We start from the raw sequence: 72,089 nt of genomic DNA, 5'->3' as shown, positions 1-72,089 counted from the left end.
CTGTGGCTCTTGCGAGCACATGCAGAGGGACTGCCCCCAAACGGTCAAACTACAATGCCCGTCCTTAGAAACTGGGCTAAGGGTGGGCCATAACACGCACGCGGGAAAACCCCGCAAATCTGCACGAATCCCAGTAACAATCCTTTGTGGGGATTTAACCCTTCACGCCCCAGCACTGGTAGACACGGGGTCTGAAGGGAATCTGCTGGACAGCAGATGGGTAAAGGAAGTAGGGCTCCCTCTGGTGGCTCTGCCGACACCATTGCGGGTGCGAGCACTAGATGGCACCCTGCTTCCATTAATCACACATCAGACACAACCAGTGACTTTGGTTGTGTCTGGGAATCACAGGGAGGAGATAGTGTTCCATGTAACACCTTCTACCTCCCGAGTGATTTTGGGCTTTCCATGGATGGTGAAGCACAATCCCCGGATAGATTGGCCGTCCGGGGTAGTCACGCAGTGGAGCGAAACCTGCCACCGGGAGTGTTTAGGATCCTCGGTCCCTCCCGGCACTACGGCTAATGAGGAGGTCAAAGTCCTCCCCAATCTATTGGCGGTGCCAAAGGAGTACCATGATCTTGCTGACGTTTTCAGCAAAGATCTGGCGCTCACTCTTCCCCCGCACCGACCATATGATTGTGCCATCGATTTGGTCCCGGGCGCTGAGTACCCGTCCAGTAGGTTGTACAACCTCTCACGTCCAGAACGCGAATCAATGGAGACCTACATCCGGGACTCCTTAGCTGCCGGGCTGATCCGGAACTCCACCTCCCCGATGGGTGCTGGTTTCTTTTTTGTGGGTAAAAAAGACGCCGGACTCCGTCCATGCATTGATTACAGAGGGCTGAACGAGATCACGGTTCGCAACCGATACCCGTTACCTCTGTTGGATTCAGTGTTCACGCCCCTGCATGGAGCCCAAATTTTCACTAAATTGGATCTTAGAAACGCGTACCACCTGGTTTGGATCCGGAAGGGAGACGAATGGAAGACGGCATTCAACACCCCGTTAGGTCATTTTGAGTACCTGGTCATGCCGTTCGGCCTCACTAACGCCCCCGCGACGTTCCAAGCTTTGGTAAATGACGTCTTGCGGGACTTCCTGCATCGGTTCGTCTTCGTATATCTGGACGATAGACCCATGTCCAGCATGTACGTCAGGTCCTACAGCGGTTGTTGGAGAACCGGCTGTTTGTGAAGGGCGAGAAGTGCGAGTTCCACCGCACTTCTTTGTCCTTCCTGGGGTTCATCATCTCCTCCAACTCCGTCGCCCCTGATCCAGCTAAGGTTGCGGCGGTGAGAGATTGGCCCCAACCAACGAGCCGCAGGAAACTACAGCAGTTCCTAGGCTTTGCAAATTTCTACAGGAGGTTCATTAAAGGTTACAGTCAGGTAGTTAGCCCCCTGACTGCCCTGACCTCCACCAAGGTCCCCTTCGCCTGGTCGGATCGGTGCGAAGCCGCGTTCCAGGAGTTGAAACGCCGGTTCTCGACTGCACCAGTTCTGGTGCAGCCTGATCCTCATCGCCAGTACATAGTAGAAGTGGACGCCTCTGACTCAGGGATAGGAGCCGTGCTGTCCCAGAGCGTGGAGGCTGATAAGGTTCTCCATCCTTGTGCCTTTTATTCCCGGAGGTTGACCCCCGCTGAACGGAACTATGACGTCGGCAATCGGGAACTTCTTGCGGTGAAGGAGGCTCTTGAAGAGTGGAGACACCTGCTGGAGGGGGCATCGTTGCCCTTCACGGTTTTCACGGACCATCGGAACCTGGAGTACATCCGGACCGCCAAGCGGCTGAACCCCAGGCAAGCCCGCTGGTCTCTGTTCTTCGGGCGCTTTGACTTCCAGATCATGTATCGCCCCGGGACCAAGAACCAAAAACCAGATGCATTGTCCCGGGTGCACGAAGAAGCCAAAGCGGGGCTGTCGAACCCCACCGAGACCATCATCCCCGAGTCCACTGTCGTGGCCACCCTCACCTGGGACGTGGAGAAGACCGTCCGGGAGGCCCTGACAAGGAGCCCGGACCCGGGGACTGGCCCCAAGAACCGACTGTACGTCCCACCAGAGGCAAGAGCCGCCGTATTGGACTTCTGTCACGGGTCCAAGCTGTCCTGTCATCCCGGAGTGCGTAGGACCGTGGCAGTAGTCCAGCAGCGCTTCTGGTGGGCGTCCCTGGAAACCGACGTCCGGGACTACGTCCAGGCCTGTACCATCTGCGCCAGGGGCAAGGCAGACCATCGGAGGACGACGGGCCTCCTCCAACCCCTGCCAGTGCCTCATCGCCCCTGGTCTCACATCGGCCTGGATTTCATCACGGGCCTCCTGCCGTCCCAGGGCAACACCGTGATTCTCACGATAGTGGACCGGTTCTCCAAGGCGGCCCACTTCGTGGCCCTCCCGAAGCTCCCGACGGCCCAGGAGACGGCAGACCTCCTGGTCCACCACGTCATGCGGCTGCATGGGATACCATCGGACGTTGTATCAGATCGTGGTCCCCAGTTCTCTTCACAGGTGTGGAAGAGTTTCTGCAAGGAGCTGGGGGCCACCGTGAGTCTCTCGTCCGGGTACCACCCCCAGACCAACGGCCAGGCAGAGCGGGCCAACCAGGAGTTGGAGCAGGCCCTTCGGTGTGTCACCTCCGTGCATCCGGCGGCCTGGAGTCACCATCTGGCCTGGATCGAGTATGCCCACAACAGCCAAGTTTCGTCTGCTACCGGCCTCTCCCCTTTTGAGGCATGTTTGGGGTACCAGCCCCCATTGTTCCCGCTGGTGGAGGGAGAGGTCGGTGTGCCCTCGGTCCAGGCCCACCTCAGGAGGTGCCGCCGGGTGTGGCGGGCCGCCCGATCTGCCCTGTTAAAGGCCCGGACGAAGGCCAAGGCCCATGCGGACCGCCGGCGTTCCCCGGCCCCCACATACCAGCCCGGGCAGGAGGTGTAGCTCTCGACCAAGGACATCCCTTTGTGTGTCGACTCCCCAAAGTTGAAAGACAGATTCATTGGACCCTTTAAGATCCTCAAGATCATCAACCCGGCCGCAGTGAACCTTCAACTCCCGGCTTCACTGCAGATTCACCCTGTCTTTCATGTTTCCCGTCTCAAACCACACCGCACCTCGCACCTCTGTACTCCGGGACCTACGCCGCCTCCTGCCCGGCTCATTGACGGGGAGCCTGCCTGGACAGTCCGCAGGCTCCTGGACGTCCGTCGTAAGGGCCGGGGTTTCCAATATCTGGTGGACTGGGAGGGGTATGGACCTGAAGAACGCTCCTGAGTGAAGAGGAGCTTCATCCTGGACCCGGCCCTCCTGGCCGAGTTCTACGCAAGACATCCGGACAAGCCTGGTCGGACGCCAGGAGGCGCCCGTTGAGGGGGGGGTCCTGTTGTGTGGGCCGCTGAAGAGGAGGTACTGCTGGCCCACCACCACCAGAGGGCGCCCTGCTTGGAGTGCGGGCTCCAAGCACGAGAGGGCGCCAGACCCAGAAGAAGTGACAGCTGTCACTCATCCTCTGCACCAGCTGTCACTCGTTCATCATCACCACCATAAAAGCCGGACTGCAACTCCACCTCCCCGCCGAGAAATCGACTACCATTACCAAGGTAATTTCTCTGTGAACTTAAGACTGTGTATCTGTCTAAACTCTTCTTTGCAGCCGTTTTCCTGTCGGTGAGACTCGTCTGTGGAGGTGGCGTTTGAGGTGTTCAGCGACGGCTTCGCAACACCTCCCACCCAGATAAGTGCTCAAACAGGAGCTGCACGAATGTGTGCTTGGAGGTGGAGGCGCTTCCTCCCTCGTTAACTGTGGATTTACTGAGTGTGCGGACTCACACTCACTCATCATATTTCTGCTTTCTGCCAGCAGTACCAGGGTCGACAGCCGAAGACAGAGGCCACCTGGGGACTCGGGACTTGGCGACTCCGGTGTTCTTCAGACCGTTGGTGGTGGAAGCCGTGTGGGACGCAGCTTCTCTCTCGTCGGGGGTCTTTTATCTTCGAGCCTGCCCACACGTCACCTGGTGTTAAATTGACTGTGCAGATTACAGTACGTTTCGTTGTGTATTATCACAACATTAAATTGTTACCTTTTGGCTTATTCATTGTCCGTTCATTTGCACCCCCTGTTGTGGGTCCGTGCTACGGCACCTTCCCAACAATAACTTTGTTATTAATACATACAAAAAAAAAAAAGCCTGTGATCACTAATCAAAGGTAAAAGTGAAAAAGCTTTTCGAGTGCATACCTCTGCCAATGAGTCTCTGACATCGTCTTTTCAGTTCTGCTGCAAAATGTTACTTGATTTAAAGCCTGTGAAGGAATATATCTTAAATGTGCTTAAATATGCATTAACCTTTTATGCTTTTTTTCCCCATTCAGTATCATAATATTATTTATCTTTTATTGAGCTAAAAATATATTGTTACATATATGAGTGTGTTTTAAATGGTAAATGGACTGCATTTATATAGCACTTTTCCATCAGCATCAGACGCTCAAAGCGCTTTACAATTATGCCTCACATTCAAATCAAATTAAATCAAATCAATTTTATTTATATAGCGCCAAACAGTTGCCCCAAGGCGCTTTATATTGTAAGGCAAAGCCATACAATAATTACAGAAAAACCCCAACGGTCAAAACGACCCCCTGTGAGCAAGCACTTGGTGACAGTGGGAAGGAAAAACTCCCTTTTAACAGGAAGAAACCTCCAGCAGAACCAGGCTCAGGGAGGGGCAGTCTTCTGCTGGGACTGGTTGGGGCTGAGGGAGAGAATCAGGAAAAAGACATGCTGTGGAGGGGAGCAGAGATCAATCACTAATGATTAAATGCAGAGTGGTGCATACAGAGCAAAAAGAGAAAGAAACACTCAGTGCATCATGGGAACCCCCCAGCAGTCTAAGTCTATAGCAGCATAACTAAGGGATGGTTCAGGGTCACCTGATCCAGCCCTAACTATAAGCTTTAGCAAAAAGGAAAGTTTTAAGCTTAATCTTAAAAGTAGAGAGGGTGTCTGTCTCCCTGATCTGAATTGGGAGCTGGTTCCACAGGAGAGGAGCCTGAAAGCTGAAGGCTCTGCCTCCCATTCTACTCTTACAAACCCTAGGAACTACAAGTAAGCCTGCAGTCTGAGAGCGAAGCGCTCTATTGGGGTGATATGGTACTATGAGGTCCCTAAGATAAGATGGGACCTGATTATTCAAAACCTTATAAGTAAGAAGAAGAATTTTAAATTCTATTCTAGAATTAACAGGAAGCCAATGAAGAGAGGCCAATATGGGTGAGATATGCTCTCTCCTTCTAGTCCCCGTTAGTACTCTAGCTGCAGCATTTTGAATTAACTGAAGGCTTTTCAGGGAACTTTTAGGACAACTTGATAATAATGAATTACAATAGTCCAGCCTAGAGGAAATAAATGCATGAATTAGTTTTTCAGCATCACTCTGAGACAAGACCTTTCTAATTTTAGAGATATTGAGCAAATGCAAAAAAGCAGTCCTACATGTTTAATATGCGCATTGAAGGACATATCCGGATAAAAAATGACTCCAAGATTTCACACAGTATTACTAGAGGTCAGGGTAATGCCATCCAGAGTAAGGATCTGGTTAGACACCATGTTTCTAAGATTTGTGGGGCCAAGTACAATAACTTCAGTTTTATCTGAGTTTAAAAGCAGGAAATTAGAGGTCATCCATGTCTTTATATCTGTAAGACAATCCTGCAGTTTAGCTAATTGGTGTGTGTCATCTGGCTTCATGGATAGATAAAGCTGGGTATCATCTGCGTAACAATGAAAATTTAAGCAATGCTGTCTAATAATACTGCCTAAGGGAAGCATGTATAAAGTGAATAAAATTGGTCCTAGCACAGAACCTTGTGGAACTCCATAATTAACCTTAGTCTGTGAAGAAGATTCCCCATTTACATGAACAAATTGTAATCTATTAGATAAATATGATTCAAACCACCACAGCGCAGTGCCTTTAATACCTATGGCATGCTCTAATCTCTGTAATAAAAGTTTATGGTCAACAGTATCAAAAGCAGCACTGAGGTCTAACAGAACAAGCACAGAGATGAGTCCACTGTCTGAGGCCATAAGAAGATCATTTGTAACCTTCACTAATGCTGTTTCTGTACTATGATGAATTCTAAACCCTTACTGAAACTCTTCAAATAGACCATTCCTCTGCAGATGATCAGTTAGCTGTTTTACAACTACCCTTTCAAGAATTTTTGAGAGAAAAGGAAGGTTGGAGATTGGCCTATAATTAGCTAAGATAGCTGGGTCAAGTGATGGCTTTTTAAGTAATGGTTTAATTACTGCCACCTTAAAAGCCTGTGGTACATAGTCAACTAATAAAGATAGATTGATATAGAGCAACAGACTCTTTTTCCAGGCTAAGTGAAGATCTTCTAAATTAGTGAGACGCCATTTCCTCTCCAACTTACGGGTTATCTGCTTTAAGCTGCGAGTTTGTGAGTTATACCACGGAGTCAGACACTTCTGATTTAAAGCTCTCTTTTTCAGAGGAGCTACAGCATCCAAAGTTGTCCTCAATGAGGATATAAAACTATTGAGGAGATAATCTATCTCACTTACAGAGTTTAGGTAGCTACTCTGCCCTGTGTTGGTATATGGCATTAGAGAACATAAAGAAGGAATCATATCCTTAAACCTAGTTGCAGCGCTTTCTGAAAGACTTCTAGTGTAATGAAACTTATTCCCCACTGCTGGGTAGTCCATCAGAGTAAATGTAAATGTTATTAAGAAATGATCAGACAGAAGGAAGTTTTCAGGGAATACTGTTAAGTCTTCAATTTCCATACCATAAGTCAGAACAAGATCTAAGATATGATTAAAGTGGTGGGTGGACTCATTTACATTTTGAGCAAAGCCAATTGAGTCTAATAATAGATTAAATGCAGTGTTGAGGCTGTCATTCTCAGCATCTGTGTGGATGTTAAAGTCACCCACTATAATGATCTGAGCTAAGCACTAAATCAGACAAAAGGGTCCAAAAATTCAGAGAAACTCACAGTAATGACCAGGTGGATGATAGATAACAACAAATAAAACTGGTTTTTGGGACTTCCAATTTGGATGGACAAGACTAAGAGTCAAGCTTTCAAATGAATTAAAGCTCTGTCTGGGTTTTTGATTAATGAATAAGCTGGAATGGAAGATTGCTGCTAATCCTCCGCCCCGACCCGTGCTACGAGCATTCTGGCAGTTAGTGTGACTCGGGGGTGTTGACTCATTTAAACTAACATATTCATCCTGCTGTAACCAGGTTTCTGTAAGGCAGAATAAATCAATATGTTGATCAATTATTATATCATTTACTAACAGGGACTTAGAAGAGAGAGACCTAATGTTTAATAGACCACATTTAACTGTTTTAGTCTGTGGTGCAGTTGAAGGTGCTATATTATTTTTTCTTTTTGAATTTTTATGCTTAAATAGATTTTTGCTGGTTATTGGTGGTCTGGGAGCAGGCACCGTCTCTACAGGGATGGGGTAATGAGGGGATGGCAGGGGGAGAGAAGCTGCAGAGAGGTGTATAAGACTACACCCCGATGTCAGGGTGCTGCCATACAAGGCGCTCACTACACACCGGGAGCAATAGGGGATTAAAGGCCTTGCCCAAGGGCCCTTAGTGATTTTCCATTCAGGCGGGGATTTGAACCCATGATCTTCTGGACTCAAGCCCAGCAACTTAACCACTAGACCATCACCTCAATGTTTAGAAGTCATCATTTATATATTAATAGAGCTTGTTGCTGTTCAAGAATATATTACTCATATGCTCATAGTGATCAATATTTATCAATGCTTATTAAACACATAATCAATAGCTAAGGTTAATTACATGATATGTATGTATATATTCAGATACTTTTGTGTTATATGTTCAAAAAGGTATGTTATGTTTATGATTACATTTGCTTTTGTTCTAAGATTTGCTTTTGCTCAAATATTAGCAAGCTGTCATGGAGACATGTTACTTATATAATCATTTTCAAAAGTCTTGTAAATGTGATAAACTGTAAGAGGAGACGACTAAACTGTTTGTTAGAAGGTTGTGCAAATTTGAAATGTGCAAACATTTGCGTGATATGACTTGCTGACAGTTTTTCAGTTAGCAGTTGTCGCCCAAAATTTCTTATCAGTTCAAGAACAGAAGACTTCAGAGCGCGTGTGGGCAGGACCATGCCACACAATAGAGGGATCAAGACCACCCAGATGAAGCACAACGCCCAAGATTAGCAGAAAAACGTCGTGGTAGCATAAGGGTATAAATACAAAGCCAGCCCACTGTTCGGGGTTCCTCCTTGCCATCAGCTTGCTGGAACACCAGATTGCTGGTTGGAAGCTTGCAGCTCCTGGGACCCTCAAAACTTCTGGGTATGCCTTTGCTTATCTCACTCATTCTGTAAAACTTGCATTCTTTCAAATTCTATGACATTTAAATTCTGTTTAATAAAATCTCTGAGTGGTGGTCTAGCCCTCAGAGTAATTGTGTTCAAATTTAAATAACTGGTGAAAACCTTTCTTCAAATCAACGGAAGCGCGGGATAAGACAGGGGAGAATGAGGTCACTGGAGACCCCAGAATTATCCCACGACATGCCACTTTCAAAAAGGAACCATTCACTTAATCATTCATCCATACATTCATTCATTTATCTTCCACCGCTTATCCAGGATTGGGTCGCGTGGGCAACAGCTCCAGCAGAGGACCTCACACTTCCTTTTCCTGGGCCACACTGACCAACTCTGTCTGGGGGATCTGAAGGTGTTCCCATGTCAGTGTGGAGATAAAATCTCTGCACCTAGTCCTGGGTCTTCCCTGGGGTCTCCTCCCAGCTGGACGTGCCTGGAACACCTCCCTAGGGAGGCGACCAGGAGGCATCTACCAGATTCCCAAACCACCTCAGCTGGCTCCTTTCAACGCGAAGGCGCAGCGGCTCCACGCCAAGCTCCCCACAGATGGCTGACCTTCTCAGCTGATCTCTAAATGAGACACCAACAACCCTCCTGAGTAAGCCCATTTTGGCCGCTTGTACCCGCGATCCAGTTCTTTTGGTCATGACCACCTCATGACCATAGGTGAGAGTAGGAACAAAGATTGGCCAGTAGATTGAGAGCTTCGGCTTTTGGCAAATCTCACGCTCCATTGTCCCCCTAACCAGAGTAGGCAATCCATTGGTTTCCTGCTGAGAATCATGGCCTCAGATTTAGAGGTGCTGATCCTCACCCCAGCCGCTTCACACTCGGCTGCAAACCAATCCAGTGAGTGTTGGAGGTCACAGGCTGATGAAGCCAACAGGACCACATCATCTGCAAAAAACAGTGATGAGACCCTGAGCCCACCAAACTGGAAACCCTCCTCCCCCAACTACGCCTCAATATCCTGTCCATGAATATCACAAACAGGATTGGTGATAAGACATAGCCCTGGCAGAGGCCAACCTCCATCTGAAACGGGTCTGACTTACTGCCGAGCACCTGAACACAGCTCATGCTTTGTGAGTACAGAAATTGGATGGTCTTGAGAAGGGTCCCCCTCACGCCATACTCCCGCAGCACTTCCCACCGTATCTCCCGGGTACCCGATCATACGCCTTCTCCAAGTCCTTAAAACACATGTAGACTGGATGGGCGTACTTCCAGGCCCCCTCAAGGATAACTTGAGAGTGAATATTTGGTCAGTTCCATGACCAGGATGGAACTCACATTGTTCCTTTTCAATCAGAGGTTCGACTATCGGCCGAAGCACTACTCCAGCACCCTGGAGTAGACTTTACCAAGGAGACTGAGTAGCATGATGCCCCTGTAGTTGGCACACACTCTCTTGTCCCCTTTTTAAATATGGGGGCCACCACCCTCGTTTGCCACTCCTTAGGCACTGTCTCAGACCTCAACACAATGTTGAAGAGACATCTTATCCAGGATAGTCTCTCCACACCCAGAGCCTTCAGTATTTCTGGACAGATCTCATCAACCCCCGGGGCTTTGACCTTGCAGAGTTGTTTGACTACCTTAGTGACTTCCACCAGGGAAACTGGTAATAATCCGCCATCAACGTCCAGGTCTGCCCCTATGGTCTGATGCAGGAGTTCCTCATTTCAGTTTTAATTGGTACCGCTGCCTGCTGTCTTTTGTGTTCTTTAAGTTTGGTGTTTTGGTTCAAGTTAGTCCGTTCAGGATAGGACATCTGTTTCAACTGTGACATAGCGTTTGTACGGACAAACTCAGTTTTCTTAATCTTTTTTTGTTGTTGTTTTGACACTTCCCCATTCCTCTGCTACACCATTCACATTCTGACCATTTTCGATCTTATTTGCCTACAGTGTTTTGGGTTAAAGTGCATCTTAATGCATGTTACTGCGGGTTTATCCGTTCTTGCAGTGTCTTGCTATGAATCCACGTTTTAAAGGAATGGTTTTGGATTGGTCAGATTGAGATGAAGTGTAACTTACCGTGGGTTTCCTTGTCTATGTGAAAAATAAATATTGTTAAACTTTATTCCATTTACGATACGATACGATACACTTTATTGTCCCCTCAGGGAAATTTGTCTTGGACTCATGCTAGGTGCCTTACAAGAAAAGAGAAAACAAACAATACAGATAAAAACACAACCACATCCATAACAAATTAACATGACAGGAGTCAGGAGAAACACCATAAATATTGCATAATTCCAATTTTAAACAATAATGTTTAAACAATTTAATAGACATGGGACGAATGAATTTTTAAATCTATTCAGTCTACTCCGAGGAACTCGTGTACCTTCTCCCAGAAGGAAGGAGAGTGTACTCTGCGTGAAGAACATGAACTGAATCCATCAGTATCCTCTGAGCTGCTTTCAAAACAGACTCTTCATAGAGTGAACTGAGGGACTGAAATTGTTTCTTTCCGATTATCTTCATTGCATCATCAATTTGTCTGTTAAGTTTCGTTTTAAATTGTACAGAAAGATTGCCGTACCAGGCAGTCATGCCATACCTAACTAGGCTCTCTAACACTGCCTGGTAAAACAACAACATAATTTCTGATTGACTCCATACAAACGAAGTCTACGAAGGAAATAAAGTCTTTGATGGAATCGGGAGCACAAACTGTCCACATGTGCAGTCCAGCTGAAGGTATTGTCTATGTGCAGCCCCAAGTACTTGTATGAGTTGACCTGGTCAATGGGAATACCATGTATGACCACAGGAGTATGGTCCCCAACAGTCCGTGGATCCAGAATCATTTCCTTGGTTTTATTGACATTTAAAACCAAGTGATTGTCATCACACCACTGCACAAAGTGTTTCACTTCAAGGAAGTACTTTGTTGGACTTGACTTTGTTGGATTTCTGGTCCATTCTATGAACAACCTGTGGTAACATAGAGTTGTATGTAAAAGTTTGGGCACCCCTGATGATTTCCATGATTTTCCTTTATAAATCATTGGTTGTCTGGATCAGAAATTTCAGTTACATATACAACCCCTGGCAAAAATTATGGAATCACCGGCCTCGGAGGATGTTCATTCGGTTGTTTAATTTTGTAGGAAAAAATTATGGAATCATGAAAAACAAAAGAACGCTCCAACACATCACTAGTATTTTGTTGCACCACCTCTGGCTTTTATAACAGCTTGCAGTCTCTGAGGCATGGACTTAATGAGTGACAAACAGTACTCTTCATCAATCTGGCTCCAACTTTCTCTGATTGCTGTTGCCAGATCAGCTTTGCAGGTTGGAGCCTTGTCATGGACCATTTTCTTCAACTTCCACCAAAGATTTTCAATTGGATTAAGATCCGGACTATTTGCAGGCCATGACATTGACCCTATGTGTCTTTTTGCAAGGAATGTTTCACAGTTTTTGCTCTATGGCAAGATGCATTATCATCTTGAAAAATGATTTCATCAACCCCAAACATCCTTTCAGTTGATGGGATAAGAAAAGTGTCTAAAATATCAACGTAAACTTGTGCATTATTGATGATGTAATGACAGCCATCTCCCCAGTGCCTTTACCTGACATGCAGCCCATATCATCAATGACTGTGGAAATTTACATGTTCTCTTCAGGTAGTCATCTTTATAAATCTCATTGGAACGGCACCAAACAAAAAGTTCCAGCATCATCACCTTGCCCAATGCAGATTTTAGATTCATCACTGAATATGCTTTCATCCAGTCATCCACAGTTGCTTTTCCTTAGCCCATTGTAACCTTGTTTTTTCTGTTTAGGTGTTAATGATGGCTTTCTGTATGTAAATCCCATTTCCATTAGGCGGTTTCTTACAGTTCGGTCACAGGACGTTGACTCCAGTTTCCTCCCCATTTGTTCTTTTTGTTTTGTTGTGGCATTTTTGAGACATATTGCTTTAAGTTTTTCTGTCTTGACGCTTTGATGTCTTCCTTGGTCTACCACTATGTTTGCCTTTAACAACCTTCCCATGTTGTTTGTATTTGGTCCAGAGTTTAGACACAGCTGACTGTGAACAACCAACATCTTTTGCAACATTGTGTGATGATTTACCTTCTTTTAAGAGTTTGATAATCCTCTGTTTCAATTGACATCTCTCATGTTGGAGCCATGATTCATGTCAGTCCACTTGGTGCAACAGCTCTCCAAGGTGTGATCACTCCTTTTTAGATGCAGACTAACGAGCAGATCTGATTTGATGCAGGTGTTAGTTTTGGGGATGAAAATTTACAGGGTGATTCCATAATTTATTCCTCAGAATTGAGTCCATATTTTTTTTCTCTCTGCTTGGTCTAAAAAAGTAACCGTTACTGACTGCCACAATTATTTTTCCTGATTTCTTAGTGTTTCTTAAAGCCAGAAAGTTGCCATTTGAAATGACTTGAGTTTTGTGTCATGTCTGTGATCTGCTTTTTTCTACAAAATTAAAACAACTGAAAGAACATCCTCCGAGGCCGGTGATTCCATAATTTTTGTCAGGGGTTGTATCATATAGCAGACAAACACAGTGATATTTGAGAAGTGAAATTAAGTTTCCAGTATTTACAGAAAGTGTGCCATAATTATTTAAACAAATTTGGGCACCCTTGTCATTTTACAGATTTGAATACATTATCACAAATTATTGGAACACAAAATTGGTTTGGTAAGCTCACTGACCCTTAACCTCCTTACACAAGTGAATCCAATCATGAGAAAGGGTATTTAAGGTGGCCATTTGCAAATGTTTCTCCTCTTAGCATCTCTTCTGTTGAGTGGCAACACAGGAGCCTCTAAACAACTCTCAAATGACCTGAAAACAAAAATTGTTCAGCATTGTGTTTTAGGGAAAGGATACAAAAAAAACTATCTCAGGGATTTCAGCTGTCAGTTTCTACTGTGAAGAACATAGTGAGGAAATGGAAGACCACAGGCACAGTACTAGTTAAGGCCCGAAGTGGTAGGTCAAGAAAAATCTCAAGCTGAAGTGAAGGATGGTGAGAACAGTCAGTCAACCCACAGATCTGCGCCTAAGACATGATCTTGCTGCAGATAGTGTCTCTGTGCATCGTTCAACTATAAAGTGCACTTTGCACAATTTGCTGTAAAGCAGAGGAAGCCTCTTCTGCATACATGCCACAAACATAATCGCTTGAGGTATGCTAAAGCACATTTGGACAAGCCAGCTTCATTTTGGACTAAGGTGTTGTGGACTGATGAAACCGAGTTATAAAACATTTGCTACCTACAGTAAAATTTGGAGGTGGTTCCATCATGCTGTGTGGCCAGTGCAGGTACTGGGAATCTTGTTAACCCTTACCAAAAAGTAGCACATGTAAGTATGTTTCAAGTATACGCCCAGTTTACTTTTTAAATACTTATCAGTACTATTTTTTGATAAGGGAAAGTTGAGGGTCACATGGATTCCAGTCAATATCAGCAGATTCTTGAGAACAATGTTCATGACAAAGTTGAAGTGCCGAGGCTGAATCTTTCAACAAGACAATGACTCTTAACGCTGCTCAAAATCTACTAAGGCATTCATGCAGAGGAACAAGTAGAACATTCTGAATGGGCATCTCAGTCCCCAGACCTGAATATTATTGAAAATCTGTGGTGTGATTTTAAGCAGGCTCTCCATGCTCAGAAACCAACAAACTTGAGATGTTTTGTAAAGAATGGTCCAAAATACCTTCAACCAGAATCCAGACTCTCATTGGAAGCTATAGGAAGCATTTAGAGGCTGTTATTTCTGCAAAAGGAGGATCTACTAAATGCCTAATTTTGTTTAAAGAATTATTGCACTTTCTGTAAATACTGGAAACTTCATTTCACTTCTCAAATATCACTATGTTTGTCTGAAATATGATATATTTAACTGAAATTTCTGATCCAAACAACCAATGATTTATAAAGGAAAATCATGGAAATCATCAGGGGTGTCCAAACCTTTACATACAACCCCTGGCAAAAATTATGGAATCACCAGCCTCAGAGGATGTTCATTCAGTTGTTTAATTTTGTAGAAAAAAAAAGCAGATCACAGACATGACACAAAACTAAAGTCGTTTCAAATGGCAACTTTCTGGCTTTAAGAAACACTATTAAGAAATCAAGAAAAAAAGATTGTGGCAGTCAGTAATGGTTACTTTTTTAGACCAAGCAGAGGGGAAAAAAATATGGAATCACTCAATTCTGAGGAAAAAATTATGGAATCACCCTGTAAATTTTCATCCCCCAAATTAACACCTGCATCAAATCAGATCTGCTCATTGACATTGACCCTATGTGTGTTGCAAGGAATGTTTTTGCAATTTTTGCTCTATGGCAAGATGCATTATCATCTTGAAAAATGATTTCATCATCCCCAAACATCCTTTCAATTGTCCAAAATATCAACATAAACTTGTGCATTTATTGATGATGTAATGACAGCCATCTCCCCAGTGCCTTTACCTGACATGCAGCCCCATATCATCAATGACTGTGGAAATTTACATGTTCTCTTCAGGCAGTCATCTTTATAAATCTAATTGGAAAGGCACCAAACAAAAGTTCCAGCATCATCACCTTGCCCAATGCAGATTCGAGATTCATCACTGAATATGACTTTCATCCAGTCATCATCCACAGTCCACAATTGCTTTTCCTTAGCTCATTGTAACCTTGTTTTTTTCTGTTTAGGTGTTAATGATGCCTTTCGTTTAGCTTTTCTGTATGTAAATCCCATTTCCTTTAGGCGGTTTCTTACAGTTCGGTCACAGACGTTGACTCGTTTCCTCCCATTCGTTCATTTGTTTTGTTGTACATTTTTCGATTTTTGAGACATATTGCTTTAAGTTTTCTGTCTTGACGCTTTGATGTCTTCCTTGGTCTACCAGTATGTTTGCCTTTAACAACCTTCCCATGTTGTTTGTATTTGGTCCAGAGTTTAGACACAGCTGACTGTGAACAACCATCTTTTGCAACATTGCGTGATGATTTACTCTCTTTTAAGAGTTTGATAATCCTCTCCTTTGTTTCAGTTGACATCTCTCGTGTTGGAGCCATGATTCATGTCAGTCCACTTGGTGCAACAGCTCTCCAAGGTGTGTTCACTCCTTTTTAGATGCAGACTAACGAGCAGATCTGATATGATGCAGGTGTTAGTTTTGGGGATGAAAATTTACAGGGTGATTCCATAATTTTTCCTCAGAATTGAGTGATTCCATATTTTTTTTTCCTCTGCTTGGTCTAAAAAAGTAACCGTTACTGACTGCCACAATCTTTTTTCTTGATTTCTTATAGTGTTTCTTAAAGCCAGAAAGTTGCCATTTGAAATGACTTTAGTTTTGTGTCATGTCTGTGATCTGCTTTTTTTCTACAAAATTAAACAACTGAATGAACATCCTCCGAGACCGGTGATTCCATAATTTTTGCCAGGGGTTGTACAACTGTACCCTGGATCCCTCTTCTTCATATGTCCAAACCATCTCCTTTGTCTCTAAATCGTCGTACCTGTCCCGTCCATCTAATGTGTGCAAACTGACTGTATAACTGAGTTAAATGGTTATGACGTGGTAACTCAGAATATCATATTTAGATTTTGAATTTCAGTTTTGTCTCCTTGGCTTCCATACTTGTTACACAATTCCTTATTCAGAGTTTGATCTCAATAAAAGTCTCACACATGATAAGTTTTGTGGAAGCTGCTCTTTATTTGTAAAAGAAAGAAAAGACGAGTCATTGTTTGCTACACGTTCTAATAACATAAAAGAAAATATCTGCAGAGACAAACGCAAAGAATATCCTGAATCAAACTTAGGTAGAGTCAAATTTGATTGAATTGCTTTCATATTTCATACATCTTTCACTTTTTGCACTCAAAGAACAGTCAGGTTTTATTTTAATATATATATATACACAAAGCACCGATCAACAGTGCTCCTCTCCACCCTGGTCCTCTGGATCTGTTTTATACAATTAATTTACATCAGAAGCCAGCAAACACGCCGCCGTTATCCCACCGTGCCACCGAGCTGCAGCTTGGAAAGATGTGTGCAACATGAAGACAAATCTTTCACATTCAGAGTAAAGGCAGCCTTGAATACGCTCAGTGAGTCAATGGCATGCCAAGCTTAAAGCAAATGGAGCGCGCCGCCAGCGCGACGCATCAGAATCGTGGATGTTTCCTAGACACAAAACAGTTCCATTGCAAAAACCCTAGGCACAGAATATCTACAGTTAACTCACACGCTAAGCCCTGGACAATGGAGACTGTGAAATCTAGTAGAAAAGTTCAACACAAAACTCTGAGATATTTAGTGCGCTATCATTCCGCTTAATAGGTGTAATTTATAGAACAGCTATTGATAATAGATCCTCGTTTAACGCTGAAGCGCTCCCACGTGTTCGATGTACTTTACAATATTATTTTCCCCCAACCTTAAACCAATAATCATAAATAAATACAAACAACACACGAGGAATGTCTACTGTAAACACTGTAAAAAAGACAAAAACTAAACAGGTGTAAACGCCATTAGCATCACTACTGAGTGACTGTTAAATAACCGCGGGGAACGGACGACTGATCGGTAAAGGGAAGGACCGCGTTCCTTTTCTTCATCCAACCGCAGTATCTCCAAAAGGTTTCTCAACACCCGGACCTACTGTCACAGGTCTCACACACGGGGTTAGACAGCAGCATCTTTCAACGCCTCGGACACGTTACAGAATAATGGGTGTGAGCTACCGCTGAGCGCCATTTGCACACGGTTACCATGGTTTCTGATCACCGTGGCACTGTTCCTGACAGATCTGTATTTTGGGGTTGTGTGAATGTTTCTCTGCAGCAAGGACAAGTGCTTCATCTTCCAAGAGCCGTTTCATTCAAATTACATGAACTGCATCTGTAGGAAGCAAAACACAATATTACAAAAAAAAAAAACAAAAAAACAATACAAAACAAGTCAAAATTATGACAGTCACAAATTCAGCTTTCAATTTGAAAATTATACAATGTCAATGTTTTGAAAGTCCAGGTCAGAATTATTGGCATCTTTATCATAATGATAGAATTCAAATCAAATCAAATCAATTTTATTTATATAGCGCCAAATCACAACAAACAGTTGCCCCAAGGCGCTTTATATTGTAAGGCAAGGCCATACAATAATTACGTAAAAACCCCAACGGTCAAATGACCCCCTGTGAGCAAGCACTTGGCGACAGTGGGAAGGAAAAACTCCCTTTTAACAGGAAGAAACCTCCAGCAGAACCAGGCTCAGTGAGGGGCAGTCTTCTGCTGGGACTGGTTTGGGCTGAGGGGAGAGAATCAGGAAAAAGACATGCTGTGGAGGGGAGCAGAGATCAATCAATAATGATTAAATGCAGTGGTGCATACAGAGCAAAAAGAGAAAGAAACACTCAGTGCATCATGGGAACCCCCCAGCAGTCTAAGTCTATAGCAGCATAACTAAGGGATGGTTCAGGGTCACCTGATCCAGCCCTAACTATAAGCTTTAGCAAAAAGGAAAGTTTTAAGCCTAATCTTAAAAGCAGAGAAGGTGTCTGTCTCCCTGATCTGAATTGGGAGCTGGTTCCACAGGAGAGGAGCCTGAAAGAGGAAGGCTCTGCCTCCCATTCTACTCTTACAAACCCTAGGAACTACAACTAAGCCTGCAGTCTGAGAGCGAAGCGCTCTATTGGGGTGATATGGTACTATGAGGTCCCTAAGATAAGATGGGACCTGATTATTCAAAACCTTATAAGTAAGAAGAAGAATTTTAAATTCTATTCTAGAATTAACAGGAAGCCAATGAAGAGAGGCCAATATGGGTGAGATATGCTCTCTCCTTCTAGTCCCTGTTAGTACTCTAGCTGCAGCATTTTGAATTAACTGAAGGCTTTTCAGGGAACTTTTAGGACAACCTGATAATAATGAATTACAATAGTCCAGCCTAGAGGAAATAAATGCATGAATTAGTTTCCTTATGTCTGTAAGACAATCCTGCAGTTTAGCTAATTGGTGTGTGTCCTCTGGCTTCATGGATAGATAAAGCTGGGTATCATCTGCGTAACAATGAAAATTTAAGCAATGCCGTCTAATAATACTGCCTAAGGGAAGCATGTATAAAGTGAATAAAATTGGTCCTAGCACAGAACCTTGTGGAACTCCATAATTAACCTTAGTCTGTGAAGAAGATTCCCCATTTACATGAACAAATTGTAATCTATTAGATAAATATGATTCAAACCACCGCAGCGCATGCTCTAGTCTCTGTAATAAAATTTTATGGTCAACAGTATCAAAAGCAGCACTGAGGTCTAACAGAACAAGCACAGAGATGAGTCCACTGAGGCCATAAGAAGATAATTTGTAACCTTCACTAATGCTGTTTCTGTACTATGATGCATTCTAAAACCTGACTGAAACTCTTCAAATAGACCATTCCTCTGCAGGTGATCAGTTAGCTGTTTTACAACTACCCTTTCAAGAATTTTTGAGAGAAAAGGAAGGTTGGAGATTGGCCTATAATTAGCTAAGATAGCTGGGTCAAGTGATAGCTTTTTAAGTAATGGTTTAATTACTGCCACCTTAAAAGCCTGTGGTACATAGCCAACTAATAATTTAAGATCGAAGCATTAAATAATGGTAGGGCTTCCTTGAGCAGCCTGGTAGGAATGGGGTCTAATAGACATGCTGATGGTTTGGAGGAAGTAACTAATGAAAATAACTCAGAACAATCGGAGAGAAAGAGTCTAACCAAATACCAGCATCACTGAAAGCAGCCAAAGATAATGATACGTCTTTGGGATGGTTATGAGTAATTTTTTCTCTAATAGTTAAAATTTTATTAGCAAAGAAAGTCATGAAGTCATTACTAGTTAAAGTTAAAGGAATACTCGGCTCAATAGAGCTCTGACTCTTTGTCAGCCTGGCTACAGTGCTGAAAAGAAACCTGGGGTTGTTCTTATTTTCTTCAATTAGTGATGAGTAGTAAGATGTCCTAGCTTTACGGAGGGCTTTTTTATAGAGCAACAGACTCTTTTTCCAGGCTAAGTGAAGATCTTCTAAATTAGTGAGACGCCATTTCCTCTCCAACTTACGGGTTATCTGCTTTAAGCTGCGAGTTTGTGAGTTATACCATAGAGTCAGGCACTTCTGATTTAAAGCTCTCTTTTTCAGAGGAGCTACAGCATCCAAAGTTGTCTTCAATGAGGATGTAAAACTATTGACGAGATACTCTATCTCACTTACAGAGTTTAGGTAGCTACTCTGCACTGTGCTGGTATATGGCATTAGAGAACATAAAGAAGGAATCATATCCTTAAACCTAGTTACAGCGCTTTCTGAAAGACTTCTAGTGTAATGAAACTTATTCCCCACTGCTGGGTAGTCCATCAGAGTAAATGTAAATGTTATTAAGAAATGATCAGACAGAAGGGAGTTTTCAGGGAATACTGTTAAGTCTTCAATTTCCATACCATCAGTCAGAACAACATCTAAGATATGATTAAAGTGGTGGGTGGACTCATTTACATTTTGAGCAAAGCCAATTGAGTCTAATAATAGATTAAATGCAGTGTTGAGGCTGTCATTCTCAGCATCTGTGTGGATGTTAAAATCGCCCACTATAATTATCTTATCTGAGCTAAGCACTAAGTCAGACAAAAGGTCTGAAAATTCACAGAGAAACTCTCAGTAACAACCAGGTGGACGATAGATAATAACAAATAAAACTGGTTTTTGGGACTTCCAATTTGGATGGACAAGACTAAGAGTCAAGCTTTCAAATGAATTAAAGCTCTGTCTGGGTTTTTGATTAATTAATAAGCTGGAATGGAAGATTGCTGCTAATCCTCCGCCTCGGCCCGTGCTACAAGCGTTCTGGCAGTTAGTGTGACTCGGGGGTGTTGACTCATTTAAACTAACATATTCATCCTGCTGTAACCAGGTTTCTGTAAGGAAGAATAAATCAATATGTTGATCCATTATTATATCATTTACTAACAGGGACTTAGAAGAGAGAGACCTAATGTTTAATAGACCACATTTAACTGTTTTAGTCTGTGGTGCAGTTGAAGGTGCTATATTATTTTTTCTTTTTGAATTTTTATGCTTAAATAGATTTTTGCTGGTTATTGGTGGTCTGGGAGCAGGCACCGTCTCTACGGGGATGGGGTAATGAGGGGATGGCAGTTGGAGAGAAGCTGCAGAGAGGTGTGTAAGACTACAACTCTGCTTCCTGGTCCCAACCCTGGATAGTCACGGCTTGGAGGATTTAAGAAAATTGGCCAGATTTCTAGAAATGAGAGCTGCTCCATCCAAAGTGGGATGGATGCCGTCTCTCCTAACAAGACCAGGTTTTCCCCAGAAGCTTTGCCAATTATCTATGAAGCCCACCTCATTTTTTTGGACACCACTCAGACAGCCAGCAATTCAAGGAGAACATGCGGCTAAACATGTCACTCCCGGTCCAATTGGGGAGGGGCCCAGAGAAAACTACAGAGTCCGACAATGTTTTTGCAAAGTTACACACCGATTCAATGTTAATTTTAGTGACCTCCGATTGGCGTAACCGGGTGTCATTACCGCCGACGTGAATTACAATCTTACCAAATTTACACTTAGCCTTAGCCAGCAGTTTCAAATTCCTTCAATGTCGCCTGCTCTGGCCCCCGGAAGACAATTGACTATGGTTGCTGGTGTCGCTAACTTCACATTTCTCAAAACAGAGTCGCCAATAACCAGAGTTTGATCCTCGGTGGGTGTGTCGTCGAGTGAGGAAAAACGGTTAGAAATGTGAACGGACTGGCGGTGTACATGGGGCTTCTGTTTAGGGCTACGCTTCCTCCTCACAGTCACCCAGTCAGCCTGCTTTCCCGGCTGCTCGGGATCTGCCAGAGGGAAACTAACGGCGGCTAAGCTACCTTGGTCCGCACCGACTATAGGGGCCTGGCTAGCTGTAGAATTTTCCAGAATTGAAAATATGTTAAGAAACAAATGCAAATGAACCAATTCTGTAGGAGCAGGATATTTAATAAAATGTCCAAGGTTATGGAATAACAATAAAACTAAATGCTTTCATGTGCAACAGTGATGAATTGATGCAAATTCAGTATGTAAGTATGTCAATCACTGGCACTTGTGCATTTATGTCATTTTTTCATTGTACGAAACCTGTTTTTTTTTTTTTTCCTTACTCAATTATTAAATAAGGTGATATACAAAACTGGTTAATGTGCATTTGTTTCTGTGTAGGCTCTCAGTTGTCCAGGTGGTTTCCATAGTAGAGAAGCTTGAATCTTCGACTGGACTGGGTTGCTTGACGCGAGGACGTTTCGCTTCAAATCGCAGAAGCTTCCTCACCTAAAATTCTTGCTCTGGAAGTCTGACTTCTGTCTGACTCTTGTAGAGAAGATTAAAACAGAAGCCAACAAAAGCTGGAGTTTTAAACCTAACCAGACCCCTCCTACTGAGAGGCAAACTGCTACAGGCTAGTGACTAAACAATAGCTCTAATTAGCAACTATTGTGCTGTAGTTAGCACACCTAATGACAGGACAGCTGTCCCTCTAATGATGGGATGGATGCCTTTCTGATGGCTCCCTTAATGACGTGAATGACTCATTACCATGAACAAAAGACTTAAAGTCCTTTGACCTGAGTACCCCATTGTAAACAGGGGATAAAGTGTGTCTCAGACCCCCTCCCCGGTTAAGGCTGGGTTTCAAACGTTTCACAAAGAATGCTTCCTTGACCCCTCTCTCAAACCATTTCTTCTCTCTGGCTAATATTTTAACTTCCTTGTCCTCAAACATGTGTCTTTGAGGTGGAGGTGAACTGCAGACTGAGGTCCACTGGCGCCCTCTCTGCGGTGCTGGTATAGCCTTTTGTGTAAAGGTTGCTTCGTTTCACCTATGTAGTGTTCGTTACAGTTTTCCTGACATCTGACAGAATACACTACATTGCTCTGTTTGTAACTAGGGATCATGTCCTTAGGGTGAACTAATTTCTGTCTCAAGGTGTTAACCGGTTTAAAGTAAACTGGGATTCTGTGCTGTCTGAAGATCCTCTGTAGTTTTTCCCCTACTCCTGCTAAATAAGGGAGAGACACTCTTCTTCTTGTCTCCGTCTCCTGTCTCTGGTCTCTTTGTTCTCTGGGACTTCTGCACTTTGTCCAGGGACCATCGTGGGTACCCACATACTGTGAGGGCTTTCCGGACACGTTGTTGTTCTTTAGCCCTTCCCTCTGCAGTTGTGGGCACCTGTAGGGCTCTGTGTTGAAGCGTCCTGATCACCCCGAGCTTGTGTTCAAGGGGGTGGTTTGAGCCGAAGAGCAGATATTGGTCAGTGTGAGTTGGTTTTCTGTAAACCCCTGTCTGGAGCTGCCTGTTCTCTCCAATCGTAACATCACAGTCCAGGAAGGCTAAATGGTCGTTTCTGGCATCCTTACGTGTGAACTTGATATTGGCGTCCACCGAGTTGATGTGTTCTGTAAAGTCCTCAACTTGCTGTTGCTTGATTTTGACCCATGTGTCATCAACATATCTGAACCAGTGACTGGGAGAGATGACTTTTTGCTTATTATTTTAATTTCCCTAAAAGAAAAATGTTCAGATTTTGTTGTTGTTCAATTACTTTGTATATTTTAATATTCAGATTTTTACAAAAATGGATCATTTGCATTTATTACTTCACACAAATTCTGTGCTTAAAATCGAAAGGTGCCAACAATTTAAATCAGGATTATGTTGAATTTCAAAATGGTTATTTGGAATCAATTTAGAATTTTCAACTATGAACTTTTCCTGATGCCATATGCTTTTAAGTAAAACCTTTCATGCTCAACATGTACATTTTTTTTATTCTAAATTATCAGCTAGATTGGTTAAATAAGTAAATAAAGCTAGTATCTTATCTGTTAAAAATACAAAATAATGAAAGTCCAAATTTTATAGTTTTAAATTTAAATGTTCAATTTTGAAATCAGTCCAGTTGACCTGACACAACCTGATTGGACACCATGACCTGGATGACTGAGGATCTCCAGACACAGTCGAAGAGTTCCTGGGCCAACGCAACCTTCAGAGATGCAATTAAAACTTCAAACGAACAAGCCGGTCAACACCAAACAGTGCAGTTATTAAAAATAAAAAGTTTGTTGGGCGCCTATAGGCCACTAGGGGGTGTAGAAGAGCCATTAGTGTTACTTCATTTTAAATCCATTTCTTGGCTTTATGTTGTATATGTGACATTGGTGAACTGTGAAATACTGTCACATTCCATCACTATGGCTGAATTGCACTATTTATTATAGATGTTCAAATGTAAATTAAGATGTTTTTTAGGTTGTGCTAGAGTACAAAAGCCTAACCAGGGACGGGAGTTGTAAATTAGCACTTGTTGCTATACTCTGTATGCATCACATCAGCTTCCAGCAATCTGGTAATTAGAGGGGAAGCTTTTTCACCTTAAATAAATCATGCAATGAATTCTTCATAAGAGAACCCCCCCTAAAAAAAAATTAAACAAATAAGCAATACATTAATTTTCTGCTACTTATCCGGGTGCAGGTCCCAAAGGCAGCAGACTGTGACGCTGCCACCATGAAGCAAATAAACCAGCAGTGAAATAAATGAAGAATCAGTACCATTTATTGGGAAAAACAAACAAAGAAACAAAAAAAACAGAGAAGCAGAGGGTTTTAGTGTGTGATGCATGCAGGTGCATCCACAAGCACAGAGCATGCTGTACCTAAAGAGACGCTCTACAAGAAATCCTTGAGAGAGAGGTGTGCAAACGGGTCCTGTCCAGGGGCTCGGAGAGGACTCTGGCTGGAAGGACTAGATGCAGCAGAGGGCTGTTGTGGGAAGAGATACAGGAAGGCGGAGGACCAGAAGTCAGAGAGACTGGAGGAGGGATGAGGTCAGTTTACAGAACCTGTGAAAGGAGTAACTAAAAGAGCTGTCAGGGAAGACGGCGCCGTAACAAGGATGATGACTCAGTTTCTCTCTTCAAACTGTCATCATGGCCTCACATAATGAGTAACCATGGGCTGCATCGCAACACGATGGAGACACGGTGACCGTTAACGGCATAAATAGACATGGACATCACTGCACCCACCTGAGCACTAGACACCGAGCCAAATGGGTTTGGTGGCCTCATCACCGGCTGGCTGTACATCATGGTGGGCGGATTCATCATCGCCACGGAGCCCATTTGTGGAGGCTGCAGCACAAAAATGAAGTTATTTCTTTTCAGCTGAAGCAACTGTTTATTTGCCCAATAATTAGATGACTCAATGCATTGATACAGGGCGAAATCACAACATACGTCCCACCAAGAGACTGCACACGAGTAAAGTCTGAGCCTGAACCACCACCTGAGCAGGCACACCATCTTGAAGAGAGCCCTCGGATACAATGCCAGCTCTGATTAGGATAACTATAGAGCCTAGGGTGCAACTTCAGACCCCAGGTTTGGGGCCCATTGCATTCTATTAAAAAAGACATCAAAAATAAATGAAAAAACAAGGCAACAGCAGTCAGAGGGAACACTCCCTCAGGCATTTTTCATTATAGGAAGAAACCTCAAGCAGACCAGACTCAGTGGAGTGACCATCTGCTTTGGTCCCACTAATGAAATAAACCAACAAGAATCTGTCAAATGTGTGGTGAGAGAAATGTTGCAGTTAAGTCCAGCAATCACAGAGTGACTGAAAAGTCAACCAAGAGGTGAAGCGCAGAGACTCAATGAAACAGAACCCAGTAAGTGGTGACTCAAATACTGTGTCCGATTTAATCTGATTTATTTAGGCTCATGTATGAACACAGAAAGAAACCTGTGGTCAGCCTGGCAACAAGTCAACGCAACATTAACCAAAGGGGAAAGAGTAAAACACGCAAATCAACATCGCAGGTGAAACATGCAGCAAAAGCCACATTTCCACCAAAAAGCAATGTCAGAAAATGTTCCTGACAGCCACCAGACACACTGCTCTCAAGTAGGCAGTGTGACTGTGTGTCGATGTTAGCTGCTCACGTGATTAGCAAGACCGCGTGTGGGTGGAGCTATGCACCCACACGCGGATGTAAAAAAGTATTTTATCCATGTAGGCTTTTGTCAAGTGTGACCCTAATGGTTTCTAATATCCAGAGATAAAATATTTCTGGGTGGACACCAGTTATTTATACCAAACATGGAATGTTTGACTACAGACAGGATCTGTGAAAGAAGACAAGAAGCAAAATGTTCGACCACATCACAGCCATTTTGGTGTCTCTTTACTGGCTTCCTGTCACTGTGAGGCTGGATTTTAAGGTTCTGCTATTAACCTATAAAATTATACACGGACTAGCACCTCCCTGGTTAGGTTAGACCCTACTTGTGTGAAGCACCTTGAGGCAGCTTTGTAATGATTTGGCACAATATAAAATGTAATAAATTGAAATTGAAAATTGAAGATGGATGTATTGCTGGAATGACTGTGTCCAACGATGACTTAGGATGCCCACATTTCGGTTGGCTGGGGCAGACAGATAGTTACCGTTTAGAGGTGGGGATGGGCCGTTTGTCGGCTGAATGGTTGTCATCCAAGACTAGTGGTTCAGAACGAATGTGAGCCAAGGATTAATTGCAGAGTTTACACGTGGGATTTCATGTCATGGTGACTTGTTTTTAATTTGATTACTGCATTAATTTTGCTGCAGTTACAGTAAAATCACAGAGTGGAAGAAATGCACCTGCGCTATGCTCACATAGCTTTTATGACTAAAAAAAAAAAAAAAAAAAATCTCAAGTTAAGGGGTTGAGGACAAAATGACTGTTGTCTCTTGTCTGTGCAGCCATGAGTCCACTGAACAGAGTGTCACACTCCAAGCGCGTGCACAGCCATGGTGGCTGAAAGTTCACAGCTCTGGAAAAATACATGTTCCTGACTGTTTCCAAGTGTCTGCCTGCCAGGATCAGTGGGTAGGATGAAAGTATTTATCCAGAAAGGGTTACAAATAAAATGATAATTGTTACCTTCTCAATATAGACATCCTCATTACTTGTGGGAAAAAAGTTGAAGCTATAAACTCAGATGGGTTTTGCTCCTTTTTTTGTACCTTCATGATTTTTCACCAAGGCTATTTTTTAATTCACAGATACTGTTCATATTGCAATTTAAAACAACAATTAAATACAGTAAAACCCGCCTAAATGTCATCATATAAACCAGATATTCTCACTCGGACAAAAGCAAAAGTCTCAATGCTTCTGTATGGCTTTCCAGTAATAAACACTATATAAAACAGATTTTGTATAATGGATTTTCACTTATATCGAACAAAACGTCCCGTCCGATCACAATGCATTAGCATTAAAAATCCCCCGCATATACCGGAAAGTGCAGTCTGGACGTGTCCAGTAACAGGTACGAAATGAAGTTCCGCACCGGCATTTGTTGATTTGAGGAAAGTGGGTATCGTATTTCCTTGATTAAAAGACCGGCCATTTATTTTTTTCAAACTGTGCTCAGACACGGTACCTAAATGAGGCAGGACTTTATTCAAGTCTGGTGATTATTAATAACATGCTGCTTGTTGCCTGCAGTGTAATATGGCGTTAAGTTTTATACATATCTCTGGGTGTGACAAACTAAACCATTTTAGATCAGAACCCTGTGCATGGCTGCAAACCCGTCCACCTGCTAAATTGGGCTGTGATTTGTCACTTTTCTGTTTTCACTCCGTCCTCTCTGATCATATTGTAAGAGTTTTTGCAGTGCGCACGCAGATTACATTTCGATCAGGGATCACATACGTTTGGCAGAAAAGTCCACAAATATGACTTCACAACACAAAGCCAGAAATAGATGCTCAAATGACCTACAATTCATGGAGAAAATTGTTCGTACCGTAGATTTGGAGGTTGATGATTGTTTTATACATGTAATGGATTTTGTCCATTTTATACATATAACTTAATTTCATTACTCATGAAGTTATTTTTAAAAATAAAAAAGTAGCATCTTTTTTTTGCTGTGCCAAAAAATGATGAAATCCATGGCTTTAAAAACCCTCACATCCAATCAGAGCTGCGGTTTTTGTGACCCATGACACCCGTATCCAAGACCCAAGGTGGTTTTGTGATGTGGTGGATGCGGTGAAAATGCAGCACTGGTGCATATCCCCAGAGGTGATACAGACATCCACTGCCCTAAAGTGGGAACTTCAAAAACACACATTTGCCATCATACTTACCATGCCATATCCCATCATGCCTGTGGGTGTGGTTGCAGGAAAAGCCATTATTGACGGCGGCTGCACAGACAAACAGGCCAGTGACAACACAGCCAAAAATGACATGACTGATTATCAATGATTGGCAGTTATTTTACTATCAATCGGCTCATCCTTTCAGCTCTATAATAATCTACGAGCAGGTGTCGGTGAAAGAGGAGACGGTAACAAATCAACGACAGTAAAAAGCCTATGTGCGTCACCATAGAAACAGGGTTCCAGGTTGTGGTTGGTGCCGCCTTGGGCTGCCAGTTGGTGCCGCCGGTCATCCTCTTCTCACCGGGCTGGCTCCAGTGAATGTCACTGCAGATGAGGACAGTTAATGTCAGCCGCCTCTGAATACACAGTGATCGTCTGCTTAAAACCAGCAACAACTTACTTTTTTGTTGTTCCGTTTCCGATGCCGAGATCTAGAAAAGAAAAGAAAATTCAAAGTATAGCTGTTGGTCATCCATCATCATCATACTGTTAACAGGTGGCACCACATTCTCATTCTTCATTTCTCCTTTTTGCTTCCATCACATCACTCACTTTTAGGTCAATCGAGCACCACAGGATGGAGGTACAGCACAGAGAACGTAAAAATGATTTGTTGCAGCCAAATCACAATCTGATGGGCAATTCCATGTTGTAAAAGCTCACAGGACAATTTTTTTTTTTAAATTGGGGAAAATAGTGTTTGAAATTGTAAGAGCAAATATTCACTTGTGCAGAAAGAAATTTCAGTTACAATGATGTGGTGAAGGTTAGCTATACCATGTCAAAGCATATTTTCATGTTTTTCTCTCATCAAAATGTGAATGATTTGGGCTCATTTTCTATCTGTTGCATAAACTGATTTTTCATCCTCTGCAAAAAGCATATTATTGTTTTGTGTTAATGAGAACACTGCACACCTCAGTTGAAGTGCGACATCGGTTCCCAGCACTGCACCTGCTTTGGCCGAGAAATCATAAAAATACCAACATAACCTAATATTAAGCTGTCAAATTATACAATATGGCCATTGCCAGTCAAAGTACATTGTTTTATCAGCAGAAATCTGTTGTTTGTAACTTTAACTATAGAGTGACATACTGTAATGCCAGTCACGTAACGTCAGTCACGCATAATTATGCAATCATTCAGTTATGCCTTTGATTTGTAACATGGCAAGGGGCAGCAGATGGCAGTTGCTTGCACCTTATATCCTAGAATAAAAGAGTTGTTAACCCTGTATGGGGCAGCACGGTGGGTTAGTGGTTAGCACTGTTGCCTCACAAGAAGGTCATAGGTTCAATTCCCACCTGTGGCCTTTTTGTGTGGATTTTGCGTGTTCTCCCTGTGTTGCGTGGGTTTCTCTGGGTGCTCCGGCTTTCTCCCCACATTCAAAGACATGCAGGTTTCGGTGGACTGGATATTTTAAATTGTTCGTTGGTGTGCATGTGTTTGTTTGTCTATATGTGACCCTGGGACAGACTGGCATCCTCTCAAGCTCTATGACTGCTGGGATAGGCTCCAGCCCCCTTGGAGTAAGCGGCTGAACGTGAATGAGTGAGTGAACCCTGCATAGTTTGAAGACAAAGTTGCAAGCAAGTTCATGAATTTTCTTAATGGCAGTTTTTTTTGTAGCATCAGTCACGCCCATAGTATTGAGTATCACCAACTTGTATTAAGCACCGACATTTCCTAACCCTACCAAGTAGACCGTGTCCCCTATTATGTCTTCCACAAGATAGGAACACTCAGGGGCTGTATGTTTTAAGTCCCGGTCACTTCGAAAGGCCTGCTTCCTCTCTGAATGTAATGTCAGTCACCGTGTTACCCTGATGCATACACAAAGTATCGGCCCTTCCAACCTTTTGAAATATTAAAGGTGCGTTGTACACATAACCAAGACGCGTTACGAATGTCATTTTTCTGTCATTCGTGACAACATTCCTTAGATTCTTAATGTGACCTTAACGCATCTGAATAGGTTTCTTAATAGTGCGGTGTTGGTGCGTGATATTCTTGATATTCATGGAGCAAACGTTTTTGCCTGTCACAAAAAAATCTTCCACGAATGTCACACCCACCCCTCATTTCGTCTCACGTTGTGGAGGTCGCAACTGAGCGTGTTGATCCGTCTTGATGAGTACTGATCCTTAATAGAAAGTGACAACGTTCGTAGTGGTTCCTGTGATGGTTCTTGGAGCCCAAACTGTCACGCGTTATTACGAAGTGACACAAACTGTCAAACTTGTAACGCGGCGTCACATTTTCACCTGCACGCCACGACAAATCACTTTTCTGTCACGTGCGCACAATTGAACCTCGGCTCCAAATGTCGTTCCACGTTCCTGCTGAAGCGCCTCAGGACGCTCCTGCAGGTGTTCCACCTGCTGTTGTAACCGATGAACGGGAGAACGAGTCGGAACCAGAGGAGCGAGAGGAGACTCACGTGCAGGCAGACATCTCTGCACCTCCTCCAGTCTGGCGGAGGAAGAAGCGCGCGCACAATTAAACCCTGCTGCACAACATTCAGTTTGATTGCTGACACCAAGTCGGCTAAAAGTCTAATTTCAGCGCTCTTCAGCGCGCTCCTGCAGGTGTTCCACCTGCTGCATGCGCCTGATGTTTGGGAAAATGGGTTAGACGAGAGCTGCATGAAGCCACACATCTGGCTCTGTCCTCCTCCTCCTCTCTGCGCCACTCCATGGCAGAGCCCAACTACGCATGCAGTCACAAAGTTCTTCTGAAAAACTGGAGCGATCTGAATTCGGTTGGATGAATATGGGTGTGTGTGTGTGTGGAAACAATTCACCTCGTTCACAACGTGACAGAACTTAACGATGCGCTGTTACGTGCAATAGCGCGCAACAACGCGGAACACTATTCTTGACCGTGCGTAATGGTTCCTGATAATTCTCCAGCAACACGTGCCATTAATCGTAACGCGTGGTAACAGGTTGCAGCAGTTCCTGAGGACACCTGACGCCTCTGCCCCGAATCATCATATTTGTGATCAGCGGCCAAGAATGTGTACTTCATGGCATTCGTGACTTGTCGTCGTTATGTGTAAACGCAGCATTACATTTGTTCAAACTGACAAAACACAAATGGTGTAATTTCACTAAATTTCTGGACATTTATAAGGACTCATACTGCATACTGTGGCGTTTTTCTCGTAGGCAGAAATGTCTTACAGCCATCTCGAAATCTGCTGAGAGAAAGCATGCACATGAACATGTGCATTTAGTCATACTTACTGCCAACAAGGTTCGCCAGGGAGGAGTCAAGGTCATCTGACACTAGCTTCTCCGGCTGCTGACTGGACGGCTGGTTCGAGCCAGCAAGAGTGGGTTTGAGAATCCCCCCAGTGATGTCTGAAAAGACGACACACTGATCAAACAACAAATTCTGAAACACAACAGCAGACACAGTCCAAGGCAAATTTCCTTTGAGACAAACTTTTTATCTTAAATTGCTCACACATTTGTGACTTAAAAAGTTTAGCTACATTTTTTTTCAATAACCTGAAGTAAACATTTAATGCAATATTAAAAATATGCAAACACACTGACAAAGACATATATACAACCCCTGGCAAAAATTATGGAATCACCGGCCTCGGAGGATGTTCATTCAGTTGTTTAATTTTGTAGAAAAAAAGCAGATCACAGACATGACACAAAACTAAAGTCATTTCAAATGGCAACTTTCTGGCTTTAAGAAACACTATAAGAAATCAAGAAAAAAGATTGTGGCAGTCAGTAATGGTTACTTTTTTAGACCAAGCAGAGGAAAAAAATATGGAATCACTCAATTCTGAGGAAAAAATTATGGAATCACCCTGTAAATTTTCATCCCCAAAACTAACACCTGCATCATATCAGATCTGCTCGTTAGTCTGCATCTAAAAAGGAGTGAACACACCTTGGAGAGTTGTTGCACCAAGTTGGACTGACATGAATCATGGCTCCAACACGAGAGATGTCAATTGAAACAAAGGAGAGATTATCAAACTATTAAAAGAGAGTAAATCATCATGCAATGCTGCAAAAGATGTTGGTTGTTCACAGTCAGCTGTTGTCAAAACTCTGGACCAAATACAAACACCATGAGAAGGTTGTTAAGGCAACATACTGGTAGACCAAGGAAGACATCAAAGTGTCAAGACAGAAAACTTAAAGCAATATGTCTCAAAAAACGAAAAATGCACAACAAAACAAATGAGGAACGAATGGGAGGAAACTGGAGTCAACGTCTGTGACCGAACTGTAAGAGACCGCCTAAAGGAAAAGGGATTTACATACAGAAAAGCTAAACGAAAGCCATCATTAACACCTAAACAGAAAAAAAAACAAGGTTACAATGGGCTAAGGAAAAGCAATCGTGGACTGTGGATGACTGGATGAAAGTCATATTCAGTGATGAATCTCGAATCTGCATTGGGCAAGGTGATGATGCTGGAACTTTTGTTTGGTGCCGTTCCAATGAGATTTATAAAGATGACTGCCTGAAGAGAACATGTAAATTTCCACAGTCATTGATGATATGGGGTTGCATGTCAGGTAAAGGCACTGGGGAGATGGCTGTCATTACATCATCAATAAATGCACAAGTTTACGTTGATATTTTGGACAATTGAAAGGATGTTTGGGGATGATGAAATCATTTTTCAAGATGATAATGCATCTTGCCATAGAGCAAAAACTGCGAAAACATTCCTTGCAAGAAGACACGTAGGGTGAATGTCATGGCACAGGGTCAATGTCAACGAGCAGATCTGATTTGATGCAGGTGTTAGTTTTGAGGATGAAAATTTACAGGGTGATTCCATAATTTTTTCCTCAGAATTGAGTGATTCCATATTTTGTTCCTCTGCTTGGTCTAAAAAAGTAACTGTTACTGACTGCCACAATCTTTTTTCTTGATTTCTTATAGTGTTCTTAAAGCCAGAAAGTTGCCATTTGAAATGACTTTAGTTTGTGTTATGTCTGTGATCTGCTTTTTTTCTACAAAATTAAACAACTGAATGAACATCCTCCGAGGCCGGTGATTCCATAATTTTTGCCAGGGGTTGTAGATACTGATTCTGAATAGTGATTTTTTTTTTTTTTTTTAAGCTACCACACTTTGGCCATGTGGCCTGTTTCTCAGTGCATCATCCAGCATGCAGGTGTCTGACTTTGAGGACCCCAAAAGTTGTAGAAAGACAAGGGGACGCCTACGTTTCACCTGGCTGCAGCAGAGAGACGGTTATTGTAGAGATGTGGACTAGATGTGGACTTGATTTTCTACTGCTTATCCAGGTCTGGGTCGCGGTGGCAAGAGGCCAACCAGCTCATTCCACACTTGCCTAACAAGTCCTGTAACACTACCAGGGGGACCCCAAACCATTGCCAAGCCAGCTAGGAAACATAACCCCTCCAAAACATGTCCTGGGTCTTCTCCAGGGTCTCCTCCCAGTTGGACGTGCCTGGAAGACCTCCCTAAAGAAAAGACCAGGAGGTACCCTCACCAGATATCAAAACCACCTCAGCTGGGTTCTTCTGATGCGAAGAAGTAGCGGCTCTACTCAGAGTCCCTCCTGGATAGTCGAGCTTCTCACACTGTCCTTGAGTGTAAGGCCAGACACCAGGATGGAGGAATCTCATTTTCACCGCTTCTATCCACGATCTTGTTCTTTTGGTCATTACCCAAATTTCATGACCATAGGTGAGGACAGGAGCATGGTGTGCTTATTTCAATGCCATGTCCAAATCCTAATCCTATGTCAACCAAAGCCAGGTGATCTAAAATATGCATTAACCCTTTATTAAAAATGAACTTTACTTTAGGGAAACAGACCTATTGGACAAAATGATGATGGTGTGTTGCAAAGTTGTTTAAATGTATCAATGTTTATGTTAACATTCCAAAAAGCTAGACTGAACAATTAAACCTTAATAAATAAATTAAATCCTCACCGTCAGAGTTGAGGCTGTTGCTTCCTGTGGCTTTGGCTCCAAAAACAGACTCAAAGTCCACCTGGAGACCTCCTGCTGACTGATGGGGAGGAGCCTGTGGCGTCGAGTAGCCTTCAGGAGCAGATGGAAACACACAAAACTCAAACATGGCGGCTGCAGTCGTAGAGCTACAGAATAATTTATTCATGTCACTCTATCAGATCCAGTATTTCTGATGGTGCCTCCAGCTGAAGACTGATCACACCATTTAAAACCATGCAATTCCAGTCCTGACCACTATGTGTCCCTGATGTGTTTGTATTTTTCTCCAGTCATGCTGCATTCACATGTTGATGGCAAAAAATCCATCATACTAGTTTTGTTACAGCAGAATTATTGTCGTCTACAGCGGCAGACTGTAGATGGTGATGTCACTGAAGTTATTGTACTTGGCCCCACAAATCTTAGAAACATGGTGTCTAACCAGATCCTTACTCTGGATGGCATTACCCTGACCTCTAGTAATACTGTGAGAAATCTTGGAGTCATTTTTGATCAGGATATGTCATTCAAAGCGCATATTAAACAAATATGTAGGACTGCTTTTTTGCATTTACGCAATATCTCTAAAATCAGAAAGGTCTTGTCTCAGAGTGATGCTGAAAAACTAATTCATGCATTTATTTCCTCTAGGCTGGACTATTGTAATTCATTATTATCAGGTTGTCCTAAAAGTTCCCTAAAAAGCCTTCAGTTAATTCAAAATGCTGCAGCTAGAGTACTGACGGGGACTAGAAGGAGAGAGCATATCTCACCCATATTGGCCTCTCTTCATTGGCTTCCTGTTAATTCTAGAATAGAATTTAAAATTCTTCTTCTTACTTATAAGGTTTTGAATAATCAGGTCCCATCTTATCTTAGGGACCTCGTAGTACCATATCACCCCAATAGAGCACTTCGCTCTCAGACTGCAGGCTTACTTGTAGTTCCTAGGGTTTGTAAGAGTAGAATGGGAGGCAGAGCCTTCAGCTTTCAGGCTCCTCTCCTGTGGAACAGCTCCCAATTCAGATCAGGGAGGACAGACACCCTCTCTACTTTTAAGATTAGGCTTAAAACTTTCCTTTTTGCTAAAGCTTATAGTTAGGGCTGGATCAGGTGACCCTGAACCATCCCTTAGTTATGCTGCTATAGACGTAGACTGCTGGGGGGTTCCCATGATGCATTGTTTCTTTCTCTTTTGTTCTGTATGCACCACTCTGCATTTAATCATTAGTGATCGATCTCTGCTCCCCTCCACAGCATGTCTTTTTCCTGGTTCTCTCCCTCAGCCCCACCAGTCCCAGCAGAAGACTGCCCCTCCCTGAGCCTGGTTCTGCTGGAGGTTTCTTCCTGTTTAAAAGGGAGTTTTCCTTCCCACTGTAGCCAAGTGCTTGCTTACAAGGGGTCGTTTTGACCGTTGGGGTTTTACATAATTATTGTATGGCCTTGCCTTACAATATAAAGCGCCTTGGGGCAACTGTTTGTTGTGATTTGGCGCTATATAAAAAAATTGATTGATTGACTTTTCCGTGCTAAAGAAGGGAACAATAAGTTATTGAATTGAAAGACAAAACAGAGTTTTAGTGTTTTACACAATGTCACATTAAACACAGGAAGCTCTGGCTCTGGTTGTTGACACCTTGTGACACTACAGGGTAATTTATGTCAGGAGCGTCCCACATGATTACATTTTAGCCGATATAAAACCCGTCATCTCTGCAGTAAAACAGTCTCTTTCTCTGTCTTTCCTCATTGTTCAAAGTAAAACAAACTTACATTTTAAAATTTTGACAGAACTGTTGCAGCAGTGGTGGAATTTTCCAATGTCCTTTGTTTGGAAACAGTGGAACATCCCATTTGTACGGCGTACAGCCAACATATGAATGCAGCATCACCTGATCAACTCCCATGATCCTTGGGAGGCATTTGCAGTTTTGCTCATTTCTCTCCCTGCTTTAATGCACCAGCGCACATCCAAAACCAGAAGACAGTTTCAGCAGCAGGTGACACTACAGACATTAAAACATGACCAATAATTATGACAGGTAATTTGCAATGTTTTTCTCAGGGTATAATACCAAACTCTTCTTTTTCCAATGTGCTGCTTAAAATAGAAAATTGATTTTTTTCAGTAATAAATCCTGCACATCCTTTGAGCCGATTCAAACCGACAACATCATACTCAATAATTTCCTGTTCAGACTGACTGGATGCTGGTTTTTGGTTTCTGCTCTGGACGAGGAGACGCTGGTGACAGTTTTCAACAGAATATAAAATGGATTTTCCATGACAGGTTACTCTACCTCTGAACAGAGCTGCTACAGTAGAGGGCTCAGTGGGGAAGGGAGCCTGGTGTGGGAGGTGCTGGGAAACGGACACTGGACCACAGAAGGAGTCTGACAAGCCACAAGAGGCAGGAACACAAAGAGAGAGAGACACTAAAAGGAAAGGGAGTTCAAGGCTGGCCAAGAGACAGGTGGGACAATCCAGCAATACAAACAGAGAGAAGACAGCTCACACGGATTTACACCCCACGTGTTAATCACTGCACAAAATTCAGCGTCTTTTAAGCAATGTTTCAGGGCTCTATTTGACAGGCATGAACACAATGACCACAGAGAAACTGTCATTTTCAATCAAATAGGCACAGCAGTATATGTGCAAAATAGTATGAAGCTGAATATCCAGAACCTGGGAAAAAAGTTTAAGCCTCTCGGAATAGACATTAAAATGATTTATGATATCAAATCCAAAATCTGAGGTTCTTTACACAATAATTACGTACAAGATCTTTATGTTTTCCATGTCCGAATAATATGCCTGATGGACAAACAACAAACTAGCAGGTTGACTTTTATGAAAACTGGTGTAAAGGGCCAAACATGGAACAAAGGAAGGATAGATTCTGGACTCCTCCACACTTTCATATTCAATTCAGTGTGAAAGTGTGTTCAAACTCTTGAATGGATAGTCTCGTGAAGCAGATAATGGGAAATGTGCATTTGGTAGTACAAGTACCAAACCTGACATGGCGATTCTCATATTACTCATCTGATTGATTGGCCACTTGAATAATCAAGATGGTAGACATTTTCCAAGATGGCTGCCAAAAAGACCTACTGAAAATCAATTATTGCATAGAAATGTTCCAATTTGATTAAAATGGCACTGACATAAAATTCCATTTAGTTATATGTTATTTTATTTGCTATTTGTTGTATTTACTGTGTTGTATTTTGTCTATGTGCCAAATTAGAGGGATGTTTATTACATTTAGTATTAATGAGTTCCACCCAGCATGTCTGAAATTGTTCAGCTCCTGAAACTACTGCATGTAGGCCTATTAGAAAGGTCTTCAGGGTGGAATATATTGCTTTGTCATTCTTAATATCTGCAGTCAACACGATCAAATGCCAATTTATGTCACTGAGTGTGTCATATTGCTGTTGCAATGCAAAAAAAAATAAATCTGGCATCTTTGACAACCTAAACTTTGACACCAAGATCACACAAATCAAATAAGCAATGAAATTTTTGAGAAAAAAATATTTTGGGGTTGATTTGATGGCCATCGTGGAGTTATGCGCCATCTTTGATTTCACTGATGCCGTATAAAAGACCTATTGTGATTGGAGCATTTCAATGCAAAACGTTATTGTGTGTGTGTGTGTGTGTGCGGGGGGAGACCAACAACCACCAACCAATGAAAGCTGGAAATGCCTATGTTGGAAGAATGGTCTATTGGCCTTGACAGCGGTGTGCTTTCTCAAGCTTTAAAAATAATTATACAATAAATCAGGGCTGTGAAATGAAAATTGTGAAATCCGAGGGAAATTCGCAGGGGGTCTGGGGGCGCACCCCCCGAGGAGCCGGGGTCTAGGGCCTTTTGGGGCCCCAGAAACCAAATTAAATTTTCATCTACTGATACATTTTCAACATCTCCTGGAAGAACAAATCTCAAAATTAGTGGATATTTAAATGATCCTAGATTCAACCTTTCATTTGAACCGTCAATGATCATGTTGAAATAACAGAAAACAACGTGGAAGTAGGACCTGAAATGAGTTTCCTTTTAATTGTAAACCAAATGATGTATTAACTCAGAACAATTAAACTACATGAAATTCATGAAGACTGAAAAGACTGTTACAGCATTTCAAAAACCACAGCTAAAGCTTGGAGAATACTTTAAAAATCATGGTAAAATTTCAATAACATACCTTACAGTAAAAAAGCCACACATTCTTGTGTAAATTCCTGTAAATCCACTCAAAGCCACAGTATCTTTTTTCCCATGAAACAAGTCTACATTAATAAAAACTAATTTACATTGTTGTGTAAATTCATGTAGCCTAAATTCATTCAAAGCCACAATGTCTTTTTTTTCAATGAAAGTCTAGATTAATGAAAGAAAAAAAAAGGCACATAATCTTTTCTGAAATCCTGTTTGAACAGCACAATGTTTATTGTCCAGAGAGAAAAAAAATTCTTACCTGTTCGCTTTTCCCGTTTATCTTTCAGGTGTGTTGATGAAGCCAGCAACAATTCCACGGATTCTTGTCCTTATCACACTTTTTCAAACCGTCTTTCTCGCCATCTTCGCTCTGTCTGATGTCGCTCCGTGACACAGACATGCTGCAAAATTCTTCTTTTAAAAACTTGAAAGTTCTAAAAGTTTGCGATGTCCACATGCTACGTTTAGCTACGTTTCGCACAGTGTCGCCGCAGCAACCAACCAGCCCCGCTTTACGACAACTGTCGTAACAGCCAGGCTTTGAGTGGCATTTATTCTCCTCGAAACTCCGCGAATCAGAGGAAACTGATTTGTATCTGTAACACACAGATCAGTGTCCGCGGACATATAAAACTTGCATGATGTCATTAAAAAAAGAACACTTTGCGGTAAGCATTTTAAAAACTCAGTAACGATCACGATTAAAGAGTACAACACTAACACCCCCGCCCCCCTCCCCATGATGAAATCCGCGGAATCCCGTGGATCTGCGGAATTTTCACAGCCCTGATAAATTAAAAAAAAAAAAAAGCATTTAAATTCAAAGTGAAAAATCTCTCCAAAACGATATACATTATACAGCTTTATAAACATCTGGATAACAGATTACATAAAGACTCATCCTTATTGTAATACAGCTGTGGACAGTTAGCGTTACGCAATCAGGAGATGGACTCAAGAAGCCGCTCAATGTTTCTTACAATTTAATAAAATTCATTTAATATTTAAATCCCAATCTGACTACAGTAGACAGTCCTCAAACAGTGAGAGACGAAAGTAAACTTTGTGGTCAAGGAAACACCAAATAATTGTGGCACTGCTTTGTAGTGGCCATCATGCTGCCATGACAACAAAGCCCTAAGACTTGCAGAAAATCAAACACTAAAACAAAGACGACAACAAGCTTAAAGGGGGATTAAAACAGTCAACATCAAAAAGAGAGCCCTTAGCTTTTGTACAGTAGTCTATGTTTGCCAAAGCTCAGGAAACATAGGCTGAGATGGTGCAATCGTAGTACCTGAGACGGAGGGTTCTATCCGCACTGTGCGTTTGTAATTGGTTGAAACAGATGGGTTTGTGTCAAAAAAGGGATTGTAATGATCTGGAGAATCAAACATAGTGTAGGTAAAAGAAGAACAGACTTCAACTTAAAGCTCTACGGTACGTTTCTGCTTCAAAACACCACAAGGGTTCTGGTCCATAACAGAACAATTAAGGTCGGTGTGGACAGACAACAGAAGAAATGAGAATTTACAGCTTTGCAGACATCAACACAGTCAGCATGCGGGTTAGTCATGCTAAAAAGAAAACAGAGACATGAGAAAGCGCCACGACTTCTGAGAAGAAAGAAAGAAAAAAAGCCGTCGTTACCACCAAACATTTCATGAGCGGATGTCCTAGAAGAAAAGCTAACACCGTCTGAAGACACGACAGGTACGTGAGTGGCATCGACAACGACTTTGGACAGGAAAGGGTTAAGGTTTGGCATGGAATCATCTCCCGCGTCAGCAGAAGTAAAAGGATCTACGCAGGCAGAGGAAAGAGAGACAGAGTTGAGAAAAAGAGGTGGACATCAATCAGACAACGTCCAGAGAAGAAGAGCATGCAGAAAAGCATAATCGAAGATGCAGAGACCACGCCCCCACCTGCCCACGCCGTCGCTGCAGGACGTCCTGTGGAGTCTGACTGCACGGAGGGCTGAAAAGACGACTGCAGTTCAAAAAGGTTGCTTTCCATCTTCAAAGCACTGCAGAAAAAAAACATAGCTTTAATCTTTTTTAGACAATTCAGTCATCGTTGATTTGAAAGCAATTTCACACGTTGCTTATATCACGTCAATTATCAAAACAATGAGCAAACACTGAACATGTATCCTCATTATCAGTTAAACTTGTTGAACATTGATGGTGGAAAGGTGTTTAAATTGCGTTGAGCCTGACGGTGACTGTACTCACAGTGGCAGACAGGCTAATGCTAACAATAATGTACATAAACCCTAACCCCAACCCCGCTAAAACACAAACCTGCATTGACAAAATAATGTTGAATTTTAAATGCAGCTCTCCAATTTGTTGTTATAACATTGTTACCTGTCAACTTCTTGAACCTTTATTTAGGTTTGCAAGTTGAAAGAAAAACTGTTCTCAAAAAATTATTCAAAATGAAGCTCAAATCTGCATTTTTTTCCCCCCAAACTCATTCTGATTTCTCACAATATAGATTTTTGGTATCTACTACTATAAGCAACATATTCGTCATTGTGCTCCACAACAGTCTGTACTCAAGGTTCTTGAAATAGAGCAATATCTCCACCCAGTGGACAATTACCATTAATGCAGGCACAGTAGACTTTCACAAGAGCTCCAGTTGATAATACATTTCTGTAGAGACTATTTACAGCGCCCCACAGCGACGATAAGCAAGCTGTCTGGAACTATCCTACTATAATTTGTTTGTACGACTGTTTGTTTATGCACAGCATTATTCTGCCAACAGCTCCACTTAAACGGGTCAAATTGCTGCCAAACTTTGCCAAGGAATGGATTATTATCATGGTCTTCCGGACTGGGTATTGTCAAGTTCAAATTTTGTGCCACTGTCAAGTGCAGGCCAGTTCCTTTCTGCTATTTATCTCCCAACGCTTCATCTTTGCCACCACGACTGTTTTTGTCTTGCTGCTAACTTATGGACTGTGAGAGTTAAGTATAGTTACAATGTCATGTCTATATCAATAACAAAACGCTGCTTTAAGGCGGTCACCTTTGTTGTGTCGTTAGCCACAATCTAAAAATACACTTAGCATTTACGAATAAATAAAAATATAACTGCTATTGCACTTTCTGGAGTATATTTTTGGAGTTTATCCTTTTCGCAGCTCTTTTATTTGAGAATTTTTTTCTGCATTGTTGAAGTACACTTTTTATTTTGGCATTTATTATTTTAAAACCTGTGCCAATTCAACATGCAGATCCACCTTGGATTTGCTGTGGCGACCCCAAGTGCAAACAAGGGAGCAGCCGAAGGGGCTTACTTATTATTTTATTAAGAGTTTATTTTGATTAGTTGTTTGATTCCTGGTAACAAAAAAAGGTCTAAATAAATAAACATTATAATTATTATTGGAAAAGAATGCATGATTTTTTTTTTTTGGGGGGGGGGGGGGGATATAAGTCACACCACAGTATAAGTCGCAGGACCCGTCAAAAAAAAAAAAAAAAAAAAAAAAAAAAAAATCGGAGTGTGCAGAATCATGGCATTATTTTAATTCTATACAATGCCAAATGTGAACCAATAAAATTTAAAATAATCAAAATATAAAATAAATATTAAAGCACAAGAAAGAGCACAAGTTTGATCATTTTAACACAACCATAAAGCAATGTTAAAAGACTGAACAAGAGCAGTCTGCAAGTGCTGTAGTTTGTTTATAGCCCGAAACCGCAGTGTTGAAGCTAAAAAAAAAAAAAAAAAAAAAAGGTCATTCAGACCCAAAGCAGTACCCATTAGAGCAGCTGGGTGTTGAGAAGAGGTCAATGGCCGGTGCTGTGATAATAGTGCCCCCGGTGGTGGAAATTGGTGACGTATCAGTGGTGGCAAAGGAGGGTCTCTTGGAAAGCTCCTTCAACCTTTGTTCCTGACACACAAAGTGCACGTCAAACATAAAACAGAAACCAGAACAGTTTATTCCATTTCTGTGACATTCTCTATTTCTGCTGAACCTTCAGAGCTTTGAGTCGAGCCTGTTCTTCTTCCAGAGCTGCCTGTTTCTCCCGCTCGTCCACTTTGGTGAAAGACATTCCCGTGCTGGCCAGCGAGGACACTGCGTTTGACAGAGTGCTGGCTCTGAAGGACAGACGCAAAAGGTCAGCCAAACACAAACCAGAGCTTGAACATACCACTGTCCCAGATTTTTTTGAAACATGTTGCAGGCATCCATTTCAAAATGAGCAAATATTTGCACAAAAACAATAAAGTTTATCAGTTTGAACATTAAATATCTCGTCTTTGTGGTGTATTCGAATTGAATATAGGTTGAAGAGGATTTTCAAATCTGTATTTATTTACATTTTAAACAACGTCCCAACTTCATTGGAATTGGGGTTATATATATATATATATATATATATATATATATATATATATATATATATATATATATATATATATATATATATATATATATATATACACACACACACACACACACACACACATTCCAGTAAGTAGCTGGTATTTGTAGCCAAAGCAGGAGGTCCATGTGGGGCTGCTTCCTTTGAACAAGGAGGAGACTTTGCTCTCTGCATGAAATGTGAATCTGAACTGGAATACGACAGCACATGAGCAGGTGTTTTTGGCTCTGTGCCCATAGCAGGAGCCCTGCAAACTTCAACCTCCTGCAGGTGACTAACAACCAACTGGCCGTGAGCCCTAACCCTCCACAAACAAACAAACAACCAAACACACACACACAAAGCAGCGTGGCTCCAACTGTAGGGAGAAGAGACGCCTGAAACAGCGCTGCATGTGAGACGTCTTAGTCAGGGTGAGCTGGCACTGTGTCACCAATACTTCATCTTTGTCTCATGTGTCAGTCCAAAGACTGATTCAAGGTTGTGGTTGCACCCCAGATGATTTGCAGATTTCCAAATGACCCTGGCGTTCTTACGTTTGGGAATGGCTGCTATTTATTACCGGCAGATTTAAAGAGCATATTGTCTCTGGTTCTGCAGACACAATATAGCTTAGTTTAGCATGTTTGTGCAAACACTGCTGTTCAAAGCAAATTTAAATAATAATAAAATAAAAATCTTTCAGTTTGTCAACAAATGCATGTGAACAGTTAGGTGATGTAGAGTAGCTGGTGGAGATTCCACTGGATAAACACAGCGCTCAGTCTGTTAAAGCCCCTTTAGCTCGTGTAACGTTAGCATACCTGCTAGCTGCAGTGGAGTCTTTGACCTTCTTGCCCTCTAAGGAGGCCAAGTGCTGCTCCAAAGCTTCAAGAAGACTACTGGGAGCCTATTGTGACAGAAGAAACACGGTCAGCATGTTGGTGACTGACAGTGAATGTGCTCCTCCTGGACACAAACATCACGTTTGACAGTGGTGGGCAACCGAGCTGTAGCCGAAAAAAAAAAAAAAACAAACCCCTGTACAATACTCCAATCCAACCAAGGTATAGTCAGAGAATACAGCCCGACAGGGAGGTGGAATTTTGCTCCACGCTTACAGGTAAACCAGTCAAACAACTCGGGACTAGTAGTTACCCACCACCACTCAATGACTTTGGATGAGAGGAACATGTGTGGAATGACGCATCACAGCACGTTCAACAACCTGGACATTGTTGAAATGACAACAAGGCAGCCATGTCTCAATGGACGACATCGCTTTACACCGTGTGTGACCACTGGGATTGACCACAGAGTGTGTTCTGTCCTTCGATGGAGGAGGAATCAGAGCAGAGGCATGCAAGAGACGACACTGAAGCAAGTCACAGACACAGAAGAAGAGTGAAACCAGAGTACTTACACAAACTGTGAACTAAAGTGGGAAGATAAGGGAAAATAGAAAGCGTAAAGGTGCTGACAGTGACGGGAATGAAAACCACAGCTGCAGCTCTCTGGGGCAAAACGCTGTAACACTACACACACTTTTACAACAGCACACCATAGTTAGAAACCAGTCGCGTGCGCAGTGTAACAGTAACCACAACCTTGAAATTTCTACAAGGATTTGGGGAGAAATAAAAACTTTCAAAGCCACAGTCCCAACTTCTGTATCCGACACAAAAACTCGTGAAGGAAATCTGTTTTGATGGAATTTTCCACAATTTTGACATTCACATATTTTTGTGCACATAAAATTGAGCATCTTTTTGTTTTTTTTGTTGTTGTTGTTTTTTGGGGGGGGGGGGTTGAAAAACAACAAAAAACAAATTTTAACTGATCTGAAGGCACAGTAACTTACTTCAAATTAAAGACTTTCAAACTACACCTTCTTCTGTTTCATGCCCATTGCTGCAGCCAGTAGAGAGCCAACAATTAAACTGGTGTCATTCCCCATTTACAATCCCAAAACACAAAAAGTTGCGACAACTTCGTGATTTTTTCATTTACGTTGACTTCTATTTCACTAAACAATGTGAATCTAAGATATTTCATGCTTTGTATGGTCAACCTTATTTTATTTTTAACTATACATTCATTCCTGCATTTCAGGCTTGCAACACCCCCCCCCCAAAAAAAAGTTAGTCTGTCAACAAATATGTAAGAAAATTATTAAAATGTTTCCTCAAATAATGATCGGAAGGGATTTGCATATCGCTCCTTCCACGATGCATATCATTAATTGATTCAAGGAATTGCATAAAGGACAAGGACGAAAACCTTAGATCACCTGTGATCTCTGAATCCTTAGACGACAGCACAGCCAGAACAATCAATAGGTGATATAACCACATAGGTAAGGGATATTTTTTTGGGAAACTTTTGTCTTGCACTACAATACAGAAACACATTCACTGCCACTTAAAACTTTACTCTGCAAAAAAAAAAACCAAACAAACAAACAAAAAAAAAAACACCACTTCTCCGGGCTATGAGACATTTGGGTTGAACTACCCCATAGTGGAAATGTGTACTGTGGTCAGATGAAGCAGGATTCCAGATCTTTTCTGGAAGAAATGGACGTTGTGTACTCCAGACCAAAGAAAAAAGGAAGAGCTACAGTAGTGTTCAGAATAATAGTAGTGCTATGTGACTAAAAAGATTAATCCAGGTTTTGAGTATATTTCTTACTGTTACATGGGAAACAAGGTACCAGTAGATTCAGTAGATTCTCACAAATCCAACAAGACCAAGTATTCATGATATGCACACTCTTAAGGCTATGAAATTGGGCTATTAGTAAAAAAAATGTAGAAAAGGGGGTGTTCACAATAATAGTAGTGTGGCATTCAGTCAGTGAGTTCGTCAATTTTGTGGCACAAACAGGTGTGAATCACGTGTCCCCTATTCAAGGATGAAGCCAGCACCTGTTGAACATGCTTTTCTCTTTGAAAGCCTGAGGACAATGGGACGTTCAAGACATTGTTCAGCGTACAGCGTAGTTTAATTAAAAAGTTGATTGGAGAGGGTAAAACCTATATGCAGGTGCAAAAAATTATAGGCTGTTCATATACAATGGTTTCCAATGCTTTAAAATGGACAAAAAAAACAGAGACATGTGGAAGAAAATGGAAAACCATCAAAATGGATAGAATAATAACATGAATGGCAAAGGCTCACCCACTGAATTGCTCCAGGATGATCAAAGACAGTCTGGAGTTACCTGTAAGTGCTGTGACAGTTAGAAGACGCCTGTGTGAAGCTCATTTATTTGCAAGAATCCCCCGCAAAGGCCCTCTGTTAAATAAAAGACATGTGCAGAAGAGGATACAATTTGCCAAAGAACACATCAACTGGCCTAAAGAGAAATGGAGGAATATTTTGTGGACTGGCGAGAGTAAAATTGTTGTTTTTGGGTCCAAGGGCCGCAGACAGTTTGTGAGACGACCCCCAAACTTTGAATTCAAGCCACAGTTTACAGTGAAGACAGTGAAGCATGGTGGTGCAAGCATCATGATATGGGCATGTTTCTCCTACTATGGTGTTGGGCCTATATATCGCATACCAGGTATCATGGATCAGTTTGGATATGCCAAAATACTTGAAGAGGTCATGTTGCCTTATGCTGAAGAGGACATGACCTTGAAATGGGTGTTTCAACAAGACAATGACCCCAAGCACACTAGTAAACAAGCAAAATCTTGGTTCCAAACCAACAAAATTAATGCCTCGCAGATGTGAAGAAATCATGAAAAACTGTGGTTATACAACTAAATACTAGTTTAGTGATTCACAGGATTGATAAAAACGCAGTTTGAACATAATAGTTTTGAGTTTGTAGCGTTAACAGCAGATGCTACTATTATTGTGAACACCCCCTTTTCTACTTTTTTTTTTTACTAATAGCCCAGATTCATAGCCTTAAGAGTGTGCATATCATGAATGCTTGGTCTTGTTGGATTTGTGAGAATCTACTGAATCTACTGGTACCTTGTTTCCCATGTAACAATAGGAAATATACTCAAAACCTGGATAATCTTTTTAGTCACATAGCACTACTATTATTCTGAACACTACTGTAGGTCAGCAACAAGCCCAAAAGCCAGGGTCTGTCCTGTATGGGGTGGGTCAGTATCCTTGCCAAAGGTCAGTTACACTTCTGTAATGGCTGAAATACTATAGTACTTTTGTGAAATTGACATTTTAGAGCAGCAAGGGTGGGCAACGATGGCCGACGAGCCACCACTGTTTTAGAGCAACATGTGCCATCTTCAAGAACACATCTATTCTAGGTATGCCCATGCATGCATCCTCCATAACAAAACAATGCAAAACCACATGCTGCACACATTACAAATGAACGGCTGTGGCAAAAGAGAGTATGGGTACTGGACTAGCATGACCTACCCCTAATAACAACAACAATAATAATAATAGTAATAAACATGGAGAATTTTGAAATAAAGAAATCTAATTTCTGTCTCAAGGTGTTAACCAGTTTAAAGTAAACTGGGATTTTGTGCTGTCTGAAGATCCTCTGTAGTTTTTCCCCTACTCCTGCTAAATAAGGGAGAGACACTCCTCTTCTTGTCTCTGTCTCCTGTCTATCTGGTTTCTTTGTTCTCTGGGACTTCTGCACTTTGTCCAGGGACCATCGTGGGTATCCACATACTGTGAGGGCTTTACAGACAAGTTGTTCTTCTTTAGCCGTTCCCTCTGCAGTTGTGGGCACCTGAAGAGTCCTCATCACCCCGAGCTTCTGTTCAAGGGGGTGGTTTGAGCCAAAGAGCAGATATTGGTCAGTGTGCGGGGGTTTTCTGTAAACCCCTGTCACTGTCACCAATCACTGCGGAGTCTTTTTTTTTTTGGTCAAGTTTGTCTAATTTGTGGATGTTCTTCAGATCAAACTCTACTTGCTGGAGGAATCTGGCAGTTTGTGTCAAGGTAAACTCGGGCGAAGTTCAATATGCAAACTCACTTGAACGTCCAACGTGGTAAGTACCACATTAGTTTCTTATGTCATATAATAACTGCTGAAGCTCCTCACACCAGGACACTCAATTGTGACGCTGTTTCATAAGGTAATGGGCCAACGTATAACTCAGTGGACGTCAGCTTATTTCACCAAGTAGCTCTTGTCTGGTTACGTTTTGTGCAAAATTCTCTCGAGCAGACACGTCGCTTGGCAAAAGTTAAGAAAACACTTTTTTCTTTTTTGTCTGGAGCTGCATTTAACTCCCTCCACCTCCGCTGGGGCAGGCTAATTTTGTTTATACTGTGGACAAACACGTCCTCACCTCGATATCCCAGGTAAACACTTTAAGTGCTTTGTGTAAACGTTGGACACCATCTTGTACTGAGCCTACACCGGGCCACCGAGAGCCAAGTGGCTCTGTGGGCCATTCACAAAAAACTCCGCACCAAACTCAACCAGGTGTGCCAGCTGCTTTAGAAAATACCATCTTACTAAATTATCAACTGTTCCAAATATAGACAGAAACACCAAAACTGAACAACACAGCTATTCCTTTCAAGCAATTAATTGGTTATTGATGAAGCTATTCCATTAGCCCAGTTGCTTGCCATGCTAGCTTGCTAGGCTAGTTAGCATGCAACTAGTTAAAATTGGGTCTGTTGAGCTGGTTTCAGAGCAAACACACAATGTATTGTTAATATCTGTTCATTGTGTGACGTTAGGTTCCCACGCAGTGAAATACATGCAGGAGTGAAGTTTATGTATGGATGATGAGCACAACACTGATAACACCAGATCAAGATCCATAATCTGACTTCATGACACCAAGATTCCATTTTTTCCACTTTACAGTGTAGATTAAATTCCCACTGTGATCACGTCTGAACACCTTTATTTACTGCTGAAAATGGGAAACGCACAGTAGATTAGTAGAAGAAGGAGGGAAGGAAGAGAAGAGCAGGACAAGACTCTGCTGAGGTTCACTTTCACCAAATAAAAAACAACAACACTGAAGCCAAAAAAAAAAAAAAAAAAAAAAAAAATCTAAACAAGAATGAAGGAAGAACCTTTTTCCCCCCTCTTTCTCTTCTCTTCCTGGTAAGAGGTCAACAATATAATCTGACCCACAGAAACCAGTCTCTGGACCTCGACGGTGCATCTTCACAAACATATTATTTTGTCTGTTTGATCTGAACATTGTTTGAATTGGTTTGAGCAGACAAGAACACAACAGATACACCTGATGACAAAAAACAAAAACAAAACAAAAAAATACAAGGCGACACGTGGATTCATCAAAGCCCATCTGAGGTAATGAGGCATTTTTAAAATACAAATCAAAGTATGTGTTGGACTTCAGGTGCATTTTTGTGCCAAAATGCTGCTTCTTACCTGAGAAAGATCTGGAATGTCTCCTCGATCTATTCCCACCTGCTGTCAGACAGAAAACAAACAAACAAAAAATAAAAAACAAGTTACACTGCTGTTTGTAACAGATGTCCAATAAAATCCACCAGTTACAGCTCAGTGTGCACACTCTGCAGTCACTTACCTCTGCCACTTTGAGGAACTCTGATATCCGTGTCATCCGGGTGAGAAACTTCTTGTAAATGTCCAGGCCTTCTTTACACTGCGTCTTCTTCATATCAAAGTATTTCTCTGTTTTGTGAAAAAAAAGGTAGATTTATGAACCAAACATGTGATTGTAGGTAAGAAAGAGGTTGAAAGTGAAGTGGTCCTTGAAGGCCTCACCAAGCAGGTTAATGATGCCTTCATTATAAGCAGCAAAGAGCCTGATGGAGTCTTTGAAGAGGAGCATGAAGGCGGCATTGATGACTCCATTAGTCAGCTCGTTGGCATTGACCTGACCCAAAGAAAAATTAGCCACAGTTTCTGGTATTTAACAACATGAGACAAATTAAGAGAAGATATGTGACTTCAGCAGCGTCTGTGCAGCCTGAAAGCTCCAGACGGATGTGCTTGTTACACGAGCAGCGGCGCTGCCTGGAGGCGGGGTCACCTTCAACTCACATTGAAATCGAGCAGCGCGTCCATCTGGTTCTGAATAATTGGGATCGTCTTCAGCAGTTTTTCTGTATTCATGGTCCTCATGACGCCGTCCACCCTGTGTGGACGCACAACACGTCACAGAAGACAAAAGATGGAGAGACGGACAGATAAGTCAATCTAACCTTCCACACATGTATTATTATTATTATTATTTTTTTTTTTCCCTATCACAGTGGAATTCCTCCAAGCACTGTCAAAAAAAGGTTGGGAAAAAAACAAAACATGTTTATCTGTAAAAAAGTTGCAATTTAAAAATTATTCTATACATTATGACTCATATGGGAGCTGAGAACGGCCAAGCTTCCAATTGTTTTTTTTTTTTAATGTCGTTACATACTTTCAGATCAGCGAGGTCACCATTTCAAGATCTCAAAAAAACAAAACTAGTTTTCTGGTGGTAAGGAGAGGAGAGCAAAATGTGACATGAAGGTTCATTTCTGATAAATATTTCTGAGAAACACTTATATACCTGTAGGTGTTCTGATGAGATATAATTTGATACAAATGGAAGTGCAAGATCTCATATGAGACGTGAGATGACAGGAAAAACGAATGAAAGCATCAACTGTGCCATATCAACTGAAGCGAAAAATTTCATAGCAGAAAAAAAAATGAATTTTATTCTTATTGATGCAATTTGAAGAAGTCTGCTTTTGACGTCCACATCAAAGAAAAACTACGACCAGTCATTCATTCATTTTCTGCCACTTATCCAAGTCAAGGTCACAGTGGCAGTATACCAAGCAGCTCATTGGACACTTCCCTATCCTTGCCTATGTCCTCTAACTGCATAGTTCTCAAACTGTGGTGGTACGCCAGCTCCCTCTGGTGGTACGCTGAGTCAACTGAACAAACTAATTTTTATGGTGTAATTAAGTCACCTGCTTTATTTCAAATAAGGTTATGGCTAACTCAACTACTTGTTATTGAATCAATACAACCAAATGGAGCAGACTATTCATAACGAAGGATTTAACAGCTTTACAGCTTTGACACTTAAACAAAACCAATCTGATACCGCTTTCTGCTAAAAGCCAAGTCAAATGAAGCAATGCTTCTTAAGAGTCGTACTCAACTCTGTAAGGGAAGCTAACCCTTTTTATGATTTGTGGTTGTTTCTGTTGAATTTCTGAAATTACAGAACTGCTATAAAGAACAGTGTGAACATTTTATTCTGTTTTAAAACTTTGTGGCGCAAACACCAAACTCTTATAAAGAAGGAAAACACACCTGGACATGTTCAGGAAAACTGATAGAAACTTAACAGAACAATGCAGGCTGATTACACTCCCCATATTTTTTTGTACAAATAAATCAGAATACAATAAGAGGCAACTCACTTTGAAATAAAACATATAGCTGCAGCTTAATAACTTTGAAAATCAACAGAAATCAGCAACTTGTATTTTTATTCTGACTCCAGTTCATTTTAGTGTGATGAAGTCATCCTTTTTTTCCTCATGAGTCACGTTGTGTGCTTGAACACTACATTAAGCTCAAGATTGAACAAATACATACCTTTGGAAAACAAACAGCTGTTAAAGTTCAGCTTTTTGTGATCTGTGCCTCTGCACAGCTTCTCCACAGCATGGTTTTTTACACCCGTGTGTGTGTAATTTTTGCTCAGTTCATTTATATATTCTCATTTTTAAGGATGTTTTAAGAATATTTGACCAATTATTTCATCTCTAAATTCAGTATATGACGCGCACATGGTGTGAACACGTCGGTGCCGTCAGAACCACACGTGTAGAGAAAGTACAGAGAGTAAAGGCAGCCCCAAGGTTTGTTTTTTTTTTTTTAACATGTTCACTCGGGTTAAAATCCTCTCTCTGCTCCGCGCTCGCTGTCTTAAGTGCACTGATAGTTCTCAGCATAACGTAACGTCTCGTGCCTCCATTCAGGAATCTCACTCCCTCCCTCACAGTCTGTAGTGAGTTGACTCTGCATGCGCACACACACACACACACACCTCCTTCGGTAAACTACCCATTTTAAATGGCTTTGAATAAGACGGCCACTGCTTTAATCGGCTGTCTCATTCAAAATTTGAACGTCCAAATGACGGCAGGATGACGGCTGCCTAAAACTATGAATTGAGAGGAAAAACAAAGACAAATAAAATAAATGACTCGTCAACTACTTAATTAGTTGTTAATGATTTCAATCGTCAACGTAGTCGTGACTAGACGACTAGTCGTGGCAGCCCTACTTAAAACCAAAATGCATCCACAGCGGTGCCGTGGTACGTGGCTTTGGAACCAGAACCTCCTCACGCTCCGTTTATTATCCAAGCCTCGCTAACCATCCAACCAAGACGAGAGGAAACAGAGTGAATGAGGCAGAGAGGCTGCGTGTGGCTGCTGCACGATGACGTCAGAATCTGAGTCGTTTTATGCAACTTTGTGGATAAAATAAGTAATTCACGGTAATCGCGATTATGAAAAATAATTGCGATTGGCGAATATTGCAATAACTGTGACTGCCCTAACGTCATGTCCTCTGGACAAAAGAGGAAAAAGAAGAAAATGTGTGGCACATTATGAAGCGCAAAACAGACAACGGAGACCCCGGACTGTTGAACAACTGAAGTTGTACATCAAGCAAGAATGGGAAAGAATTCCACCTACAAAGCTTCAACAATTAGTGTCCTAAATTCCAAGATGCTTATTGAGTGTTGTGAGAAGGAAAAATGAGCAAATATTTGCACAAAAACAATAAAGTTTATCAGTTTGAACATTAAATATCTTGTCTTTGTGCTGTATTCAGTTGAATATAGGTTGAAGAGGATTTGCAAATCATTGTATTCTGTTCTTATTTACATCTTACACAACATCCAAACTTCATTGGAATTGGGGTTGTAAATGATGGAATGCTTCATAAGAGTCAGACTCGGCTCTGTAAGCTAAGCAAAATGAAGCAATGCTTCATAAAAGATGAAAAAGTTGATTGTGTATTCGCGCTCTAGTTCATAACTTCTCTGTCCTCCTCTGTCAAAACACACTGCAGATTCTGGACCAATGCTGTGCATGTGAGAGAAATCTGTTCTTGACAAATGCAAAAACGCTTTAAGCCATAAACTTCTGATCCAAATCATAGTGATCCAGCAGCAGGCGAGTCGAGATGTGCAAATCGCCCTATGCTAGCCTCGTTTCTTTGTACACTTTAATTCTTCCAGGGAGTTGTTCCTCACCACTGTTGCCAATGTGCTTGCTCGGGGGTGGGTAAAGTTAAATAACTGTTTTTATGCAACTCTTTTGGTTTATTAATCATTTGCTGCAGAAGGAAAGAGCAATAATTATTTTCCTTTTTTCATATTTGATTGACATTTCTTGATGTTGTGAAACATTTTTTATTTGCACATTATGCTTAAGTTCTTACCCTCGCTTAACTTTCGTGAAGTCGAAGGCAACCTGTCTGTACGAAACTGCTTTCTCGTTCAGGTATCGACTATACCTCCTGATAAACGTTGACATGTCGTAACCTAGAAAAAAAGTCATGAACAAAAGTGGGTTAGGCATTTGAAATAATTTGGTTTTAGGTTGTTTTCAAAGGTCTAAATCAAATGGAAGAAGAAAATGCACAATCACCTTGTAAACCGCTTTTGTCCAAAAAGTTACTGAGGTTGAATAGTGTGTTCCTTGAAGCCAAATACTGGACAAAACGCTGAGTGAGGACAAGTAGGAGTTAAACATCGAAGGTTCTATTTGACATATTAACTCTGGCTGGTGCCAGCGCATGTGGACAAGCGGCTCACCTCGTTGCCGTAGACCATGAGGTGGTGTGTGGTGATCAGTGACTTAAACACCACCACCCAGCTGGTGTTGGTGGTCCTCTCAAACAGCGAGTCAGCCAGCTGAGGAATGTTCACGTTCATCTCATTGGTACAGTGGATTAAATCTGAGGCAACAAACGACATGTGATCACAAAACAGCCTCACGTTTGCGAGATCCACTCAAACTCTACACTGTACAGGTGTTCTACAACCCCTGGCAAAAATTATGGAATCACCGGCCTCGGAGGATGTTCATTCAGTTGTTTAATTTTGTAGAAAAAAAGCAGATCACAGACATGACACAAAACTAAAGTCACTTAAAATGGCAACTTTCTGGCTTTAAGAAACACTATAAGAAATCAGGGAAAAAAATTGTGGCAGTAAGTGTAACGGTTAGGGAAAAAAAATATGGAATCACTCAATTCTGAGGAAAAAATTATGGAATCATGAAAAACAAAAGAACGCTCCAACACATCACTAGTATTTTGTTGCACCACCTCTGGCTTTTATAACAGCTTGCAGTCTCTGAGGCATGGACTTAATGAGTGATAAACAGTACTCTTCATCAATCTGGCTCCAACTTTATCTGATTGCTGTTGCCAGATCAGCTTTGCAGGTTGGAGCCTTGTCATGGACCATTTTCTTCAACTTCCACCAAAGATTTTCAATTGGATTAAGATCTGGACTATTTGCAGGCCATGACATTGACCCTATGTGTCTTTTTGCAAGGAATGTTTTCACAGTTTTTGCTCTATGGCAAGATGCATTTATCATCTTGAAAAATGATTTCATCATCCCCAAACATCCTTTCAATTGATGGGATAAGAAAAGTGTCCAAAATATCAACGTAAACTTGTGCATTTATTGATGATGTAATGACAGCCATCTCTCCAGTGCGTTTACCTGACATGCAGCCCCATATCATCAATGACTATGGAAATGTACATGTTCTCTTCAGGCAGTCATCTTTATAAATCTCATTGGAACGGCACCAAACAAAAGTTCCAGCATCATCACCTTGCCCAATGCAGATTCGAGATTCATCACTGAATATGACTTTCATCCAGTCATCCACAGTCCACGATTGCTTTTCCTTAGCCCATTGTAACCTTGTTTTTTTCTGTTTAGGTGTTAATGATGGCCTTCGTTTAGCTTTTCTGTATGTAAATCCCATTTCCTTTAGGCGGTTTCTTACAGTTCGGTCACAGACGTTGACCCCAGTTTCCTCCCATTCGTTCCTCATTTGTTTTGTTGTGCATTTTCGATTTTTGAGACATATTGCTTTAAGTTTTCTGTCTTGACGCTTTGATGTCTTCCTTGGTCTACCAGTATGTTTGCCTTTAACAACCATCCCATGTTGTTTGTATTTGGTCCACAGTTTAGACACAGCTGACTGTGAACAACCAACATCTTTTGCAACAGTGCGTGATGATTTACCCTCTTTTAAGAGTTTGATAATCCTCTCCTTTGTTTCAATTGACATCTCTCGTGTTGGAGCCATGATTCATGTCAGTCCACTTGGTGCAACAGCTCTCCAAGGTGTGATCACTCCTTTTTAGATGCAGACTAACAAGCAGATCTGATTTGATGCAGGTGTTAGTTTTGGGGATGAAAATTTACAGGGTGATTCCATAATTTATTCCTCAGAATTGAGTGAGTCCATATTTTTTCCCTCTGCTTGGTCTAAAAAAGTAACCGTTACTGACTGCCACAATTTTTTTTTTCCTGATTTCTTATAGTGTTTCTTAAAGCCAGAAAGTTGCCATTTGAAATGACTTTAGTTTTGTTTCATGTCTGTGATCTGCTTTTTTTCTACAAAATTAAACAACTGAATGAACATCCTCCGAGGCCGGTGATTCCATAATTATTGCCAGGGGTTGTATATCAATTTAACTGAATGGTGCTGAGCAGGATCTGGCAACGTGTTCTTGATAAATACTTTAAACATTAAACAACAGGAAGACAGGGGACGGGAAGGAGAGGAACAGTAGTTGCCAGTACTGAGCAGTATTTCTTCTTATATTTGTACTTAGGTTTTGAAAATATTTTTTTACATCTATTTTTGATACTCTGTGTGCTTCTTACCCTGTGTGCTGCTATACAATGCTGCTGGAAACTCAATTTCCCTGAGGGAGTCTACCCAAGGGATTAACAAAGTTCTATCTAATCTAATTACTCAACAGTGAGATGGCACTTTAAAAAGAAAGAAAAAAAAAAAGAGAAAAGAAATTCACTTTCTCAACCATAATCTACTAATTCTCATCTCAATCTTCATTCATATCCCAACCAGGAGGGCACTGGGCGCACACATTTCTTCCGGCATAAAAATGGCCAACCATTCTGCACATTCGAGTCAGCCACAGTCAAATGGCATTCAATCAATCAATCAATTTTATTTATATAGCGCATTCATGACTGTTGTAATGAGTTTTCCATTAGTACCTGCATTGCACAGGTACTAATGGAAAACTCATTACAACAGTCATCAGGTGGACCATCAATGTGGCAGCTAGCGCTTACTGTGTACAGCAGCCATAAACACCTCAAAGCTGCAATTCCAGCAAATTTTACTTATATCTTTTTGGAAAAATTCCACGATCGTCTTCATTCATGAACCAACTTGCAACACGCAGTAATGTCTTACAAGCGAGCACTTGCAGCGCACTGTATTGAGAAGCCTCTCAATTAATCACAATGCTGAATTTGATGAAGGGATGCAGCCTGTCTCGTTGTCTAAAGATTAAACCTCATTCACACGCCAGTTTTCATCTCTAAATGCACACTTAGTCACAGATAATCCCACAAATGATGAATGCATTGTCGAGCTGGCACGTCATGCTGGACGGCAGACAAACACCTGCTGCCTACAAGGAAAAAGTGAGCAGTTGCCACAGAAGTCCAAACTGACTCAAAACCAGCCAAAAAACAGGCAGAAGTGACTCTTGTTTTCTCCTCTACAGCAGCTCATATACAGAGTCTATAAAAAGCCCCCAACCACCAGCCTGATACAGGTTTTATTGTTTTACAACACCAAATACATAAACAAATAAATAAAAATCCGGGCTTCTTCTAACAAAAAGTCTGTTCTTTCAAAAACACTACAACATGATCTAAATTTAAGAAAAACAGTCAGGCCTCAACATTAAAGCTGTATGGCATTTGGGTGTTTTAATATTTAAGTCATAAAAATAATTTTATTTGGCACCACTATAATTGTATTCTTTAACATGTAAGTAAGGGATTCATAAAATGATACTGCCAATATAATCAAAATTCACACTGTCTGGAAACCATGTGGAATTTCATCCTCCTGATGGGTAGAAATTCAAGTGATTAGACGCCATGACCGACATATAATGACAACATCATAAATCAACATGGGGACTTCCCCCCATCTGCACGTGGATGCTGGGATGGACATGATAACTGCCAATTGGAGTAAAAGAAAGGCAGCATGAATTATGGATCCGAATTACAGCTCTGCCCCACTTGATCGGCCGCAAATTACGTTGTTATCAGGTTCCGATACGAACGTAATTTACGGATCGGAAATTTCCGATACAACCTGCAGAGTTTTCCAGTCCAGCAGCCACCTGTGTGTGTGCTGTGAATCGTCTGCACGAGTGCTGTTGGGGGGGGAGTAGTATTTCTGAATGGAGGCGTGTCTCAATGAGACTCGGAGTAATGAGACACGCCATTCGTGAGGTCCCTTCCGCAGTTTGCAGCCAGCTAGCGTGAGAGCATTAAAGAGTACTGTCGCTGATATGTCCACTGAAACGTCACAAAGCAAGACAGCAACATGCAATGTTTACAAAGCCATTTTACTAAGAGGCGGAAACTCCATCATGACCCACAATACAGTGAACGTAGACAAACATTTGAAAAAGCATCACATTAAAGAGTAAGGGGATTTTTTAACTGGGAGCAGAAAGACGAAATGAGCCAGGAGGAAGGGTGCGACGATTCACCCAGACTGACTCCAAATATGAGTAAATTAAGTACTTTTATTTATTTTTTATGGTTGTGGCATTTTGAAAATGTGGAAATGCGCTCCATCTTTAAATGGTACATGTACTCAGTGCCAGCTGGTTTTCACGAGATGAAACCTCAGCCACTGACAATAATTGTTGTTGTTCATTTGTTTGCTCCCGGTTTTTGTTTGGGGTCGCCACAGTGGATACAACCGGATCCGCATTGGTAATTGGCACAAGTTTTACACCAGATGCCCTTCCTGACGCAACTCGTTTTACCTGGAGAAACACACACAGCCGCTGGTGTTCCAAAGAGGTCTCCCATCCAAGTACTAACCAGATCCTGCTCTGCTTAGCTTCTGAGATCTGACGGGATCAGGCTCAAATCTAGGCTTGCATCTTAGATGTACCTTCTGGCAAATTGTAGCTGAACTTTCAGGTCTTCTTTTTAAGAAAATCCTCCTCTACACCACTTCATCATGAAGCGGTATAACTGGGGATACAAAATATCCTCATAGAAAATCAACAATGATAATATTAATATTAAAGTGAACAGAGCTTTGGTTTTGGGGAATAGTATCTGTCTTGGCAGACATCCAAATTCAGGTCCCGGTTTCAGAGGTGAAAACGTGGATTGGTGCATCTACTTAGAAGAGACAATATTTTCTGTGGAATTTCCCCCAGATAAATGTTCTCTATAATTTTGCAACATGTTACAAAAATAAACCAAAATTATAATGCTCAGATTTCTGTAGAAGCTAAATTTTAATCAGTTTTGTGAAATCTGAAAGGACGCAAAGACGTTTTAAGTGTTTGGACAAGTGAGTGAACATTTTTACTTGTATTTTACTTATGAGTGCTGATTTTCAGTTAATATAAAAAAATAAGTGGTGTACCCATCTATCAAGGCTGCACGATCAGAGAGCATCACCATCATGATGTGTACATGTGCAACAGTCACATCATAGCTCGTCATATCAAATAAGTTCAGCCTTGAAACTTTTTTTTTGGCTTGATTACAAAAAAAAAAAAAAAAGAACAGCTGATTTCAATAGAACAACATACAGGCATGTTATCAATGAGCAGCCAATCATGGAAGTATGAATTCTCACCTTTGGATTGGCCATGTTGCTGATGTGACATGGCGCCTACCTTGAGAACAGCATGAAAAGTAAAGTGTACATTAAATAAAAAGAAATATGAAACTGCATTGTGCTATTTTCTTTGATTATTTGATAGTTAATTTTTTTTTTAAAAACATTGTTATTTAAAGTTGAGACTTCTCTTGCAGTTATGGCAGTAACAATTATAAAAACTGTGTAGCTTTATTTGGTAAAAGCAAAAATAGGTTGAATATATAAAACTCAGCTTGACAGTGATTCTTCCTGCAGCTAAAAGGCAAACGTCAGCTGATAAACTTCAGCAGAGCACTAACATCTCGGATTATTTTCAATTACTCACTTACCTTGGACAAATTTTTGCCCGTTGCTCAAACTCAATGTTGTGGTCTTGACTTGCAGACAGAGTTAATATCTCGACTGAATGCTAACGGTGTTAGCATTTTTAGCAGCTTGAAGCTTCACCCGTTAGCTACATTAATGTATCATTACTGGAAGAAATACACAGCTCATAACTTTTAATGTCCACAACAAAAGTAAATCACTGCGCAGTCCCAAAAAACATAACTTCAAATCTCCAAAAACAAACAAATAAAAAAACCCTTCTTCTTCTTTGGAGATTATTAGCGCATTGCAAACCAACACGACGCATTACTGCCACAGCTGTTTGGGCGTGGAACGGAACAGAACTGAATGAATGGATTCTGACATATGCTAACAAAAATAACCCAGAAACGTTCACCACAAGAGTAAAAACACGGATTTCCAGTAATCTCCGGAAAACTCATCACTGAAAATTCCAAATACGTTCTCCACCTCATTAAGCATGCGTGCGAGAGAAACAAAAAAGCTACAGCTGTAGATTACTGTATGATTTCGGAAGCGATTACAGGAGTTTTCAACAGCCACCTCAGAGAGAAAATGATTAATCTGCAACGAAATAATTCTTTTATATAGGCAGTGTCCAGTGCACAACCCATGTCATCCAGCTGGGAACACAGCGAGTGAGATCGTCACGACAAAGTGTGTGCAAGTGCGCGGATCAAAGTCATGCAAGTGTCAGGTTACCTTTACTCGCGCAAGATTACACACTGCTGAGCAAGCTTAAAACCTTGGAGATTCCAGGGGGCTTGATCTAGCATGACCTGGGTCCCCCCCTGGGGCAAAGCTCCTGGACCCCATCAGGGGCATGCTAGCCTAAATTATACACTGTCAAAAAATCATGGTGAGAACCCTGTCCTGTGCACTCAGCCCACGCGCTAACGTATGGCTCGGGCGTCTTGTCTTTCTTTGGGGGAAAAGGTGACTTTCACACACAACCATCTTGGTTTTATGAGATTAACTGTCGTATCTCGACATTTCAATCTTTCTTCTTCTTTAGCAATTAAATGAAACTTTAAATATACAGGTGTTGCTGCTGCTACTCGTTTCCATAACACAGAAACTGCATGCTTTAATTTTTTCCATCTACAGATTTTAAAGCATTCTCTTCTCCGATGGTTTTTATGTCGTATATGTCGCAACTTTTAAAAAATGCCTCTTACAGAGGAAAAACTCATATACGACTCAGATCTTTTTTCTGTATTATCAGCTCTTTGAGTTTTTTGTGCACCGTTGTAGAGATGTATTTATTATTATCATTCATTGTTTTATTATTGGAATTTGTCTTGTGTATTGCTTTGATTCCTGGGAAAGTCCGATATAAATAATCAGTATAATTATTATTATCAACAACAAATATGATTTTTCAGTATATAAGTCACACCATAGTATAAGTCACAGGACCTCCCAAACGAGTTAAAGAAAAAAAAAACACACACACACACAACTAAAACTCACTTATACAGTGATAATTAATGATGTCATCAGGGGTTAGCTGACTTCAAGAAATTTAAACAAACTGAAGTTGCACAACCCCTATGCCACAGCAGAGTCAAAGATCATGCCGAGTTGGTGCCCCTCTGTCTATCATCGTATTAAGCCCACCCTACATATGATAAATGGTTCTGATAGTCCCTTAAGATTTCTCTGCAGATGGGAATCTACATTATGTGAATGTCAGAGGAGTCAGACATATCTGCTGCACCAAATATAACTAATATGAGCTCTGACAGTCATCTGGTACCCAGGCTCAGGGTGACGAGGACACAAGCCAAATACTATCTATAGCAGGAGTCACCAACCTGTCCTGCATATTTTCCACCTGTCTCTCCTCCACTCGCTGCTAACTAACCACGTCAGGTGTGCTCAGCCAATTAGATAATACGCTAAATTAGAAAACATACAGGGTAGGCGATATCCAGGAGCAAGATTGGTGGCCCCCAATCTATAGGATTCCCAAACCTTCTCAATAAACTCCCGGAAGGAGCAGAGTTTATCCTCAAAGCTCCTTGGCAGTAAGGCCATCAGGACTCCAGACAAGAACCACAGAAGGGACTTAACTTGTCCACCAGCATCCTTCTGCAAGATGCCCCCCGAGGATGGACACTTTTGCCTCACTTTCAACTCCACACTACCAAATAAAGTAAACATCCAGAAGCTTTTCTGACCTCAACAATGTTCACACACGGGTTTAGGTGATGCTGGGCTCGAAGGTTTATTAACAGCTGGTTCTGGATTTGTGGAGGAGTAGTGGGTGTGATGCCAGTGAAGTAAGACGATGCCAAAGGGTTCTATTTCAGTCCCGAGGACGCTCCGGCCTTACTCAGCACACCAATAAATGCAGCATCTCATGACGTAAGCAAGGCCTACTTACAGCAAGCATGTGGCGTTACAACAGGCAGGGGCTCAACGGGTTGGAAATCAAAGTATCACAGATCAAAGTATGTGCCCCCTATCAATTACTTTGACAGCAAAACCAGAGGCTGGTTCCACTAAAGTGACTCTGGGTGCATATTCTTAACAGGGCTTACTCAAAAAAAATTAACCTCTTTTTATGATCACAGCTAGTTGCCCTTAAAACTACAAACTTGCACAGTCAGTTTGACTGATGCTGTATCTACTCAGTTCTGACAATCTGATGATCGAACGTCTTGATCACTATCAGCCAGAGAATCTGACAAAGCATCATGTGTCCATCAATGCACAGGTCCGTTCATCCTTCAGTCACCACTATAACGTCAGGATAATTAAAGGTCGTGAACTTTGGTACAGCTCTGTCTTTTCACCAAGTTTGACGTCTCCTGCACTCACATGCAACTTTAAATCTTTTACCCAATTTAATAAAATAAAAAAAAAAGAACCAGAATTCCTGATTTTCCACAATACAGATTTTATATATATATATGAGAGAGAGAGAGAGAGAGAGAGAGAGAGAGCGAGAGAGAGCCGAGTTATATTTCAACAACAATACTTTGATTTATCAAAGCCAAAACAAATAAAAAAAAATAAATTTAAAATTATATCATTCAAATTACAGGGGGTGCTGTTTCCAGCTGTGGAAGCTCAGCCATGAGTTGCCTAATTGTACTGTTGAATAATGCAAAAAAAATCAATATATAACATGAAAACAATAAAACTTATGCAGCTGTAGATGTCAAAATAGTGGCTTCTGATGTGGTAGCAGTTTTCTGTCTCTCTCTTTGCAGTAGGCCGCCCTTGCTCTAGTAAGTTTTATGTCATAGCTATGAAAAAAAATAAATAAATTGGAGCCTGCTTCTGTCTTTTTGATGAAATGGCCAGCAGCTATAATTTACAGAAAAATCTCCTGGAGTTACTCATAAACACTGATAGCATTTTGGTGTCTGGTGGTCAGGATTCCCCATATATCAGCTACTGTTAACTAGTGTGCCTTAATGGAGAGAGTGGCGTCAGCTCAGAACATGGCGCCATTTTGGCTCCAATTGTGCCGAACTACTGAATAAACCTTTAATGTTTTCAACATTTTTTTAAAAAATCATTTAACCACATACAGCAACAAATCCAGGTACAGGTGTTATCAAAATAAATATAAAAATAGTTAAGCTATCAAATTTACAAAAATGTACCATTTACAATGATTTATTTAATGAATTTAAAGCCTGATTTATGCTTCTGCAGTTCTGTGTCATGCAATGACGTGCGTGACAGTTTTAAAGTTCTCCGTTTCTGGATTATGTTTTATTCTGGACTAATCTGACCCTCAACAAGCTTTTCTTTCTACAATCATCACCTCCAAATCAAAGGTAAGCCGAACAATTTCATCTTTTTCCACTTGTTGTAAAGTTGCTGATTTTTCTGATCCATTTGTAATCACCGTGCGCACTGCAAAAACTATTATAATATGAAAGAGTGAAAGCAGAAAAGTAACAAATCACAGCCTTTTGTGTCTGATTTATCAGGTGCACATCAGGCTGCAAGTCAGAATCTCAGCATGGTGTGAAAAAAATAAACGGTCGGTCTTTTAATCACGGAAATGATTCCGGTTCCACTTTCCTCAAAACGGCGAGTGTCAAAGCTGAACTTTAATTTGTGCCTCTGTTACTGTGCACGTCCAGACTGCTCTGGGTTTTAAATGGAAACACATCGTGATCGGACGGGACATTTAATCCGATGTGATTGAAAATCTGTTGTAAAAAATCCCATATATACAGTGTTTATTACATGGAAAACAATACAAAAACATTGGGACTTTTTTTGTCCGTTGACTGCGAATATCTGGTTTATACAATGACGGTTTAGGTGAGTTTTACTGTACATGGGACTGAACAATAAATTTACCTCTCAAAACTCTGATGATGATGATGTTGGTGGCCATCCCACACAACTGACTTTATTTTCCCAAATTTTTCTTCTGTTCAGATCTGAAGGGAATCTGTACATCTTCAAGCCCTTGTTGTGTCTTTTTGTGCCTCCAAATGCACAGCAACCCGGGATTTTCAGTGAATAAATAAATAAAATAGCTGGATTTACATGCAGACAGATTAACAGCGAACGCCACTTTGGAACCACGATGGCACCACGTTTGCCACTTTCTCAATTAAGGCACCCTACTGTTAACTAGCACCATCACATCACTGAATCTGGCAACACAACCACACTCAATAATTTGTTTTAGTTAAGCAGCAGCCACACAAAATATTTAACTTTTGTTCATGAAAACAAGACACACAATATATTACACACATTGATGGAAGTGCTCCGTTTTCATAATGTAACTTTTGGAATTCTGAGAATGTGCACAGCTTTCAGAAGTGTGTTTAGCTGTTGTACTATTACTTAAGTACACGTTTTGGATCATGAGCCATATAGGATGCACTTTTCTCATGTCAAGACTTTTTGTGCATTTCAGAAAAATTCAGCTCCAACCACAAACTACTGAAAAGAAAGTTATATTTGCAAGATTGCAGCCGAGCCATCAGCTTTGAGCCCCATTTCAATTCCAGAAGTGCACAGTGCCTTCCTGGAAGTGACAGCCAGCTGCAGAAGCACAAAAAAATGACAGAAAAATAAGTTTTGATCATTTTGGCAAGTTATTATTATGTTTAGCTACAATATTATATTGCAAAAACCAACACCAGATAATAGTGCATTTGATCATTTTAAAAAACTGAATTGGAGCCAGAATTGGTGCTAAACATGCAAAAATCAACAATGGAATTGTAAAAACTGGAAGTGGCCTGAGCCCTGACCCTGACTGTGTTAAATCATTTCAGGTAAATGTTAATTTGGGCCCCGTGTGTGTGCGTGCGTGTGTTCAGGGCCCCACACTGTTCAAAAAAAGTGCTTCCAGATTTGGTCACACAATCAGTGGGAATGAATGAAAAATAAAGAGGTGGTACAGTAGAATGAATAAACTCATTCTGCTGGTGATAATGCCTTAAAGAAAACCAGTGAGTGGTGTGATTTTAATCATATTCAGCCAGAAGGAGGCCTGATCCAGACGGTTAAATCACATAATGTCATATAAACAAGCATTAGCACGTAGCCTTTCCTGAGGCTTTGAGGCCTTGTCGCTCCACCGTCGCCACAGCTCATAAACTGACCCTCACTGCGGGGATTTGTGTGGTTTCGTTCGGAGGAGATACTCACAATCCAAGTGTTTCTTTTTGGGGCCCATAATTTCGTGCGTGGTTGCCTTGCAGACAGTTTTGGACACGGCGGATCCCGTCACACTGTGCTGGGCTGCAGTTATCCGGTCCGTAATGCTCTGCCCCGACATCTTCCTCCAGTCACCAAAAAACAAAATTAAAAACCACTTGGAAAAGACAATCAAAAATAAAACATCTACCACCTCTACAACCCTACCCCGCTTCTCCCACCTTAGCGGGGCGAAAAAGGGGAATAAAAAAAAAACAAAAATCAAAAGTAGGCTACAGGATGGCGGAAAAAAATCAGAGTGGCGTCAAATCTGGCAACAAGCAGCTCAAAATGTATTTCTGCGGCTCCGATTTTTTCTCTGTCCGAGAGAAGTGAATGTTTTACTCGCTGACTCATGCGACCCGGATCTATGTCCAGCTCTCATCCCGATCCCTGCCTCTTTCCTCCTGCCGCCTCCTCCTCCTCCTCCTGGGCTTCAAGAGAGAAGGAGCTCTGAGGGAAATGGCGGGCATGCTGCGCTCACAGGCGCCCCGAGCCCAACGGAGGCCCGAGGGCTCCTCACCTCAGGGGCCCCCTCCACACCAAAGTCCAAAAAGAGAAATCCTAGGGGCAAATCCAGGGGGCGTGCGGGAGCACAACTCCATCCCCCCCTTCATGAATCAAAATAATAAATAAATAAATAATCCCATCTGAATGCTGTTTCCGAACCCTCTATTCAGCACCAAAGTGACTCAGCTCCATTTGTACCAGACCACCATTCAGCAAGGTGCAGCAAGCCTGTTCACTTTTTTAGCCACAGACATTTCAAATGTACGGAACCCAGGAGAGGTCACTTAAAGTGCTATTTTTTTCTGGCCATGATAATTTGTGCACACGTTTTCATTTAACTGAGCTCACGAATTAATAAAACATGCTCTCAAATTAAGAAAATGTGCTCTCAAATTAATAAAATGTGCGCACGTTTTCCTGGCCGTGATCATTCGTGCGCACGTTTTAATGGCCGTGATAATTCATGCACAAGATTTCCTTTAATTGAGCTCATGAATTAATAAACCGTGCTCTCAAATTAATAAAATGTGCTCTCAAATTAATAAAATGTGCACACGTTTTCCTTTAATTGAGTCCTCAAATTAATAAAACCAGCACACATTTTCCTTTGAGTCCTCGAATTAAGAAAATGTTGCACCTTTTCCTTTAATTGAGCCCTCGAATTAATGCACGTTTTCCTTTCGTTCATAAAGGACTCCATAATATGACCTAAATTGTCATCCTCACGAGGGGGAGACACTTCGCCCTCAGCATCCTTTTTAATGTGCTTAAACTCCAGATGATGCCATGTTGGGTAGCCGGAGTTCTCTATATGTCCTTGTGCGCCCAAACCATGATGATATACCCTGACCAGATCCATTTCTAATGGGGAAAAGTATTACACTGTCTCCTGGTTTGTTGACTAACTGCCAATATTTATGTGTCAAGACGATACTGAGTGCAGGTTTTAAAAATTGTGGCCACGTTTAAGTAGATTGTACCCTTGTTTTACTTAAATAATGCTTAAAACGTGCGCACAATATAAAAAAATGTGCACACAATACAATAAAACGAGCACACAATACAATATAATAAAACGTGCACACAACATAATAAAACGAGTGCACAATATAATAAAATGAGCGCACAATATAACAAAACATCTGCACATTCTCTCCACATGCAAAACATTTTGCGATGACACTTCCAGGGCTCCGTAAAAATCTTCTCTGTTACTTGTCATCATAGCGTCATTTTAGATTAGATTAGATTATATTGTTGATTTTAGAAAGAACCCAGTCCTGGCCCAACCCCATCACCCTGTGTAACTCCCCAGTTGTCATTGTGGAGTCCTTCCGTTACCTGATGGGGATCACCATCACCCAGAACCTCAAGCGGGAGTTGAACATCAGCTCTCTCACCAAGCGAGCACAACAGAGGATGTACTTTCTGCATCAGCTGTGGAAGTTCAATCTGCCAAAAACAATGATGGTGAACGTCTACACTGCCATCAATGAGTCCATCAACTCCTCTTCCGTCACTGTCTGGTACACCGCTGCCACTACTAAGGTCAGGAGCAGACTGCAGCGTATCATCCACGCAACACAGAAGGTGATCGACTTCAGCCTGCCATCCCTACAGGACCTGTACACCTCCAGGGTCCTGAGGTGAGCAAGGAAGATAGTGGTCAATCCCTCTCATGTCATGGTGTGACAGGGCCTTTAAAGACCTTCAGACCAATGGATCTTTGGAATAATCATCTGTCCCCTCAAAAATGTAATTGCTGATTTTCCCTCACAATGAAAGTCTTTACATAAACTAAGTAAATGTCATTTGACACAAAGTTTTTCTAGCAGTACTGTTAGATATATTTCTGTATTGAATTGTGGTTTTCTTAATTTGTTTTCTGTACTTGTTTTGCTGTTAAGGTAGTATTACATTTAGGGTTATACTTTTAGTTTCATTTTTATTCTCATTTTCCTTTGTTCTCTCTTGGTATGTGCAGGTAGAACTTTAACCAGTTTGCACCACTTAGGATAAAGAGGGTTAGGTTACAATTATGAATCATATGTCTCCCGTTACTGCATGGGCCTCGGACACGGGGATGGACCTCCCTTGAATGCCCACGGGGGGCCAATAAGAGAAGGATTTTGCGAAATAAGGTCCGCCTCTGTCAGGCATATGTAATCCTGTATAAAAACTGCTTGTATCCATTGTTCTTGGTTCTGTAAGAGCGGATGTTGTCTGTAAAAGAAGTTTTTGCAGGACCCAGGCCTGATTATTTTTGCTGTGACTTTGATTAAATTTAAAAGTGCGGAATAGTTCGAGTTTGTACTTTGTAAGGGGCAGTATTACAGGAAGAACTGGGGGAAGAATTAACAGTACCCAAGGATCCTCCAAAGAGACCTAGTACCAAAGATACCCGGTTGTCACTCTGGGTCTCTGAGTAGTGCTAACCAATCACATAAGCTACAATGAATCAAAAACAAATTAATTTTGCATTTGTAAAGCCAAACAATTTCTGTTCATGTCACTCAAAATGTGATCTCTCAGCTTCTTAGCAATTTGGCAAATTATTTGATCCTAAATGGTCTAGGATTGACTAAACTGACCTTACATGTGACGTGAGTAGGAATGTGAATGACTGTTTGTCTGTGTCAGCCAGGGTGTACCCCGCCTCTCGCCCAATGACCGTTGCGAGAGGCTTCAGCTCCCCAAATGTGACCCTTAGATGGAATAAACTAGGATGGGTTAGGGTTTCGTTTTTTGTGAAATACATAAAAAGTTTGGAAATTTGAACAGTACTTCTCCTTCCGGACTGCAGCTTTACATACTTCTGCGAGTCTTGCACAGTAGCATAATTCCGATCCGGTCCAGATCCAATTCAGGAATATTTCCAATTCACAAACTGTGTGGAACATACGCATGGAATACATACGTAGAATAACAGGAAGTGGAAGGCGGTATTCAGTATTCCCCATTTCACCTCCAGTCATTGTAACTGTTACCCTAACCTTTCATCACCTGCTGTATATTTACATTTGGCCAACAACAAGGGCAGTATTTAGGACAGTTGATTACTGCTAGTGTTATTTGGTGCAGCCCTTTTACGCTGTGAGGGAAATAGTTCAGCACCATCAGACAGCACTTCAACTGCCATTCGATAGTGGATTCCACCTTGATTGTGCCACGGCTGTTTTGAACATGCGCAAAATGGTAAATAAATGGGCTGCATTTATATAGCACTTTTCCATCTGCATCATACGCTCAAAGCGCTTTATAATTATGGCTCACTTTCACCCATACACACTCACACACCAATTTCAGGGTGCTGCCATGCAAGGTACTCACTACACACCGGGAGCAGCTTGGGGAATAAGGACCTTGCCAAAGGGCCCTTAGTGATTTTCCAGTCAGGCTGGGGCTTGAACCGAGGATCCTCTGGTCTCAAGCCCAATGCTTAACCACTAGACCATCACCTCCCAAAATAAAGCAAACAAAGCAAAACATCTGATGCGGCCGCACGACTGTGCCTGTTTAGATTGCTCTGAAAATGCTGGCCGTCGTTTTCGAATGTACCTCGACACTCTTCGAATGTGGGCCGATTTTCCATTTGGACGTGATTCGGGCTCATTCTGCCTCTAAATATTTGCTAAAAGTCTGTATAATGTCTGTTTGCATTACGTAATATTAGTTAGGTACTGTTGCTTTACCTAAAATTATGAATATTTGCCTAATGTTTGTATAACTAATGTTTTCCTTACTTAATATTACTTACGCATACTGTTAGTTTACCTAAAATGGCCAATGTTTGCATCCATCCATTTTCAATACCTGCCTACTCCAATTAAGGATCACGGGATGACTGGAGCCTAACCCAGCAATCATAGGGTGTGAGGCAGGGTACAACCTGGACAGGACGCCAGTCTATTGCAGCAGTGCCACATATAGACAAACAAACACATTCACACCCACACACACAGTCAATTTAAAGTTTCCAGTGCACCCAACCTGCATGTTTTTGGATGCGGGAGGGAGCCAGAACACCTGGAGAGAACCCGGGCAGACACAGGAGAACACGGAAACTCCACACAGAAAGGGTGGGGCAGAAGCCCACAAACTTGCTTTGAGGTATCAGTGCTAACCACTAATCCACCGTGCCGCCTAGCTAATGTTTGCCTTATCTAATATTATTGGGTGCTGTTACTTTACTTCAAATTATGAATATTTGCCTAATATTTGTACAGTGCGCTCAGAAAGTATTCAGAGCACTTCACTTTGTCCACATTTTGTTATGTTACAGCGTTATTCCAAAATGTAGTAAATTCATTTTCCCCTCACAATTCTACTCACAACACCCCATAATGACAACACTAAAAAAATTTTGTTGAAATTTTTGCAAATTCATTAAAAATAAGAAACTAAGAAATCTCATGTACATAAGTATTCACACCCTTTGCTCAAGAACTTTGTTGATGCACCTTTGGCAGCAATTACAGCCTCAAGTCTTCTTGAATATGAGGCCACAAGCTTGATGCACCTATCTTTGGGCAGTTTTGCCCATTTCTCTTTGCAGCACCTCTCAAGCTCCATCAGGTTGGATGGGGAGAATCGGTGCACAGACATTTTCAGATCTTTCCAGAGATGTTCAATCAGATTCAGGTCTGGGCTCTGGCTGGGCCACTCAAGGACATTCACAAAGTTGTCTTGAAGCCACTCCTTTGATATCTTGGCTGTGTGTTTAGGGTCATTGTCCTGCTGAAAGATGAACCATCACCCCAGTCTGAGGTCAAGGGCGCTCTGGAGCAGGTTTTCATCCAGGATGTCTCTGTACATTGCTGCATTAATCTTTCCCTCAATCCTGACTAGTCTCCCAGTTCCTGTTGCATCCCCACAGCATGATGCTGCCACCAGCATGCTTCACTGTAGGGATGGTATTGCGTAGGTGATGAGCAGCGTTGGATGATGGAGGCCACTGTGCTTATTGGGACCTTCAAAGCAGCAGAAATGTTTCTGTACCCTTCCCCAGATTTCTGCCTCAAATAAATCCTGTCTCAGAGGTCTACAGACAATTCCTTTGACTTCATGTTTGGTTTGTGTTCTGACATGCACTGTCAACTGTGGGACCTTATATGTAGACAGGTGAGTGTCTTTCCAAATCATGTTCATTCAACTGAATTTACCCCAGGTGCACTCCAATTAAGCTGTAGAAACATCTCAAGGATGATCAGCGGAAACAGCATGCACCTGAGCTCAATTTTGAGCTTCATGCCAAAGCTGGTGAATACTTATGTACATGTGATTTCATAGTTTTTTTTTATTTTAAATAAATTTTCACTTTGTCAATATGGGTATTGTGTGTATTCCATTCATTTTGGAATAAGGCTGTAACATTAAAGAAGTGGAAATAGTGCAGTGCTGTGAATACTTTCTGGGTACATCGTATAACTAATGTTCACCTTGCCTAATATTAGTAAGGTACTGTTGCTTTACCTAAAATTATTAATGTTTGCTTCATGTTTGTATAGCTTATCTAATATTAGTTAGCTAATGGTAGTACAGTTGTACAGTTGTATGTAAAAGTTTGGGCACCCCTGATGATTTCCATGATTTTCCTTTAGAAATCATTGGTTGTTTGGATCAGCAATTTCAGTTAAATATATCATATAACAGACAAACACAGTGATATTTGAGAAGTGGAATGAAGTTTATAGGATTTACAGAAAGTGTTGTGTGTTGGGGGGTTTGGCTGGATGTTTTTGTGTTGTTTTCTTTTCTTTGCTCTCCAGGTGGTATGCAAACTGGTTTTTGTCTGTGGAGACAGTGCTGGCAGAAGAATCCTTCACCCTCATCAACATTATTGGCTGCACTTGTGGAGGATGTCCACGTGCAGGCCTAATGACTCGCAGCACCTGTGGATGATGCTCACGTGCAGACTTAAGGACTTTCAGCTGAAGCAGATAATTAGATGGCGTTCTGCATTTAAGCCATGAGTGGTTCAAGCAGAATTGCCGGGAACTCGACCTTGTGACGTTCGTTTGTGAGACGCTGAGGACCGCGCCTGGGTTTGACACATCGTGCCTGTGAAGGAGGACGGGTGAGGGACACATGCTGTCAGCACACATCAGAGGTGATTGATTGTCTGAATAAGTGTTAATAGTAATTTGGTATTTTGTTACGCAGTATATTTGAATATTGATGAGAATTGTGCAGCTCGCTTCTCACGGCCGTGGCGTGCGGACTTATGATCCTCCACCTGTTGTGAGAAGCTGCTCATCTACATAAAGCTTAAATTCAAACCTGAATGTGTTGCTGATAGTGTGTGCCTTTGAAGGGTATTAGTTGTAGCTGTTGACTTACCTCACCTCTCTATCCTTCACAGAGTCAGTTTGTCGTGTCCACCTGGGGGGGTGTTTGGCGGTGAAATTGAGTCCAGAAGCGCCGGGCTTCGATCCCTTTGGGCACTGGAGAGCGCGCCGTCCTTCACTCCGCCAGACAAACCATATCTTATGTTGTACACAAGTATTGCACAGAAAGGGAAATAAATGTTTTGTTTTTGGAACCGCTTTCTGGTTATTTAGCGCTGGGTTTGGTCAGACGTTGGTCCGCTCCTCAACCCGCGTCGGCACATAACAGAAAGTGTGCAATAATTCTTTAAACAAAATCAGGCAGGTGTATAAATTTGGGTACCCCAACAGAAAAAAATGCATCAATATTTAGTAGATCCTTCTTTTGCAGAAAAAACAGCCTCTAAATGCTTCATATAGCTTCCAATGAGAGTCTGGATTCTGATTGAAGGAATTTTGGACCATTCTTCTTGACAAAACATTTCAGGTTTGTTGGTTTCCAAGCATGGACAGCCCGATTAAAATCACACCACAGATTTTCAATATTATCAGGTCTGGGGATTGAGATGGCCATTCTAGAACATTGTACTTGTTCCTCTGCATGAATGCTTTAGCAGATTTTGAGCAGTGTTTAGGGCCGTTGTCTTGTTGAAAGATCTAGCCCTGGTGCAACTTCAACTTTATCACTGATTCATGAACATTGTTCTCAAGAATCTGCTGATATTGACTGGAATCCATGTGACCCTCAACTTTAACAAGATTCCCAGTACCTGCACTGGCCACACAGCCACACAGCATGATGGAACCATCTCCAAATTTTATTGTAGGTAGCAAGTGTTTTCCTTGGAATGCTGTGTTCTTTTTCAGCCATACATACCACTCCTTATATGTCCAAATAACTCAATTTTATTTTCATCAGTCCACAGCACCTTATTCCAAAATGAAGCTGGCTCGTCCAAATGT

General features: G+C 41.7%; 1 protein-coding gene across 11 annotated transcripts; it reads right to left on the bottom strand.

Moving 5' to 3' along the window:
* Positions 1-16,154: 16,154 nt before the first annotated feature.
* picalmb (phosphatidylinositol binding clathrin assembly protein b) lies at positions 16,155-64,743 on the bottom strand. Of its 11 annotated transcripts, XM_034169094.1 has the most exons (24): positions 64,243-64,742; positions 53,127-53,269; positions 52,960-53,035; positions 52,751-52,853; positions 49,331-49,424; positions 49,052-49,163; positions 48,852-48,958; positions 48,692-48,733; positions 43,748-43,759; positions 43,149-43,234; positions 41,935-42,058; positions 41,716-41,849; positions 39,862-39,962; positions 39,587-39,739; positions 39,234-39,317; positions 36,006-36,098; positions 33,685-33,795; positions 30,982-31,098; positions 28,131-28,161; positions 27,955-28,054; positions 27,713-27,772; positions 24,591-24,695; positions 24,219-24,324; positions 16,155-17,368 (listed from the first exon to the last, which is right to left on the bottom strand). In XM_034169094.1, the coding sequence occupies exons 1-23, from the start codon at positions 64,370-64,372 to the stop codon at positions 24,232-24,234; spliced, it is 2,211 nt and encodes a 736-aa protein (XP_034024985.1). In that variant the 5' UTR covers positions 64,373-64,742; the 3' UTR covers positions 16,155-17,368; positions 24,219-24,231. The 11 variants fall into 11 exon arrangements, with proteins under 11 accessions (XP_034024985.1, XP_034024987.1, XP_034024988.1 ...); XM_034169096.1 differs by lacking the exon at positions 43,748-43,759; XM_034169097.1 differs by lacking the exon at positions 24,219-24,324 and having other exon boundaries at positions 64,243-64,741.
* Between the last annotated feature and the right edge of the window lie 7,346 nt (positions 64,744-72,089).

Source organism: Thalassophryne amazonica, chromosome 4 (genome assembly GCF_902500255.1).
Source record: "Thalassophryne amazonica chromosome 4, fThaAma1.1, whole genome shotgun sequence".
NCBI lineage: Eukaryota > Metazoa > Chordata > Actinopteri > Batrachoidiformes > Batrachoididae > Thalassophryne > Thalassophryne amazonica.
This window is presented reverse-complemented; position numbering and strand designations above follow the sequence as displayed.

Coding starts and splice junctions, on each gene's coding strand:
- picalmb (XM_034169094.1), bottom strand. CDS start 64,372: ATGTCGGGGCAGAGCATTACGGACCGGATAACTGCAGCCCAGCACAGT. Junction 36,099..39,233: donor GATAGAACCCTCCGTCTCAG/GTACTACGATTG, acceptor GTGGCTTGTCAG/ACTCCTTCTGTGGTCCAGTG. Junction 33,796..36,005: donor TGTAGCAGCTCTGTTCAGAG/GTAGAGTAACCT, acceptor CTGCTCCTGAAG/GCTACTCGACGCCACAGGCT.